This window comes from Anabas testudineus, chromosome 10, assembly GCF_900324465.2.
Source record: "Anabas testudineus chromosome 10, fAnaTes1.2, whole genome shotgun sequence".
In the NCBI taxonomy this organism is placed as follows: Eukaryota; Metazoa; Chordata; class Actinopteri; order Anabantiformes; family Anabantidae; genus Anabas; species Anabas testudineus.
In genome coordinates, this window is record NC_046619.1 from 13702059 (window position 1) to 13763006 (window position 60948).

The following is a 60948-nucleotide window of genomic DNA, read 5'->3' on the forward strand; positions in this document are numbered from 1 at the left end:
TACTCGACGTGCATAAACTATGTTTTGAGAGCAAATCATTTCTAAAATGTGCAAAAGCACAGGATGGTTCACTCATCAGTAATGTTTTGAATGCGATGTTTATCTGAAGTGTGTTTTATACGTCACATTAAATGTCACACCACTAACGCTGGGGTGCTGGTTAGCGGAGTGCCTTTACAGCAGTGTAAATAGACCAAGATGGTTTAAAGAGGGGGACACCTTCACAGCAATAAGGTGGCGTTGTAAGTGTTGGACAGATGGAGTCTGAGGGAAGGGCTTTAAGAGAAACTAGAAATAGAATATCAGCCCTAGATTTATTATTGATATTTAATTTACATGTGATCAACTACTTAAGTGTCCAAATTCCCAGGGATGCCCAGTTAAGTGTTGAGTAGAACATCATTTCAGTGATGATTGAGAGTGAAGCTCATTTCAACAAATACTAGCAGTTCAGTGTTTACCTCTTAAATATCCTTTGTGCTAAAAAGTACCTAATAAAGTGACCACTGAATATGATATTGATAGATGGATAGATAGATAGATAGATAGATAGATAGATAGATAGATATGTGTATATTATATAAAATATAATTCTTTAATAACTTTCATCTGCTCTGACCCTAGGAGGGGGAAGTCCGCTTTGAATCTGAGGTAAGGGCTTTTAAGAGAACTTTAAGAAAACAAAATCGTTAAACTTAAATTTCAGAACTATGCTCTTGATTAGAAATAGAACATCACCCCTATATTTATTATTGATATTTATTTACATTTGACCAACTACACAACAGTCCAAATTCCCAGGGATGCCCAGTTAAGTGTTGAGTAGAACATCATTTCAGTGATGATTGAGAGTGAACCTCATTTCAACAAATACTAGCAGTTCAGTGTTTACCTCTTAAATGTCCTTTGTGCTAAAAAGTACCTAATAAAGTGACCACTGAATATGATATAGAGAGATAGATAGATAGATAGATATGTTTATATTATATAATATATAATTCTTTATTAACTTTCATCTGCTCTGACCCTGGAGGGGGACGGTCGCCGTTTGAGTGAAGGACACAGCGAAAGATACAGCGGAAGAGGACGCAGGGTAAGTTTGCAGTCATAGTATTTGTTCTCTTTTTTAATGCTATCTGTACACTGTACAATGAAATGGGGTAAAGGAATCTGAGAGTGAAACTGCAGAATACAGTGTTTAAAGAAATGAAGGAACACATCAGACCTCTATAGGGAACAAAATACACATTATGTGGCAGATTTGTCCATTTTGCTGAAATTTCATTGCAACTCCAAATGTTATTCAGTAGTTTGTACGGCCCCTTGGTGCTTGTGTGCATTCCTGATAATGTCTGGGCTTGCTCCTAATGAGACGATGGACGGTATCCTGGGGCATCTCTTCCCAGATCTAGTCCAGACTAGAGCTAGTCACTGAGCTGTCAACAGTCTCAGGTGCAATGTGGCGGCAGGACATGACATAAATGTGAAACCCAATGAATAAATAAATAACTAAACAATGAGTAAATAAATGAATTATTAATAAAGTAAATATACATCCCTGCTGCCCACCAATTTCAACTGACTGAGAATAAGAATCAGTGCCGTTTAAGTTTAGCTAATTAAAATGATTAAATGCAAATAAACCATATTTAGTAAAGTTTAATCAGTTCTCCATTGCCAGAATCTTCTCTTTGCCTGCCACAGATACTAACGGAAAGGTACCAACACAAAGGTCACTGAAATTAAAGGAAAGTAACAAAAGTAATAATAAATAACTATTTGACCATAGGGACAGAAGATAAGTGTCTCCTGTAATTAGCATCACAGGTGTCATTAATCTTATAATCAGTCAGTCAGCCTATTTAAAGGGTGAAAAGCGGTCACTGTGCTGTTTGGTGTCATGGTGTGACTTTGTTCCAGCTTTTACTACACAGTCGGCTGTTCAGTCACTGGTGCTTACAGAGAACTGGATCACTCCACAGAACATGACTTCTCATCAGTGCACCCCTCAACAGTCTCTCATCATTTGAGTATCATGCCTTCGTGATTACTGCAGAGGTTACAGTCCACATTATTGTGATCTGTTAACCTGCTGTGATGAGCTTGACGTGCTGCTTTCCCACTTAAGACAGCTCTCCTCTCATCATCTGCTATCAGATCACTTTTTTATTCAGCTCACAGTCTTTCTCTTCAAAACTTCATATTCTTCCACTCCTATCGTAACTTTCTGCCAGAACCTGGTCTTTCTGTCCTGAACAGTTTTCTACCCTGGTCTCTGCTGCCCTACCTTCACTACAAGTCCTCTCTACTTTTGACACAAACACAGCCACTCACACATTCTGCACTACACGTTCAATTTGTCTGGATAGTCTCTGCCTGTACATCAGCTCCTAATTTCTGGTTCACTCAGTGAATTTACAGGGACTCAAATAACCAAGTTACAGAGAGGAACTAGGTTCTTTTTATACAAGTGACTGAAGGTGACTGAAAGCGATGTGAGAGAGACACAAACAGTCGAAGCGTTCCTTACAGCACAAACTGTATGAATTAAAGAAATGGTGAAAAGTGACTTATGTTTCTCCAGCTTTTCATCACCTAGCCTACACGTTGCTGCAGGGAACTGAATCTGTGACCATGATCATGGTGTACTCGACGTGCATAAACTATGTTTTGAGAGCAAATCATTTCTAAAATGTGCAAAAGCAAAGGATGCTTCACTTATCAGTAATGTTTTGAATGCGATGTTTATCTGAAGTGTGTTTTATACGTCACATTAAATGTCACACCACTAACGCTGGGGTGCTGGTTAGAGGAGTGCCTTTACAGCAGTGGAAATAGACAAAGATGGTTTAAAGAGGGGGACACCTTCACAGCAATAAGGTGGGCTTGTAAGTGTTGGACAGATGGAGTCTGAGGGAAGGGCTTTAAGAGAAACTAGAAATAGAATATCAGCCCTAGATTTATTATTGATATTTAATTTACATTTGATCAACTACACAACTGTCCAAATTCCCAGGGATGCCCAGTTAAGTGTTGAGTAGAACATCATTTCAGTGATGATTGAGAGTGAAGCTCATTTCAACAAATACTAGCAGTTCAGTGTTTACCTCTTAAATATCCTTTGTGCTAAAAAGTACCTAATAAAGTGACCACTGAATATGATATTGATAGATAGATAGATAGATATGTTTATATTATATAATATATAATTCTTTATTAACTTTCATCTGCTCTGACCCTGGAGGGGGACGGTCGCCGTTTGAGTGAAGGACACAGCGAAAGATACAGCGGAAGAGGACGCAGGGTAAGTTTGCAGTCATAGTATTTGTTCTCTTTTTTAATGCTATCTGTACACTGTACAATGAAATGGGGTAAAGGAATCTGAGAGTGAAACTGCAGAATACAGTGTTTAAAGAAATGAAGGAACACATCAGACCTCTATAGGGAACAAAATACACATTATGTGGCAGATTTGTCCATTTTGCTGAAATTTCATTGCAACTCCAAATGTTATTCAGTAGTTTGTACGGCCCCTTGGTGCTTGTGTGCATTCCTGATAATGTCTGGGCTTGCTCCTAATGAGACGATGGACGGTATCCTGGGGCATCTCTTCCCAGATCTAGTCCAGACTAGAGCTAGTCACTGAGCTGTCAACAGTCTCAGGTGCAATGTGGCGGCAGGACATGACATAAATGTGAAACCCAATGAATAAATAAATAACTAAACAATGAGTAAATAAATGAATTATTAATAAAGTAAATATACATCCCTGCTGCCCACCAATTTCAACTGACTGAGAATAAGAATCAGTGCCGTTTAAGTTTAGCTAATTAAATGATGAAATGAAAATAAACCATATTTAGTAAAGTCTAATCAGTTCTCCATTGCCAGAATCTTCTCTTTGCCTGCCACAGATACTAACGGAAAGGTACCAACACAAAGGTCACTGAAATTAAAAGGAAAGTAACAAAAGTAATAATAAATAACTATTTGACCATAGGGACAGAAGATAAGTGTCTCCTGTAATTAGCATCACAGGTGTCATTAAACTTACAATCTGTCAGTCAGCCTATTTAAAGGGTGAAAAGTGGTCACTGTGCTGTTTGGTGTCATGGTTTGTACCACACGGAACATGGAACACAGAAAGCTACTAGAAGAGAGGTTTAAGAAAACAAATAGACAAACATGTTAAAGGTTGTAAGACCATCTCCAAGTAGAGTGATGTTCCTGTTACTACAGTTGTACAGTTGCATATATTAAGTTATATAAGTTCATAACAAATTGAAGAGATAGATAATATGAATCATTACCAAAGAGTCCAGAACAACTTCCAAAGAGATTAGAGATGAAAAACATGGTCAAGGGACATCAGTGTGAGATTGCACCATGCATCTCTGTCTCTAAGCCAAAGTGGACTTAATAGAGCACTCCACTGTTGAAAGCAAATCATAAAAATACAAGAAAATACATGTAGACAAACCACAAAGCTTCTGGAAGAATGTGCTTTGAGGGGAAAATGTGGAACTTTTTGTCAAGTCAAATCAGCAAGCAAGACGTGCTGCCCAGTGTCAGAAAGCTTAGTCGCAGGTCATGGTCCCCCAACAGGATAATGACCCAAAACAAACTAACAACACCCAAAAATGGCTGAGAATAAAACGCTGGACAATTCTGAAGTACGCTTATGTTTTCCAGTAGTATAAGATGGAAGGAGGTGTGACAGCTTGCTTCCAACAATCACATGCATTTTCTGTAGAATATGCACATTCTTGTTATTATTATTATTATTATTATTATTATTATTATTATTATTATTATTATTATTATCTTCAGCATTCACACTGTGTTGTTTTACTTATTTTTATTATTATTATTTACAAAATTTTGACTGTCAATGACTAAAAAAGACATGGGACAAGTGTCTCCTGTAATTAGCATCACAGGTGTCATTAAACTAGTTTTCAGTCCTCAGCCTATTTAAAGGGTGAAAAGCGGTCACTGTGCTGTTTGGTGTCATGGTGTGACTTTGTTCCAGCTTTTACTACACAGTCGGCTGTTCAGTCACTGGTGCTTACAGAGAACTGGATCACTCCACAGAACATGACTTCTCATCAGTGCACCCCTCAACAGTCTCTCATCATTTGAGTATCATGCCTTCGTGATTACTGCAGGGGTTACAGTCCACATTATTGTGATCTGTTAACCTGCTGTGATGAGCTTGACGTGCTGCTTTCCCACTTAAGACAGCTCTCCTCTCATCATCTGCTATCAGATCACTTTTTTATTCAGCTCACAGTCTTTCTCTTCAAAACTTCATATTCTTCCACTCCTATCGTAACTTTCTGCCAGAACCTGGTCTTTCTGTCCTGAACAGTTTTCTACCCTGGTCTCTGCTGCCCTACCTTCACTACAAGTCCTCTCTACTTTTGACACAGACACAGCCACTCACACATTCTGCACTACACGTTCAATTTGTCTGGATAGTCTCTGCCTGTACATCAGCTCCTAATTTCTGGCTCACTCAGTGAATTTACAGGGACTCAAATAACCAGGTTACAGAGAGGAACCATGTTTTTCACATAACTGGGGAACGTGAGACATGTACACAGAAAAGACGGTTCCCAACAGTCTTTTCTTTTCTCTCTTTTTATTCTTTTTATACAAGTGTCGGAAGGTGACTGACAGCGATGTGAGAGAGACACACGCAGTAAAAGAGCTCCTTACAGCACAAACTGTATGAATTAAAGAAATGCTGAAAAGTGACTTGTATAGAACAGAGACATCCTGCTAACTTCAATGCAGCACATTGCTTGCCTTGTTTGTCACTCTGACTGAGGACTGACTCTAACCTGAAATACTAGCCCCTTTGAAACTACCTCTTCAAGGCAGCTTTACAGCATCAATAAACGTGTGGACCCTCGTTTAAGCCGCCTCAAGAAGTAGTGGCTGAGGCGAATCCAGTTTGCCCCGTCTGTGTAAAAGGGCTGAGGCCGCGTTGGGGGAGAAACAGTTTTTATGACTTAATTAGAACTCAAGCAGAGTTGTTATACATTGTGTTTAGTGTTCAGATCCCAGTCTTACTCCAACTCGAACTTTATCCAGTAACTCCTTCCTGCTACACATTGTAGTGGTCCGAGTATCGTTCTTCTCCAGCTTTTCATCACCTCGCCTACACGTTGCTGCAGGAAACTGAATCTGTGACCATGATCATGTTGTACTCGACGTGCATAAACTATGTTTTGAGAGCAAATCATTTCTAAAATGTGCAAAAGCACAGGATGGTTCACTCATCAGTAATGTTTTGAATGCGATGTTTATCTGAAGTGTGTTTTATACGTCACATTAAATGTCACACCACTAACGCTGGGGTGCTGGTTAGCGGAGTGCCTTTACAGCAGTGTAAATAGACCAAGATGGTTTAAAGAGGGGGACACCTTCACAGCAATAAGGTGGCGTTGTAAGTGTTGGACAGATGGAGTCTGAGGGAAGGGCTTTAAGAGAAACTAGAAATAGAATATCAGCCCTAGATTTATTATTGATATTTAATTTACATTTGATCAACTACACAACTGTCCAAATTCCCAGGGATGCCCAGTTAAGTGTTGAGTAGAACATCATTTCAGTGATGATTGAGAGTGAAGCTCATTTCAACAAATACTAGCAGTTCAGTGTTTACCTCTTAAATATCCTTTGTGCTAAAAAGTACCTAATAAAGTGACCACTGAATATGATATTGATAGATGGATAGATAGATAGATAGATAGATAGATAGATAGATAGATAGATAGATAGATATGTGTATATTATATAAAATATAATTCTTTAATAACTTTCATCTGCTCTGACCCTAGGAGGGGGAAGTCCGCTTTGAATCTGAGGTAAGGGCTTTTAAGAGAACTTTAAGAAAACAAAATCGTTAAACTTAAATTTCAGAACTATGCTCTTGATTAGAAATAGAACATCACCCCTATATTTATTATTGATATTTATTTACATTTGACCAACTACACAACAGTCCAAATTCCCAGGGATGCCCAGTTAAGTGTTGAGTAGAACATCATTTCAGTGATGATTGAGAGTGAACCTCATTTCAACAAATACTAGCAGTTCAGTGTTTACCTCTTAAATGTCCTTTGTGCTAAAAAGTACCTAATAAAGTGACCACTGAATATGATATAGAGAGATAGATAGATAGATAGATATGTTTATATTATATAATATATAATTCTTTATTAACTTTCATCTGCTCTGACCCTGGAGGGGGACGGTCGCCGTTTGAGTGAAGGACACAGCGAAAGATACAGCGGAAGAGGACGCAAGGTAAGTTTGCAGTCATAGTATTTGTTCTCTTTTTTAATGCTATCTGTACACTGTACAATGAAATGGGGTAAAGGAATCTGAGAGTGAAACTGCAGAATACAGTGTTTAAAGAAATGAAGGAACACATCAGACCTCTATAGGGAACAAAATACACATTATGTGGCAGATTTGTCCATTTTGCTGAAATTTCATTGCAACTCCAAATGTTATTCAGTAGTTTGTACGGCCCCTTGGTGCTTGTGTGCATTCCTGATAATGTCTGGGCTTGCTCCTAATGAGACGATGGACGGTATCCTGGGGCATCTCTTCCCAGATCTAGTCCAGACTAGAGCTAGTCACTGAGCTGTCAACAGTCTCAGGTGCAATGTGGCGGCAGGACATGACATAAATGTGAAACCCAATGAATAAATAAATAACTAAACAATGAGTAAATAAATGAATTATTAATAAAGTAAATATACATCCCTGCTGCCCACCAATTTCAACTGACTGAGAATAAGAATCAGTGCCGTTTAAGTTTAGCTAATTAAATGATGAAATGAAAATAAACCATATTTAGTAAAGTTTAATCAGTTCTCCATTGCCAGAATCTTCTCTTTGCCTGCCACAGATTCTAACAGAAAGGTACCAACACAAAGGTCACTGAAATTAAAAGGAAAGTAACAAAAGTAATAATAAATAACTATTTGACCATAGGGACAGAAGATAAGTGTCTCCTGTAATTAGCATCACAGGTGTCATTAATCTTATAATCAGTCAGTCAGCCTATTTAAAGGGTGAAAAGTGGTCACTGTGCTGTTTGGTGTCATGGTTTGTACCACACGGAACATGGAACACAGAAAGCTACTAGAAGAGAGGTTTAAGAAAAACAAATAGACAAACATGTTAAAGGTTGTAAGACCATCTCCAAGTAGAGTGATGTTCCTGTTACTACAGTTGTACAGTTGCATATATTAAGTTATATAAGTTCATAACAAATTGAAGAGATAGATAATATGAATCATTACCAAAGAGTCCAGAACAACTTCCAAAGAGATTAGAGATGAAAAACATGGTCAAGGGACATCAGTGTGAGATTGCACCATGCATCTCTGTCTCTAAGCCAAAGTGGACTTAATAGAGCACTCCACTGTTGAAAGCAAATCATAAAAATACAAGAAAATACATGTTGACAAACCACAAAGCTTCTGGAAGAATGTGCTTTGAGGGGAAAATGTGGAACTTTTTGTCAAGTCAAATCAGCAAGCAAGACGTGCTGCCCAGTGTCAGAAAGCTTAGTCGCAGGTCATGGTCCCCCAACAGGATAATGACCCAAAACAAACTAACAACACCCAAAAATGGCTGAGAATAAAACGCTGGACAATTCTGAAGTACACTTATGTTTTCCAGTAGTATAAGATGGAAGGAGGTGTGACAGCTTGCTTCCAACAATCACATGCATTTTCTGTAGAATATGCACATTCTTGTTATTATTATTATTATTATTATTATTATTATTATTATTATCTTCAGCATTCACACTGTGTTGTTTTACTTATTTTTATTATTATTATTTACAAAATTTTGACTGTCAATGACTAAAAAAGACATGGGACAAGTGTCTCCTGTAATTAGCATCACAGGTGTCATTAAACTAGTTTTCAGTCCTCAGCCTATTTAAAGGGTGAAAAGCGGTCACTGTGCTGTTTGGTGTCATGGTGTAACTTTGTTCCAGCTTTTACTACACAGTCGGCTGTTCAGTCACTGGTGCTTACAGAGAACTGGATCACTCCACAGAACATGACTTCTCATCAGTGCACCCCTCAACAGTCTCTCATCATTTGAGTATCATGCCTTCGTGATTACTGCAGGGGTTACAGTCCACATTATTGTGATCTGTTAACCTGCTGTGATGAGCTTGACATGCCGCTTTCCCACTTAAGACAGCTCTCCTCTCATCATCTGCTATCAGATCACTTTTTTATTCAGCTCACAGTCTTTCTCTTCAAAACTTCATATTCTTCCACTCGTATCGTAACTTTCTGCCAGAACCTGGTCTTTCTGTCCTGAACAGTTTTCTACCCTGGTCTCTGGTGCCCTACCCTCACCACAGGTCCTCTCTACTTTTGACACAGACACAGCCACTCACACATTCTGCACTACACGTTCAATTTGTCTGGATAGTCTCTGCCTGTACATCAGCTCCTAATTTCTGGTTCACTCAGTGAATTTACAGGGACTAAAATAACCAAGTTACAGAGAGGAACTAGGTTCTTTTTATACAAGTGACTGAAGGTGAATGACAGCGGTGTGAGAGAGACACAAACAGTCAAAGCGTTCCTTACAGCACAAACTGTATGAATTAAAGAAATGGTGAAAAGTGACTTATCTTTCTCCAGCTTTTCATCACCTAGCCTACACGTTGCTGCAGGGAACTGAATCTGTGACGATGATCATGTTGTACTCGACGCGCATAAACTATGTTTTGAGAGCAAATCATTTCTAAAATGTGCAAAAGCACAGGATGGTTCACTCATCAGTAATGTTTTGAATGCGATGTTTATCTGAAGTGTGTTTTATACGTCACATTAAATGTCACACCACTAACGCTGGGGTGCTGGTTAGCGGAGTGCCTTTACAGTAGTGTAAATAGACCAAGATGGTTTAAAGAGGGGGACACATTCACTGCAATAAGGTGGCGTTGTAAAACAAGCTACTGACACATAGACAGGCAACTGCACAGTAATTTACATTTTGTAATAAGTCATTCACAAACAGCAGCCAGGAACTTTACCTCTGTGCTGACAGATAAATAAACAACATAATACTCCTCACTAAACTCTTCTCATTTAACCCTCCCCCATCATGTGATTGGTCAGTTCTATTGACTAGTGAATTTTATTTGAGATCATGCAATAAAATAATCCAGTGCAATTGGACAGATAGAGTCTGAGGGAAGGGCTTTAAGAGAAACTAGAAATAGAATATCACCCCCATATTTATTATTGATATTTAATTTACATTTGACCAACTACACAACAGTCCAAATTCCCAGGGAGGCCCAGTTAAGTGTTGAGTAGAACATAATTTCAGTGATGATTGAGAGTGAACCTCATTTCTACAAATACCAGCAGTTCAGTGTTTAGCTCTTAAATGTCCTTTGTGCTAAAAAGTACCTAATAAAGTGACCACTGAATATGATATAGATAGATAGATATGTTTATATTATATAATATATAATTCTTTATTAACTTTCATCTGCTCTGACCCTAGGAGGGGGAAGGTAAAGGTTTGAGAGAAAGACGACGCTGGGTAAGTTTGCAATCATAGTATTTCTACTCTTTTTTTAATGCTATCTGTACACTGTACAATAAAATGGGGTAAAGGAATCTGAGAGTGAAACTGTACTTTTGACTAGTGGATTTTAAGAGTGTCTAAGTGTTTAAGATTTGCAATGACACAGCAAGAGCCTCAGTGCAAAGAGAAAAGGTTGAGGTGGAGCACAGGAAATCTGAGACCAGAGTTACAGTTTTGAACATGAGCAGAGACATTCTGAGTCTGAGGGAAGAGCTTTAAGAGAAACTAGAAATGGAATATCACCCCTATATTTAATTTACATTTGACCAACTACACAACAGTCCAAATTCCCAGAGATGTCCAGTTAAGTGTTGAGTAGAACATCATTTCAGTGATGATTGAGAGTGAAGCTCATTTCAACAAATACTAGCAGTTCAGGGTATAGATAGATAGATAGATAGACAGATAGATAGATAGATAGATAGATAGATAGATATGTGTATATTATAATATATAGTTCTTTAATAACTTTTCTCTGCTCTGACCCTAGAAGGAACGAGTTTGCATTGTTGCACCATCTGAGCCTACAGCTCGCAGCAGTCCTCTTGACGTAAGGGCTTTAAGAGAACTTTACGAAAACAAAATCGTTAAACTCAAATTTCAGAACTATGCTTTTGATTAGAAATAAAATATTACCCCTATATTTATTATTGATATTATGTGGCAGATTTGTCCATCTTGCTGAAATTTCATTGCTACTCCAAATGTTATTTAGTAGTTTGTACGGCCCCTTGGTGCTGGTGTGCATTCCTGATAATGTCGGGGCTTGTTCCTAATGAGACGATGGACGGTGTCCTGGGGCATCTCTTCCCAGATCTAGTCCAGGCCATCACTGAGCTGTCAACAGTCTCAGGTGCAATGTGGCGGCAGGACATGACATAAATGTGAAACCCAATTAATAAATAAATAACTAAATCATGAATAAAAACATAAATCATTAATAAAGTAAATATACATCCCTGCTGCCCACTAATTTCAACTGACTGAGGCGCTCACTGTATGAGGAACGTTGATTCCAATCACCACCTGTGAGCGCGGTAACGTGCTGAAGGGCCTGCAGTAAGCCGAAAATTCAGAGGAAGAAGCAGAAGAAGAAACAGTGCCGTTTAAGTTTAGCTAATTAAATAATGAAATGAACATAAACCATATTTAGTAAAGTTTAATCAGTTCTCCGATGCCAGAATCTTCTCTTTGCCTGCCACAGATTTAATGGAAAGGTACCAAAACAAAGGTCACTGAAGTCACCACAAGTCCTCTCTACTTTTGACACAGACACAGCCACTCACACATTCTGCACTCCACTTTCAATTTGTCTGGATAGTCTCTGCCTGTACATCAGCTCCTAATTTCTGGCTCACTCAGTGCATTTACAGAGACTCAAATAACCAGGTTACAGAAAGGAACCATGTTTTTCACATAACTGGGGAACGTGAGACATGTACACAGAAAAGACGGTTCCCAACAGTCTTTTCTTTTCTCTCTTTTTATTCTTTTTATACAAGTGTCGGAAGGTGACTGACAGCGATGTGAGAGAGACACACGCAGTAAAAGAGCTCCTTACAGCACAAACTGTATGAATTAAAGAAATGCTGAAAAGTGACTTGTATAGAACAGAGACATCCTGCTAACTTCAATGCAGCACATTGCTTGCCTTGTTTGTCACTCTGACTGAGGACTGACTCTAACCTGAAATACTAGCCCCTTTGAAACTACCTCTTCAAGGCAGCTTTACAGCATCAATAAACGTGTGGACCCTCGTTTAAGCCGCCTCAAGAAGTAGTGGCTGAGGCGAATCCAGTTTTCCCCGTCTGTGTAAAAGGGCTGAGGCCGCGTTGGGGGAGAAACAGTTTTTATGACTTAATTAGAACTCAAGCAGAGTTGTTATACATTGTGTTTAGTGTTCAGATCCCAGTCTTACTCTAACTCGAACTTTATCCAGTAACTCCTTCCTGCTACACATTGTAGTGGTCCGAGTATCGTTCTTCTCCAGCTTTTAATCACCTAGCCTACACGTTGCTGCAGGAAACTGAATCTGTGACCATGATCATGTTGTACTCGACGTGCATAAACTATGTTTTGAGAGCAAATCATTTCTAAAATGTGCAAAAGCACAGGATGGTTCACTTATCAGTAATGTTTTGAATGCGATGTTTATCTGAAGTGTGTTTTATACGTCACATTAAATGTCACACCACTAACGCTGGGGTGCTGGTTAGCGGAGTGCCTTTACAGCAGTGTAAATAGACCAAGATGGTTTAAAGAGGGGGACACATTCACTGCAATAAGGTGGCGTCGTAAGTGTTGGACAGATGGAGTCTGAGGGAAGGGCTTTAAGAGAAACTAGAAATAGAATATCAGCCCTAGATTTATTATTGATATTTAATTTACATTTGACCAACTACACAACAGTCCAAATTCCCAGGGAGGCCCAGTTAAGTGTTGAGTAGAACATAATTTCAGTGATGATTGAGAGTGAACCTCATTTCTACAAATACCAGCAGTTCAGTGTTTAGCTCTTAAATGTCCTTTGTGCTAAAAAGTACCTAATAAAGTGACCACTGAATATGATATAGATAGATAGATATGTTTATATTATATAATATATAATTCTTTATTAACTTTCATCTGCTCTGACCCTAGGAGGGGGAAGGTAAAGGTTTGAGAGAAAGACGACGCTGGGTAAGTTTGCAATCATAGTATTTCTACTCTTTTTTTAATGCTATCTGTACACTGTACAATAAAATGGGGTAAAGGAATCTGAGAGTGAAACTGTACTTTTGACTAGTGGATTTTAAGAGTGTCTAAGTGTTTAAGATTTGCAATGACACAGCAAGAGCCTCAGTGCAAAGAGAAAAGGTTGAGGTGGAGCACAGGAAATCTGAGACCAGAGTTACAGTTTTGAACATGAGCAGAGACATTCTGAGTCTGAGGGAAGAGCTTTAAGAGAAACTAGAAATGGAATATCACCCCTATATTTAATTTACATTTGACCAACTACACAACAGTCCAAATTCCCAGAGATGTCCAGTTAAGTGTTGAGTAGAACATCATTTCAGTGATGATTGAGAGTGAAGCTCATTTCAACAAATACTAGCAGTTCAGGGTATAGATAGATAGATAGATAGACAGATAGATAGATAGATAGATAGATAGATATGTGTATATTATAATATATAGTTCTTTAATAACTTTTCTCTGCTCTGACCCTAGAAGGAACGAGTTTGCATTGTTGCACCATCTGAGCCTACAGCTCGCAGCAGTCCTCTTGACGTAAGGGCTTTAAGAGAACTTTACGAAAACAAAATCGTTAAACTCAAATTTCAGAACTATGCTTTTGATTAGAAATAAAATATTACCCCTATATTTATTATTGATATTATGTGGCAGATTTGTCCATCTTGCTGAAATTTCATTGCTACTCCAAATGTTATTTAGTAGTTTGTACGGCCCCTTGGTGCTTGTGAGCATTCCTGATAATGTCGGGGCTTGTTCCTAATGAGACGATGGACGGTGTCCTGGGGCATCTCTTCCCAGATCTAGTCCAGGCCATCACTGAGCTGTCAACAGTCTCAGGTGCAATGTGGCGGCAGGACATGACATAAATGTGAAACCCAATTAATAAATAAATAACTAAATCATGAATAAAAACATAAATCATTAATAAAGTAAATATACATCCCTGCTGCCCACCAATTTCAACTGACTGAGGCGCTCACTGTATGAGGAACGTTGATTCCAATCACCACCTGTGAGCGCGGTAACGTGCTGAAGGGCCTGCAGTAAGCCGAAAATTCAGAGGAAGAAGCAGAAGAAGAAACAGTGCCGTTTAAGTTTAGCTAATTAAATAATGAAATGAACATAAACCATATTTAGTAAAGTTTAATCAGTTCTCCGATGCCAGAATCTTCTCTTTGCCTGCCACAGATTTAATGGAAAGGTACCAAAACAAAGGTCACTGAAGTCACCACAAGTCCTCTCTACTTTTGACACAGACACAGCCACTCACACATTCTGCACTCCACTTTCAATTTGTCTGGATAGTCTCTGCCTGTACATCAGCTCCTAATTTCTGGCTCACTCAGTGCATTTACAGAGACTCAAATAACCAGGTTACAGAAAGGAACCATGTTTTTCACATAACTGGGGAACGTGAGACATGTACACAGAAAAGACGGTTCCCAACAGTCTTTTCTTTTCTCTCTTTTTATTCTTTTTATACAAGTGTCGGAAGGTGACTGACAGCGATGTGAGAGAGACACACGCAGTAAAAGAGCTCCTTACAGCACAAACTGTATGAATTAAAGAAATGCTGAAAAGTGACTTGTATAGAACAGAGACATCCTGCTAACTTCAATGCAGCACATTGCTTGCCTTGTTTGTCACTCTGACTGAGGACTGACTCTAACCTGAAATACTAGCCCCTTTGAAACTACCTCTTCAAGGCAGCTTTACAGCATCAATAAACGTGTGGACCCTCGTTTAAGCCGCCTCAAGAAGTAGTGGCTGAGGCGAATCCAGTTTTCCCCGTCTGTGTAAAAGGGCTGAGGCCGCGTTGGGGGAGAAACAGTTTTTATGACTTAATTAGAACTCAAGCAGAGTTGTTATACATTGTGTTTAGTGTTCAGATCCCAGTCTTACTCTAACTCGAACTTTATCCAGTAACTCCTTCCTGCTACACATTGTAGTGGTCCGAGTATCGTTCTTCTCCAGCTTTTAATCACCTAGCCTACACGTTGCTGCAGGAAACTGAATCTGTGACCATGATCATGTTGTACTCGACGTGCATAAACTATGTTTTGAGAGCAAATCATTTCTAAAATGTGCAAAAGCACAGGATGGTTCACTTATCAGTAATGTTTTGAATGCGATGTTTATCTGAAGTGTGTTTTATACGTCACATTAAATGTCACACCCACTAACGCTGGGGTGCTGGTTAGCGGAGTGCCTTTACAGCAGTGTAAATAGACCAAGATGGTTTAAAGAGGGGGACACATTCACTGCAATAAGGTGGCGTCGTAAGTGTTGGACAGATGGAGTCTGAGGGAAGGGCTTTAAGAGAAACTAGAAATAGAATATCAGCCCTAGATTTATTATTGATATTTAATTTACATTTGACCAACTACACAACAGTCCAAATTCCCAGGGAGGCCCAGTTAAGTGTTGAGTAGAACATAATTTCAGTGATGATTGAGAGTGAACCTCATTTCTACAAATACCAGCAGTTCAGTGTTTAGCTCTTAAATGTCCTTTGTGCTAAAAAGTACCTAATAAAGTGACCACTGAATATGATATAGATAGATAGATATGTTTATATTATATAATATATAATTCTTTATTAACTTTCATCTGCTCTGACCCTAGGAGGGGGAAGGTAAAGGTTTGAGAGAAAGACGACGCTGGGTAAGTTTGCAATCATAGTATTTCTACTCTTTTTTTAATGCTATCTGTACACTGTACAATAAAATGGGGTAAAGGAATCTGAGAGTGAAACTGTACTTTTGACTAGTGGATTTTAAGAGTGTCTAAGTGTTTAAGATTTGCAATGACACAGCAAGAGCCTCAGTGCAAAGAGAAAAGGTTGAGGTGGAGCACAGGAAATCTGAGACCAGAGTTACAGTTTTGAACATGAGCAGAGACATTCTGAGTCTGAGGGAAGAGCTTTAAGAGAAACTAGAAATGGAATATCACCCCTATATTTAATTTACATTTGACCAACTACACAACAGTCCAAATTCCCAGAGATGTCCAGTTAAGTGTTGAGTAGAACATCATTTCAGTGATGATTGAGAGTGAAGCTCATTTCAACAAATACTAGCAGTTCAGGGTATAGATAGATAGATAGATAGACAGATAGATAGATAGATAGATAGATAGATATGTGTATATTATAATATATAGTTCTTTAATAACTTTTCTCTGCTCTGACCCTAGAAGGAACGAGTTTGCATTGTTGCACCATCTGAGCCTACAGCTCGCAGCAGTCCTCTTGACGTAAGGGCTTTAAGAGAACTTTACGAAAACAAAATCGTTAAACTCAAATTTCAGAACTATGCTTTTGATTAGAAATAAAATATTACCCCTATATTTATTATTGATATTATGTGGCAGATTTGTCCATCTTGCTGAAATTTCATTGCTACTCCAAATGTTATTTAGTAGTTTGTACGGCCCCTTGGTGCTGGTGTGCATTCCTGATAATGTCGGGGCTTGTTCCTAATGAGACGATGGACGGTGTCCTGGGGCATCTCTTCCCAGATCTAGTCCAGGCCATCACTGAGCTGTCAACAGTCTCAGGTGCAATGTGGCGGCAGGACATGACATAAATGTGAAACCCAATTAATAAATAAATAACTAAATCATGAATAAAAACATAAATCATTAATAAAGTAAATATACATCCCTGCTGCCCACCAATTTCAACTGACTGAGGCGCTCACTGTATGAGGAACGTTGATTCCAATCACCACCTGTGAGCGCGGTAACGTGCTGAAGGGCCTGCAGTAAGCCGAAAATTCAGAGGAAGAAGCAGAAGAAGAAACAGTGCCGTTTAAGTTTAGCTAATTAAATAATGAAATGAACATAAACCATATTTAGTAAAGTTTAATCAGTTCTCCGATGCCAGAATCTTCTCTTTGCCTGCCACAGATTTAATGGAAAGGTACCAAAACAAAGGTCACTGAAGTCACCACAAGTCCTCTCTACTTTTGACACAGACACAGCCACTCACACATTCTGCACTCCACTTTCAATTTGTCTGGATAGTCTCTGCCTGTACATCAGCTCCTAATTTCTGGCTCACTCAGTGCATTTACAGAGACTCAAATAACCAGGTTACAGAAAGGAACCATGTTTTTCACATAACTGGGGAACGTGAGACATGTACACAGAAAAGACGGTTCCCAACAGTCTTTTCTTTTCTCTCTTTTTATTCTTTTTATACAAGTGTCGGAAGGTGACTGACAGCGATGTGAGAGAGACACACAGTAAAAGAGCTCCTTACAGCACAAACTGTATGAATTAAAGAAATGCTGAAAAGTGACTTGTATAGAACAGAGACATCCTGCTAACTTCAATGCAGCACATTGCTTGCCTTGTTTGTCACTCTGACTGAGGACTGACTCTAACCTGAAATACTAGCCCCTTTGAAACTACCTCTTCAAGGCAGCTTTACAGCATCAATAAACGTGTGGACCCTCGTTTAAGCCGCCTCAAGAAGTAGTGGCTGAGGCGAATCCAGTTTTCCCCGTCTGTGTAAAAGGGCTGAGGCCGCGTTGGGGGAGAAACAGTTTTTATGACTTAATTAGAACTCAAGCAGAGTTGTTATACATTGTGTTTAGTGTTCAGATCCCAGTCTTACTCCAACTCGAACTTTATCCAGTAACTCCTTCCTGCTACACATTGTAGTGGTCCGAGTATCGTTCTTCTCCAGCTTTTAATCACCTAGCCTACACGTTGCTGCAGGAAACTGAATCTGTGACCATGATCATGTTGTACTCGACGTGCATAAACTATGTTTTGAGAGCAAATCATTTCTAAAATGTGCAAAAGCACAGGATGGTTCACTTATCAGTAATGTTTTGAATGCGATGTTTATCTGAAGTGTGTTTTATACGTCACATTAAATGTCACACCACTAACGCTGGGGTGCTGGTTAGCGGAGTGCCTTTACAGCAGTGTAAATAGACCAAGATGGTTTAAAGAGGGGGACACATTCACTGCAATAAGGTGGCGTCGTAAGTGTTGGACAGATGGAGTCTGAGGGAAGGGCTTTAAGAGAAACTAGAAATAGAATATCAGCCCTAGATTTATTATTGATATTTAATTTACATTTGATCAACTACACAACTGTCCAAATTCCCAGGGAGGCCCAGTTAAGTGTTGAGTAGAACATCATTTCAGTGATGATTGAGAGTGAAGCTCATTTCAACAAATACTAGCAGTTCAGTGTTTACCTCTTAAATGTCCTTTGTGCTAAAAAGTACCTAATAAAGTGACCACTGAATATGATATTGATAGATAGATAGATAGATAGATAGATAGATAGATAGATAGATATGTGTATATTATATAAAATATAATTCTTTAATAACTTTCATCTGCTCTGACCCTAGGAGGGGAAGTCCGCTTTGAATCTGAGGTAAGGGCTTTTAAGAGAACTTTAAGAAAACAAAATCGTTAAACTTAAATTTCAGAACTATGCTCTTGATTAGAAATGTAATATCACCCCTATATTTATTTTTGATATTTAATTTACATTTGATCAACTACACAACAGTCCAAATTCCCAGGGTTGCCCAGTTAAGTGTTGAGTAGAACATCATTTCAGTGATGATTGAGAGTGAGCCTCATTTCAACAAATACTAGCAGTTCAGTGTATAGATAGATAGACAGATAGACAGATAGATAGATAGACAGATAGATAGATATGTGTATAGTATATAAAATATAATTCTTTAATAACTTTCATCTGCTCTGACCCTAGGAGGGGGACGGTCGCCGTTTGAGTGAAGGACACAGCGAAAGATACAGCGGAAGAGGACGCAAGGTAAGTTTGCAGTCATAGTATTTGTTCTCTTTTTTAATGCTATCTGTACACTGTACAATGAAATGGGGTAAAAGAATCTGAGAATGAAACTGCAGAATACAGTGTTTACAAAAATTAAGGAACACATCAGACCTCTATAGGGAACAAAATGATGCTGGACATCTATACTGATATGGACTGGATATTATCTAAGGAATGAAAGGATGCCACACTGTTTGCTGGAAATTAAAATGATCGACTTCACATGGCTGAATTCGAAGACACCCTGAAAATCAAAGTGAAAATATTATGTGCTAGATTTGTCCATTTTGCTGAAATTTCATTGCAACTCCAAATGTTATTTAGTAGTTTGTACGGCCCCTTGGTGCTTGTGTGCATTCCTGATAATATAATGGTGTGGCGCTCACTCTATGAGGAATGTTGATTCCAATCGCCACCTGTGAGGGCGGTAACGTGCTGAAATGCCTGCAGTAAGCCAAAAATTCAGAGGAAGAAGCAGAAGAAGAAACTGTGCAGTTTAATTTAGCAAATGAAACTGAAAATAAACCAGATTTAGTAAAGTTTAATCAGTTCTCCGTTGCCAGAATCTTCTCTTTTCCTGCCACAGATTTTAACATAAAGGTACCAACACAAAGGTCACTGAAATAAAGGGAAACTAACAAAAGTAATAATAAATAACTATTTGACCATAGGGACATGAGACAAGTGTCTCTTGTAATTAACATCACAGGTGTCATTAATCTTATCAGTCAGCCTATTTAAAGGGTGAAAAGTGGTCACTGTGCTGTTTGGTGTCATGGTGTGTACCACACTGAATATAGAACACAGAAAGCTACTAGAAGAAAGGTTTAAGAAAAACAAATAGACAAACATGTTAATAGTAAAGGCTGTAAGACCATCTCCATGTAGTGTGATGTTCCTGTTACTACAGTTGTACGTGAGAGACAGATAACCTGAATCATTACCAAAGAGTCCAGAACAACTTCCAAAGAGATTAGAGGTAAAATACAAGGTTAAGGGACATCAGTGTGAGCTTGCACCATGCATCTCTGTCTCTAAGCCATCTGGCACAGGGTACAATGAAATCTCAAGACTATCAAGGCCTTCTGGAGCAAGACGTGCTGCCCAGTGTCAGAAAGCTTAGTCGCAGGTCATGGTCCCCCAACAGGATAATGACCCAAAACACAACTAACAACACCCAAAAATGGCTAAGAATAAAACACAGGACAATTCTGAAGTACGTTTTTATTTTCCAGTAGTATAAGATGGAAGGAGGTGTGACAGCTTGCTTCCAGCAATCGTATGCATTTTCTGTAGGATATGCACGTTCTAGTTATTATTATTATTATTATTATTATTGTTGTTGTTGTTGTTGTTATTATGTACTAAATTTTGACTGTCAATAAATCCTAAACACTAACAGCTAGAAACATAGTTTCAGTGCTCAAATGTGAAGCTTACTGAGGTAAGAGGTTCTTATAGTTATATATACTAATAGTGATGCTATCTATTATTGTTGAGTTTTTATTAATCTTTTTTTTTTTGTATTTGAATTTAAATTTAATGGGAGTCCTCAAAAACAGTGATTTTCTCAAAAACTATAAATGCTACAGTGATTTTTGAAAATTGGGAGTGAAGCTGCTGAGCATGCAGAGTTTAACCACTCAGCTGAAGAACTTATTCAATTCAATTCAATTCTATTTTATTTGTAGAGCACTTTTTACAATTTACATTGTCATAAAGTAGCTTTACACAACCAAAGAACAGTATATGAACAGTTAATGTGTAAGAATCATAATAATCAGATTGTCCATGATGAGCAAGCCGAGGGCGACGGTGGCAAGGAAAAACTCCCTGAGAAGGCAACAGGAAGAAACCTTGAGAGGAACCAGACTCAACAGGGAACCCATCCGCATATGGGTGATTACATGCTGTGTAGGCAGCAGGCAGTCCAGTATAACAGTTAATGTCTTTAAGTTAACGTGGAGTCCAGTTAGTTATTGCAGGCCGACTTGTTCCAGCCCTGGATTATCGAGTATTGAGTTGAGACCTCCTAAAAAGAGCTTCCGATGCCTGCCGAGGCCAGGACGGACTTCATGGTAGCATGTGACCAACTCCAGTCACCACATAGGGTCAAGACAGGTCCAGAGGGCAAAGGGTGAAACGACGTGTAGCTCGACAGAGAGACAGGCAGAGGGAAAGAGAGTTATGATCACAGTCAGATAAAGTTTGAGGTGAATGTAGATTTAGTATAGTGCAGCAGGGACTCCGACAGGACTAACTAAACAGCCTAACTAAAAGGGTGAGCCAGAAGGAAACACAGACATGAGGGCTCCCTTGGATGTAGAGCATCCAATCACTTCACCGTCAACAAACCTGAGTGATCTGTGAGAGTGGGGAAGACAGCATCTAAACATACCAGTTCACCATAATGCTCTACGTCCATGAGTCCTTCCCAAATCTATTTACAAAAATGCTTGACTAAATAAATAGGTTTTTAACCTAGACTTAAATACTGAGACTGTGTCTGAGTCCCGAACCCTATTTGGAGGGCTATTCCATAACTTTGGGGCTTTGTAATAAAAAGCTCTGCCCCCAGCTGTAGTTTTCATGATACAAGGTACTGACAGGCTGCCTGCATCCTTTGATCGAAGTAGGCGTGGTGGACATAAGGCACTAGCAGTTCATTTAGATACTGTGGCGCAAGACCATTTAATGCTTTAAATGTCAGAGGTAGTATTTTAAAATCAATGCGAAATTTCACGGGGAGCCAATGAAGTGTAGATAAGATAGGCGAGATGTGCTCGTATCTTCTGGTTCGAGTGAGGACTCTCGCTGCTGCATTCTGAACTAACTGAAGCTTGTTTATGCACCTGGTTGAACAGCCAGACAGTAAGGCATTACAGTAGTCCAGCCTAGAGGTGATGAAAGCATGGACTAATTTTTCTGCATCGTTTAGTGACAAAATATTCCTTATCTTGGCAATATTTCTGAGGTGTAAGAAAGCTGTCCTGGTCATATCTACATGAGCTTCAAATTAAAAAAGACTGGAATCTAGAATCACACCAAGGTCTTTTACTGTTGCACTAGATGTAACAGAAAGGCCATCTAGAGTTACGGTGTGATCTAAAATCTTGCTTCTAGCTGCATGTGATCCTATAACTAGTACTAGTAGGTACTGATCTGCTGTGGTTAGCTCATCATCTGTGTCAACTAAATTTTCTGGTTTTAAAGCTTGAATTTTATGCCTTATATTTACAATTTTGTTATTGAAAAAGTTCATGAAGTCCTCACTACTGCACAATGTTGTTGTGGAGATATCTGCAGTGGTTTTCTTTCTAGTTAATTTGGCTACTGTATTAAATAAAAATCTAGGGTTATTTTTGTTGTTTTCTATAAGAGTGGAGAGATACGTTGATCTAGCTGCACTAAAAGCTTTTTTATTGTTCAGGATGCTCTCCTTCCATGCTATCTGAAATACTAACAATTTAGTTTGGCGCCATTTACGTTCTAACTTTCAAGCAGTCTGTTTTAAGGCGCGCGTGTCATCATTATACCAGGGAGCGAGTTTCTTATCTCTAATGACTTTTCTTTGAACTGGAGCTACATTATCTAAGGTATAACTAATGACGACTCTAAATATTCAGTCGCCTGGTCTAGTTCTGTATAGTCAGACTTAGCCAGTGATCTTTTTTTGCATGGGGAAAGTATGACCAGACATTATTCATTGGCAGAGCACAGTGAGTAGAAGGGATTGTAGACCAGGATGAGGGGGTTCAGGTAAGCCAGTGCTGTTGAGTTGACCACTTAGTAGGCAATGGACAAGGCTTTGAACATGATGCGGGCAGCTACAGGAAGCCAGTGCAGAGATATGAAAAGTGGTGTAGCATGTAAATGCCCAATAACGCCAATCACATGATCTTTATTATGTTTTTCACATACAGACACAAACATAGACTTAAAAGTAGGGTACTAACCTTTACACATTACTGTATGAAAATGTATCCTTTTCCTGTTATTGTGGCATAAAGAAATGCAGATATTGAATATACAAACAAATTAAGAAACACTGCTGTGTGCACAATTTCCTTACTTTGTTGTGTTTTCTACATTTCTGCACACTCTGCACATTTATGGTGAAATTTTTGAATATGTCTGACAGAGTAACACCAATCTATATTAAATAAATTAAAACAAAAAGTTATAATGACAAGCTTAATCTTTCTCTCCTTTTTTCCCAAAAGGATGTTGAATGAATCCCCCATTCCCAAATGTTTGCACAAGTGAACAATGAACCCCACAATCCAGAAGTGAAGATGGCAATGAAAAAGAAGGTGCCTACCACAAGAATTCAAGTCTGTGCTTCACCTGCACCCAATGACAGTTCATCATATGTTTGAGTTGACCTAAGAACATATTTATTTAGGACTTTGGCTGCCAGCTGGGCTGTCATTTTAACTTTCCTTTAATTTGAATGATTTTGAGTTCACCTTGAGGTAACCTTCATTAGGCATCAGAAATGACCTGTATCCTACAACAACTCATGGGAAATTTGCTATAATGTACACTTCCACAGCACTACTCCCATTTGACCAAGAACAGTTACCACCCTGCTGCTTTGACTTTTTTACATTATACATTAATACATTAAATACAAGTACTGAGTTTTATTCATAGTAGATTGTTCATAGGAAAACAATGGCAGAATTAGTCATAAATGACTCTTTATGTACTAATGGTATTAGTGCTATGGAACATGATATACAAAGTTAAAATATAAAGATTTTTGCTTTTTTCTAATTTGTCAATTACCTGAAAATATACTACTACTATTATTACTATAAAGTTTACTGTTCGTAAATTGATTTAATCAATGATTTAACAACTAGTGGATCATTGTGTGTAATCTAGTTAAATCGAATAATATGGTTGACCATTGAGTGTGATTTTTGATGAGACATTTGATTGATTTTAATTATCTAACAACTAATCAATGGATCGTTGTTCTTTAACATAGATAAATCAATGTTTCTGTCATCAGCATAACGCTGCTGTTATTGCTGATATTAATTTAATCTATTTCTTAACTATAAAATAACTTTTCTACTCTCTTATACTTGCATCTCATGAAACAGAAACACTTTCTTGATAGCACTTTGCTTTGATGTTTTTCTCCTTGACTTAGATTGTTGCTTGCCTTGTTCCTCACTTGTAAGTCGCTTAGGATAAAAACGTCTGCCAAACGACTAAATGTAAATGTAAATTTGATTGTGTTTATTGAAAACATGTTTATCCAAATGTATTTGATTTTTGAACATGTTATCAACATTTATATACTTTGTGGTCTACTAAATCAGTTGTTGAGAATTATTTTAAGTTTTTTTTCACATATAATCTACATTTATTCTGTGTTTTAATATCAGTGTCACTATTTGTAAAATTGTTAACCCACTCGTCTTACCCAATGTAAGTAAGGCAATAAGGTAAAATATCTAAATGTGTTCAATTAGTTAACATTAAATTGTCATTCTGAGCATTTTAGCAAGACTACAACAACTAGCCACAACAATGTATAAGTTTTTTCTCATGAACTGCTTTATTTACAATCAACATGATGTACTTAGACCTTACTCTAAACTGTAACAATTGAGAGATCACATAACCCACATTTAGTGGCTTAAACATTTTACATTTGGATCTATTTGATTGATATGTTATGTTTATCACTTTTTGAGATCTTTGCATTTTTTGTAACTTTTGTGACTATTGTGATTTAAATTTTGACCTAGCATAGCCTGTCATTGCTGCTTCCTGCTTGCTTTCTTTTGCTTGATTAAATAAAATACATAATCTGAGATGCAAATGCAAAACTATTTCCTTTTCTCCCCAATGCATCTGCATCTCCATATCCTCGGCTTCTCATGGGTTTTGAGTATCCTTTTTTCCTTAATTTCAGTTAGGAGGAAGGACAAAGCTGAAGTTAGCATCAATTTTGCAGCTTCTGAAAATTTATTTTGGGTATTGAGTATATATAGTGATCTTTTCTCAGTTTTTAAATTCTTTATTTGATTAAAAACTTTAACTTTCAAACATTGATTACTAAATGGCAATAAGGGTGTTGGGTTAATATTGTTGCCTTCACAGGTGGACAATATTAGAGCATGTCCATTAGACCAGCTCTAGATTATCAAGGAGACTAAAGAATCAATAAAACCTAATTGTTTTACAGAATTGTAAAACCTTTATTGTATTTTACTAGTTCTTCGCTATTTAGACCACATTAGTTCTGAAACGCATTAAGAACAGTCTCCCAACAAACCTGGACTCCACCTCAAATTTCCACCTCACACTGTCACGTCTGGAGAGGAAGAGTCCTTTTCATTGACTTTAGCGCAACTTTTAACACAATCATTCTACAGGTGGTGGAAAAGTTGAGGCTGCTAGGTGTGGACACTGCAACCTGCGACTGGACACTCAGCTTCCTGGCAAAGTGTGCAGTCAGACATCAAGACCCATCTCAGTGAGCACAGGCTCATACCAGGGTTGTGTCCTGAGCCCACTGCTGTTTAGCCTACTCACACAACTGTATAGCAAGATCTAACACCAACAACACTGGTAGATCTTATCACTGACAATGATGAGTCTGCTTATAGAATGGAGGTGGAACAGCTTGCAGTAGGGTGCAGATATCACAAGCTTGACATCAATGTGGACAAAACATAAGAAATGGTGCTTGATTTCAGGAAGTCTGGCTAAGATCACCACACAAATCTCACCATAAATGGTGCTGCGGTGGAGAGGGTCAGCAGTATTAGGTTCCTTGTTGATGACCTGTCCTTCTCCATCAACTCCACAGCAGTCATCAAACAAGCACAAAAGCATCTCCACTCCCTCCAAGGCTCAGATAAACAGCTCGTCCCACACCTCATCTCACTACATTTTCAGGGGTACCAATAAAAACATCACAGCTTCAAGTCCTGGTTTGGCAGCTGATGGACCAATGGCAGCACAACAGGATTAAATCTTCCAGCCATTTATTAATTTATTTCTATGCACTCTATTTATTCACTGTTTAGTTCACTCGACCACTGCTTTCTTGTTTGTTTTCTTGTTCCAGTACAACAACATCAATTCAAATCAGAATCGGGAACATCACCAGTCTCGCCGACACTGTCGCTGTCTTCTTTGTCTGCGGGGTGTGAGTGTGTGAGCTCTGCATCGCTTTCAGCGGACTCCCGTCAAACACCACAGACATCACTTGTTTTTTAATATCAAAGCGTCACACCAAACCCACCTCTGGGCTTTAGGGCTCCGACGTGAACTACTATATCAGATTTTTGATGTGTTTTCTGTGTTTTGTGTTATGTATTGATAATAGTGATGGTCCAACACTGCCACCTGTTGTCTACCGTGGTACATTACATAAAAAGAGAACTCACTAAGTCATGTACGTGAGTCAGTGGAAAATAAAAAGCTACCGAACAAGGGTTTGAAGCTAACAAGCAAACTGACTAGGTAGCTTCTCCAAAGACTTGCTGCTTAAACGAGTACTTTCAGTATTATTTTGGTATAAATATCTTCGTGAAATCACTTCCACTGATTTTTCTGTAGAGGAGCGCTTGGTCGGTGATCTACGGATCCCCCGAAGGGTCACGGTGGCGGTTCACAATATGTTTGCGTTATCTATGATCCATAACGACCTGTTAAATCTGAGAGTATCCTGTGCTGTGTCAGTGCTTCTGTTGTTATCACTGTGTTTGTGTTTGCTTAATAAATAAACACTATATGATCTTTCAGCTGTCAGATCACCTGCAGCTACAGTGAATGTGTAACATAGCTGCTGTTGTTGCTGATGATGTTGGATCAACAGCATAAATATAGATTGTGACAATGACTGCATGTAATACATGAAGTATTGTCAGTGCATGATTTTTGTTTACTGTATGTATAAAAAAAAACCAACCAATGAGTATCTCTTGTTTTATTGTAAACAGTGGTTGATATGACATGCTTGATATGGTATCTCGATAAAACAAAATCGTAACGTATCGTAACAGGTAATAAGAACTACACTCAGTTAAGAGTGTATTTGTTGCAAAAATTGTCACATACACCAAAGTGCAACATGTTCAGTTTATGTCTAAAGTTTTATGTGTCCAGTTTTCTCCTTTCAGCTGTTCCTTTTCAGGGTTGTTACAGCAAATTAACCCTGTCCTCTGCATCCTTGTCCTTCACTACATCCATAAATCTCAAGTCAAGTCAAGTCAAGTCAAGAAGCTTTATTGTCATTCCAACCACATATAGCTGAAGCAGTACATAGTGAAATGAGACAACGTTTCTCCAGAACCATGGTGCTACATAAAACGGCAACAAGACAAACATGGAGCTGAGGACTGCTAAGTTGTCCTAGCAAAACACATAAAGTGCATCCTGTGCAACCTAGTGCAAACAGTGCAAGAACACAAGAAAAAGTGCAGACAGACGTCAGAAGACAGTGCAAAAACAGAACACAAAACACAAAACAGCAGCGACCAGTAGCGGAAATGAATACAATTTACATCTGAAAGATGGCATGATTGTGTGTGGTCGTGCTAAAAACGCGGAAAACCACGAAAAGCACCATTGTTGGTCTCCGGAGAGGCTGCTGCGAGCTACTGCCGCGCCGCCATCTTGGATCCATCTTCTCCTCTTTGGTCTTCCTCTAGACCTCCTGCCTGGCAGCTCAGTATCCGTTTACCATTATGTTCACAATCTCGCCTCCAAACCAACTCAATCTGGCCTCTCCGACTATCTACAAAACATCTTACATGGGCTGTCCCTCTAATGTACTCACTCCAGATCCTATCCATCTTTGCCACTCCCAAAGAGAACCTCTCTTCTACCCCCAACTCTGCCCCTGTCTCCGTACAGCACCACTGTTTTGGATCACCTTTCCTTTCATACACTTTTCTCCACCCGTTCCATCCTGATTGCACACATCTCTTCCCCTCTTTTTTCCATAGCTTTGAACTCTGACCCTAAGTACTTTAAGTTCTGGAGCTTCTTTACCTCTGCTCCCTGTAACCTCACCGTTCCACTTGGTTCCCTCTCATTCACACACGTATCCTGTATTGCTGTGACTGTCTTGCTGCGACTAACCATCATTCCTCTGCTTTCCAGAGCACACCTCCACCTCTCTTGATTTTCCTCCACCTGGTTCCTGCTCTCGCCACAGATCACAATTTAATCTGTAAACATCATAGTCCATGGAGATTCTTGTCTAACCTCATATGTCAGTCTGTCCATCACCACAGTCAACATGAAGGGGCTCAGAGCCATCTGATGCAGACCCACCTCTACCTTGAACTCCTCCGTCACACCTACAGCACACCTCACCACTGTCGTACAGCTCTCCTACATGTCCTGCACTACTCTAACACACTTTTTTGCCACTAAAGACTTCCTCATCAATACCACAGCTCCTCTCTCAGCACCCTGTCATACACTTTCTCTAGATCTATGAAGACTTACTGCAACTCTCTTTGTCCATCTCTGTACTTCTCCATCAGCATCCTCAGAGCAAATACTGCATCTGTTGTACTTTTTCTAGGCATGCACTTATCCAAACCAGGGACTGGTACAAGATGACACTGGATTGTGCCCCCTTGTGGTTGTATTATGCGCATGATCCAGTTTAATATAATTTAGCATATTTAGTTTTAGGTTGGTGGAACTGTTTCCCAATAAACAGCCTTTCTAAATTGCATTTTATGTTATGTTAAAAAATTAATAGTTTTTATTAATAGTACTATTTAAAACAGCCAAAGTCCTCGTGTCTGCAGGCTGTGACAGCATCATATACTGTTGTAGTAACAGTGATCCAAAAATATTCTGTAGATTTTCTTAAACCAATACAAGCTAACTTAACAAAGACAAATACTTGTCTCCAGTTGTATTAGCCACGCTGCTAGCAATAAATAAAGAAATCTCATGCCTTACAAGGGCACCGTGACAGTGTTGGGGGGATTTCTCTTTTTGGAAATTCCTTCTGTTTTGGAAAAAACACATTTGCAGGGCACAGATGATGCTGGGCAATTCCCTTACAATCATCAAGACCAAAGCCTCATTCAGTTCCTCCTTTCTGATTACTGGAAGAGGAAAATCATATCAGTAGTATTTTACATTATTTTTAAGCTTGTAACGCACATTGTTAAACAATCTGTGATCCAGTTCTGCAACAGAATTTCATTTGTCCACTTTCCATGTGTGTTTTGATGACAAAGTGTTTGAAATCTATCCATAAATCTGACTTCTGGCCTATTATTTATGTTATGTCATCATTATAGTTGGCTATAAATACCAATAAAATAATACCAAAATATAAATATTGTAAAAAAAATTTAATAAAAATAGGAACATGTCACTAAAGTAGATTTTGAATTACCCCCCTGGCTGGATCTAATCTCGTTTCCCTCATTATTTTCATGCAGAGCACGAAAATGCCTCAGCATTGATGAACTGTTGTTGTAGCCCAACTTGGATCACCTAAGAATAAAAGAAAATATTGTGGAAGAATAAAGTGCATTGTAATACGGTCCTACATGTTACAACATAGGGCCACCAGCCTACTCGTAGCCTACTTACCTGCTGAGACAGACCAAATCAAAGTCTTTCCACACAGGGGAAAACTTCCTTTTCCTTGTAGACTTTATTTGAACAAGCACCAAAACTATTCAAACCAACTAAAACGTCACTCACGAATTCTCAACACTTTAACACCACCCACGAACCGTCTTGTGATTTCTATTTCTTCAGATCTGTGAAGACGCACAGTTAGATTCAAACCACTTCCTGCACCGCTCCACGCTTCACTGAGCGCTTCCTCGATCTGCACAGTTTCACTGCTGTTCAGTCGACTTTTGGTCGTTTCGCTGGGAAACATGAAGAATTATCATAAGATTTACAGTTTACTATTCGTGCTCCAAGCCCTTCAAATTCAGTTCCAAAATGTGATGGAAGAACGACCGGAGGTTTCAAAGGTAGGCTGCTATAACGCAGTTTGACATATTTACTTTTACATTTAGGCCTAGGCCAATATGTTTATAAGACACACAGTGTTAAACCTAATTTAAATGATGTCGCTTTAGAATAAATACGGGTACGAGGGCTTCTGTGCTGGACTGTCAGGCCAATGGTTAGTGGATCCAGAGGACATGATGGAGGTAATTAACACTACACCACCAACAACATTAATAATAATTGATTCAGTGGAGCTTATTAGCTGATTTAACACACAGAAATATTGTTTTTTTTTTTGCTCAAACTATAACTTTCGCGTTCCGTTTTTTTGTAAATCCGTTTGGTTGGTTGTCTGTTTTTTTATTTATTAATTTTTTTATGGCTGAGAAATTGAAAGTAAAGATGGTGCAAAGGCAGTGGACCCAAAAATAGAAGCAAAAATTCAATAGACAGCGCTGCTGAGAGTGAACAGCACATGGACTTCACGTATACAATGATATTACTCGTTCAATTAAACAACGTCTAACATTTGTCTGTGCCGAACGAGTTTGCTTTTGTGTGCTTAAGTGGAACAACTTAAATCAGATTTAGTAGACATACCTTGTGTAAAAACAGTAACATCAAACACGGAACTTAGCAGTAACGTTATTCGTCAAACATTTATTCCTACAGTATCAGAGTAGAAATCCCCAGCTCTGATCATATTCCTTTAAGCTAACAGATAGTTTTCCCTCACATGACAATAAACATTTTCCAGTTCTCCAATTTAATTTCATGTTTCATAATAGTGTAATGTTAAATGTTTGCCAAATATGCAAATAAATAAATAAAGAAGGGGCAAATACAGGATTTGTCTTTTCCATGACATGTAAGAATTTCCCCAGGAGGATCAATAAATTATGTTGTTGTAATTAATTACTGAAAGATAAACATTGCTAAAGCTCATTATAAAACAATGAAAAGCAATTAAATGCAAATCATAATAGTCCATAAAGAATCTCACACAAATTAAAAAAGATTAGACCATCGTAGCCCACAGACTACTTTGAAATGTTCAAGCAATTAAATTACTTTTACTCATGTCTAATATTAATCTCATTATCTTGACCAGGAGTTGACAGAGATGGAGGAACAGTCTGTTGAGCTTGAAGAAAACCTTAATACAACAATAAAAGAGATTTTGACACCTGGGAACACATCTGAATGGCTGATGGCTGCTCGTAGTCTACAGATACAGTTGAATCTTCTGCAAACGGAGATAAGAGATGCAGTCAACAACCTGAAAGGTACATCAAAAGGGAAATCCCCGAGACACCTCCACAAGGCGCTGCTGAAACAAATTCAGAAGGACCAGGTAAAAACAACTAAGTGTTATAACTAAAATATAACTTTGTGGTCATCGTGATATTCAATAATTTAGGTTATATTTTATCTTCATAGACAACTCTGATTAATAGTAATGACTTAACTAAATAGTTAAGTTAATATTAATTTACTTAATTAATTAAATTGCAGACAATTAATTTGTATTTTAATTCACAACATTGCCTCTCTTCTTTGTGATACACTTAGGTGATATCAAGATACCCACGTCGTTTCAACTCTTGTCCTGACATCCCAGCAGTACTTGAAGGATCTGGTTCTTTAACTAAGTCCATGAGCAAGAACCATAGCTTAGATTTCAAGGAGTCTTTTAAAATTACCTTAAGTGAAATTTCAAAGAAAATCCACACACTCATACTAAAAAACAAACAGCTGCACAAATGTCTGCACAAACTTCCTGAACCTGAGGACCAAAGACCATCAACCTTCTTTCCACCCCATGGTGCAGAACCACATAGATCTGAGTCCAATGCTCCTTACTCCTCAGACACCAGTGAGACAGTAAGTATATTAAGTAAACTGTACAATGCGATAGAAAGGAAAGGAACAAACAAAGATTTAGTGTTCTTACATAGAGTCAACCTTCAGGGCTCAGTCATTTCAATTAGTGACATAGACTTTCTCTCGTTCTCTATTTTTATTCTTTTTAAACGTGTCGGGAGGTGACTGACAGTGATGTAAGAGAGACACTCACATTCACAACACTCTTTCTTATAGCACAAACTGGATGAATTAAAGAAATGCACAGTGAAAAATGACTTATATAAAACAGAGACATCCTGCTAATTTTAATGCTTGCCTTGTTTGCCACTCCGAATGAGGACTGACTCTAACCTGAAATACTAGCCCCCATGACACTACCTCTTTGAGGCAGCTTTACAGCATCAATAAACCTCCTTACTGTGCAGTATAAAAGGTACCAAGCCAGTGTGGGGGGTCCATCTGGACCCTCGATTAAACAAAATGTTTAAACTAAATATTAACTAGATCCCAGTGTTTATCCAGTAACTCCTTCCTGCTACACATTGTAGTGGTCTGAGTATCGTTCTCCAGCTTTTCATCACCTACCCTACAGGTTGCTGCAGGAACTGAATCTGTGACCATGATAATGTTGTACTTGACGCACATAAACCATGTTTTGAGAGCAAATCATTTCTAAAATGTGCAAAAGCACAGCATGGTTCACTCATCAGTAATGTTTTGAATGCGATGTTTAACTGAAGTGTGTTTTATACGTCACATTAAATGTCACACCACTAACGCTGGGGTGCTGGTTAGCGGAGCGCCTTTACAGCAGTGTAAATAGACCAAGATGGTTTAAAGGGGGGGACACCTTCACAGCAATAAGGTGGCGTTGTAAAACAAGCTACTGACACACATAGACAGGCAACTGTACAGTAATTCATTTGTACTCCTTCATAGCAGGTTGTAAAAATCAGGAAATTTAAAACTGTCGGATTTAAAATAACCACAACACTTTTCATACGCTGAGAGACGAAGACAATAAAGCACAACAAGGACACTGCTCGGCCTTTTTACTTGCAAGGGGAGCCGGCCTGAGGTCTTAGCATCATAAATGCTTTACCCAGGAATTTCCACCTCCGACTCCGTCCGTCTCCCCTTTGTACAAGCTTTTTATTAAAGATGAGACACACCCTGAAGTTACAGATGTGGGTGTATGCTATGGTTACATGATGAATATAAGATGATCATATTGCAAGAAAAGAAACTCCATACAAGGATAAAACATTGGTTATAGGCGTATAGCAACAAGAACTGTTCAACTCCAAGGCCGCTGACCTTTCCTTGACCTTTCCTGTTTCCTGTCTGTGTGCAAAGTGCAGCTTCAGCACAGTACAACATGCTCTTGTTGCTTACAGGATTAAACATCAAACACATGTATCCTTCATAATGACAATAAGTAAGAACCAAGAAATTATCCTTATGAGTGAAGTAACATTGTAATAAGAAACTTATAAATCAGCGAGTAAATCATTTTTACTCTAACAAAAACAACAGCCAGGAGCTTTACCTCTGTGCTCACAGATAAATAAATAAACAATATAATACTCCTCACTAAACTCTTCTCATTTAACCCTTCCCCATCATGTGATTGGTCAGTTCTACTGACTAGTGAATTTTAAGAGTGTCATTTGAGTTCATACAATAAAGAAATCCAGTGCAAGTGGACAGATAAGTGAGCATAAGATTTGCAATGACAGCAAGAGCCTCAGTGCAAAGAGAAAAGGTTGAGCAGGAGCACAGGAAATCTGAGACCAGAATTACAGTTTTGAAGTCTGAGGGAAGGGCTTTAGGGGAACTTTAAGAAAACAAAATCATCAACTTACTCTCAAATTTAACAACTATACTCTTGATTAGAATATAGAATATCGCGCCTATATTTATTATTGATATTTAATTTACATTTGACCAACTACACAACAGTCCAAATTCCCAGGGATGCCCAGTTAAGTGTTGAGTAGAACATCATTTCAGTGATGATTGAGAGTGAACCTCATTTCAACAAAATACTAGCAGTTCAGGGTTTACCTCTTAAAATGTCCTTTGTGCTATAAAAGTACGGATATACCTAATAAAGCGACCACTGAGTATGATATCAATGGATAGATAGATATATGTATAATACATGTTTACAATTCTTTAATAACTTTGATCTGCACTGACCCTAGGAACAAGATAACACTTGGAACCAAAAACAAGCTGGATCTTCTTCATTGTACCTGCAGGCTGCAGCACATAGACTTCGAGTTCTATTTACATCTAATACTACTGCCAGTACTATCGGTAACAGCTCAGTACATAATGGAGGACAGAACCATTCACTTACCATGCATAGAAGAAACCTAAGACAACACTGGGTAAGTTTGCAATCATAGTATTTCTACTGTTTGATGATATCACACAACTTTTCACGTGTACATCTAGTATTATAAGATGCAAGGAGCTGTAGCTTGCTTTCAGCAATCACACATTTTTAAGGATTTGCACATTCTAGTTTTTATTTGATATGTTACATGATTTTGTAAAATGTAATCACAATGCAGAGATCTGAAAAATGGTGTAACGTTTAAATGCAGACATTGCACTTCGTTGTGTTTTCTACATTTGCAACTCTGCACATTAATGGTGAAGCTTGTGAATATAACTGACAGAGTAACACCAACCTCCATTAAATAAATTAAAACAAAAAGGTGTAATGACAAGCCTAATCTTTCTCTCCTTTTTTTTCCCCAAAAGAATGTCAAATGAATCCCTTATTCTCAAATGTTTGCACGAGTAAACAATGAACCCTTCAATCCAGAAGTGAAGGAGGCAATGAAAACGAAGGTGCCTACCACAAGAGTTCAAGTCTGTGCTTCACTTGCACCCAGTGACAGTTCATCATATGTTTCAGTTGATTTAAGTACATGTAAGCACTGATAGATGCACTGATGCTGATGATCATATCAATGAATGATGCATCTCTGGGAGAATAATGTGAATTTGGACATCAAATGTCGATAATGTAGATAAGTTACAAAGGATAATAACAGAATAGTTTTAAAGGCAGTTTTGAGATTATCATAGCAAAGGGGTTGTTTTGTAAATACCCAAAGAGATATAACAGATGGTGAGTTTTAGGGTTGTAAAGTCTGAGGGAAAGATGAGATGAAGGCAAGTTATTACCAAAAAATTGCCTAACCAAAATAAGAAAATAATGAGGATTGTTCAGGAGGTGCACAATGTAATATGTTTTCATGTAACTGTATATATATTGTATATGTGTGTGTATTTTAATTATATAACAAGTAATCAATGAATCAATGTCTTATTACAAACATAAATCAATGTCTCTGTCATCATCAGATTCTTATGTCGATATTCATTTAATATATTTCTTAATTATTTGATAGTGGTTTTTGAAAACACAACTATCCAAATGTCTTTGATTTTTGAACATGTTATCAACACCTCATGGTCTATTAAATCAGTTGTTCAGAGTTATTTTAAGTTTTTGTTCATATATAATTTACATTTATTCAGTGTTTTAATATCATTGTCTCTATGTGAAGAATTTTATTACCCCACTCGTCTTACCTAATGTAAGTAAGGCAATAAGATAAAATATCTCAATGTGTTCAATTAGTTAACATTAAATTGTCATTCTCAAGAACTGCTTTATTTACAATCAACATGATGTACTTACCTTACTGACCTTAGACCATAATATTGAGTTATGTTTATCACTTTTTGAGATCTTAGCATTTTTGTAACTTTTGTATTGTGAGTATTGTGATTTCAATTTTGACCTAGCATAGCCTGTCATTGCTGCTCCCTGCTTGCTTTCTTTTGCTTAATTAAATAAAATACATAATTTGACATGTAAATGAAAATCTATTTTCTTTTCTCCCCAATACATCTGCATCTCCACTTCCTCAGCTTCTCATAGATTTCAAGTATCCTGGTGAATGTCCAATGTCCATGTCCAAAGCCACAACACATAGACTTTAAAACAGCTCTAGATTATCAAGGAGAGTCCAAAAAATCAATAAAACCTAATTCCTTTACAGAATTTTAAAACCTTTATTATTTGCGAAAATGGTAATTGTAATGTTTTGCTATTTAGACCACAATTACCTCTGAAACACATGAAGAACAGTCTCCCAACAAACCTGGACCCCCTAATATCTTCATATTGGGATAACTAATCCACTGAGATCCACCTCACACTGTCACATCTGGAGAGGAAGAGTCTTTATCGACTTCAGAACAGCTTTTAACACAATCATTCAACAGCAGCTGGTGGAAAAGCTGAGGCTGTTAGGTGTGGACACTGCAACCTGCAACTGGACACTCAGCTTCCTGACAAAATGTGCAGTCAGACATCAAGATCCATCTCAGTGAGCACTTTGGCCTGAGCCCACTGCTGTGCACACATGACTGTACAGCAAGATCCGTGAACTACAATATCAGATTTTTGATGTTTTCTCTTTTCAGTTTCAGGACTAGAACACAACAAAAGTGCCTCCAAAGCCGGAAGTTGGTCTTCTTCTTCGGTAACCAAAATGAAGCCCGAAGCACCGAGAGTTGTCAATGGCGACATCTAGTGGTAGTGTCCGTAAACGCCAACATGGCCGCCACATTGGAAAATGTATGATGGACCTGTAAACACACAAAAATAGACAGGGGAGTTCCAGTTTTTGAGGATAAAAAGCATTGTGGATTTTATATATTTATAGTAGTTATGACATATGTGTTGCACAAACAAGTTTTGTTTACAGTTAGCTCCTGAAAATGTAGATAGTTAGACTAGGACCCAAACTCAGTACTCAAGTACTTAACTCAAAAGTACCACACATATAGTCGTGGAGAATTGATGCCACTTCAAATCAAATTCTTTACTGAAATTATAAAAGTAAATGCATGTTTGAAATTTGACAATGGTACCATTACTTCATCTGGGTTTAAGTCCACATGTGCCAAATCTTCTGCAGAAGTCTACAATGTTCAGGCCTTAAATGTATGTAAAGATTCAATGATAGAACAATGTTAAACACCTTAGTTCTGACATCCTCTTACTTATTTTTCTCTTCCTAAAAAACTCACCCTACACATCAGTAAAAACAAACTTTTTAAAATGAGAAGTTATTTACTTTGAACTAATTTCAGGTTTGTGCTGTAAACAATTCATTGAGAGAGACTAAAACAGCAACTGGGAAAAGAGTTTTTTTTGTGTACTGACAGGTGGGTAAATCATAACATAACTACTGTAATCAAAGCTTAAGGTGGTTCAACGAAATACACTGCTCAAAAAACATAAAAGGAACACAAAATCATTCCAATGTAATTCCTAGTCCATCACACTGGTAGGAACTGAACCTGACCAGTTAGGAAACAAACACTGATTGTGAATCAATTTGTTTCTGCTGTTGTGCAAATAGACCAGACAACAGGTAGAAATCAGAGGCAATTACAAAAACTCATATAAAGGAATGGTTCTGCAGGTGGTGGACACAGACCCTGTCCTCATCCTTTAGGGTAGCACGAGGCGGTGTCTGCAACCCACAGAAGTTGCTCAGGTAGTGCAGCTCATCCTTGTTGACACATCAATGGGCTGGGCTGTGGTAGCAAGGTTTGCTGTGTCTCCCAGCACAGTGTAAAGAGCATTGAGGAGATTCCAGGATACAGGCCTGTAGACCAGGAGACATGGAGGAGATACCAGGAGACATGGAGGGGGCCATAGAAGGACAACATCCCAGCACCAGGACTATCTGAGCTATCTGCTCCTTTGTGCAAGGAGGAAAAGGAGCACTGCCGGAGCACTACCGGAGCACTACAAAAAGACCTCCAGCAGGCCACTAATGTGCATGTTTCTGCTCAGAAAGACATCCTCCAGCACAACATGTGTTGCAGTGGGTCAGTAATGGTCTGCAGAGGTATTTCCTTGGAGTTCCGCACACAGACCTCTATGTGCCAACCAGAGGTGGCCTGACTACCATTAGGTTTCCAGATGGATCCTCAGACCTATTGTAAGTGCAGTGGACCCTGCTTTCCTACTGATGCATGACAATGCTAGCCCTCATGTGGAAACTCTGGGACATGATGTCTCGTTCCATCCCAGACCTTGAAGGGAGCACGTGGAAGTCACATTTTGTCTTGTGGAATTTCCACAGAAGTTGGATTAGCCTGTAATCTGACTTTTCCACTTTTATTTAAAATATGATTCAAAATCCAGATGATTCTGATTTCCATTGGTCATTCTTATGTCATTTGATCTCAACACGTTCCACTATGTAATGAATAAAGATTGAAGATTAAAGATTCAACTGGTATATTAAAATTTTCGTGATCTAGTAAGTGTTGTTTAAGTGTTTCCTTTATTTTTATTTTTTTGAGCAGTGTCTTAGCGTGTGTGATTTATTTTATTTTATTTATTTATTAATTTATTTATTTGTATTTGTTCATTTATTTATTTTTTGGCGGGCAGTGTATGTAGTGTATGTTTTAAATGCTTTTATTGTGAAGGCTGATCGCTCTCAGCTGATTACGCACAGCTGACCGCTCACAGCTGAGCTTTGGTGTCGTCTCTGATATTGAAATTGGTTTGTGGACGTTTCTGTGAAGGTAAGCCGATGCTCTGCTAAATCACCTATATAAATAGACATGTGAAGTGAGCGGGGGACCGTTTTTGTGATGGTACAGTGTTTTATAGTTGGTACAAATGGAGCTAAACGCAGCGATAGTTAAATGCGTAAATACAAAGATCAGCTCAAGCTAACGACTAGCCTGAGCACCCGTCGCTCAGTCGTTTGTAGCCTGTTGTTTTGGTAAAACTTTCTCGATATGAATTACACAGGCTGTTTTATCCTTAACCTTGTATGAAGCTCAGCAGACCGACATTAAAATTTACAGGTTGTAAAATTAATTCTCAGAGAAAAGGCAACAATCAAGCCAGGATTTACGCACACAGGCAAACACTTAGGTGCTAGGTAACAACTATCCAAACAAACTATCAAGGAGATCCTAGAAATACCTTCATTGGGTTTGTGAAATTCTGGTTTTGCTGTCCATTGTTGTAGGCTTAAGAACTAAAGTAGGATTAACAACAGAAACACAGTCTCTGTACAGTGTTGCAGAAGTTGGAGGTGTGGTGCACCACAAACCTCATCGTCCCCTGCACCATCTCTCCAAACGCTGACTCAAAATGAAACTGATAAAAAGTCAGCGAACAATGGGGAAAAAACTACTATTCGAAGCTTTTTAAATGTCTTATTTTGTAGTGCAACTTTTTGAAATTCAGTACAACTGTTTAAATAAGTGTTTCACTGACCGTGTTTCCTTTTTCAGACCATGTAATGTTTAGTTTTACTTTTACTGTCAAACTCTTCTAATATTTGGTTCATACTGTAATATGATATTGTTCCTCCAGGTGCTGAAGGTCAAACCAGTTCAAGGATCCCTGACAAAGAGACACAGACATGGCCCCAACTCTGGTTAGAAAATTATCACTTAACCATAATATATAATTAAAGTTAAAAAGTACAATAGCATTTTTTCTGTTGTAGAAATGATTGATCCTATGCACTGGCCAAGATTCATAGTGTGTTTACTGCTATATTACTATATAGTTTTATGTACATTACTTTGAAAGTCCTATCTTATCTTTGTTTTACCCAGATTATGTCAGTCAGGTCGAATGTGCAGCAGTTGTTGCTCAAGTCTTTTTCTTCTCTCTTTTCTAAACCAAGTACGATGTGAAACCAGAGCTTGGAGACTTGATAGAAATCTACCGTGGCACTTATCAGCACTGGGCTGTTTACATTGGCGATGGCTTAGTTGTTCACTTGGCACCACCCTGTGAGTTCCTCCACCATAAAGCATTGTTATCAGACAGACCACACTCACATCAGACCAGAATATCAGCTTTGATCATCTGTTTTAGTTCTTAAACCCTGTACAACAATGCGTGTTTCTCTCTTTTCCTTCCTTTTGCAGCTGAGGTCCCAGGCGCAGGTGCCAACAGCATGATGTCTGTCCTAACTGAGAAGGCTGTGGTGAAGAAAGAGGAACTGTGGGATGTGGTAGGAACCAACCAATGGACGATCAACAACAGCCTGGATAAAGATTACGAGCCCCGCCCAGCTCGCATCATTGTTAGGGAGGCCTGTGCACTGGTTGGCAAGACGCTGCCGTACTGTGTGTTCAGGGGGAACTGTGAGCACTTTGTTAATGAGCTGCGCTACGGCAAAGCCGAGTCCCGGCAGGTAGGTGGACACATGTTCTTCTATACACAAGACACTTTGTTGTCCAGGGGACAGGGTGCAGCCAAAATCAAGGATGTGTACCTCATTACTTACATTAGTCTCTTCAGAAGCAAATATGAATATTTCATCACCGCAGTGCAACAGCACAGACTCGATGATGAAAGTATGAAGTATGAAATGACTCCTAGAGAAATGCAGGAACTTTGAACTACTAAAGGACGGAGCCCAAACTGTACACTGCTTTACACAGTGCTCCTGCTCCCTGCAGCAGTGTTCACATAGAGGCCTGTCTGAGCTCCAGATGCTAGTAGATAAAAATTAAAAACAAAACATGCTTTATACTAAATATGTGGGCGATACAATGTGGTACATTGATGCAGAGTTGTGCTGTGTATTTTATTTTGTTAGTCAAAATATTTTTAGTTTTTTATTATCTTGCACATGACCTGCTCAGGAATATTCTGCTGGGTGGGACCTTATCTGTGCTGTAACACATTTTCTAGGTGAAAATATTTGTGGACATTGTTGAACTACTCTGGGTTTGTTCAACATTTTTTAACGGTGAAAAGTTGGTCAATGTTCGTTCAGAGTAAAGAACAGTGTGCTGATTATCTGTGAAAACGTTTCTGATGATACAAATATGTTTGAATTATGCTGTATATCTAAAGACCTCTATTTGTCCAACTGAGCGTAATTCAGCACTTGCTGTTGAACCTGGATAGAGTATCAGCCTGAATCTTATTTTGTCTTCTCTTGTCCTTCTTGCCAACAAAGGCGTATTGTTATGTTTAGTTATCTATAAACAGATATAGATTTTGTGAGTATGGACGATACATGAGTTGGCTGTTCACATATGAAATGTGAACAGCCAACTGTTAGATATGTAAATGAGATGGTGACTTGGAGCCCGACAGAGAGATAAGGGAATAAAGAGCAGTGTTTCTATGCACAGGCTATTTGTGTTTTCCTATGTAGATGTTATTATGTTATGAAGTAACAGGAGTACTTGATGTTTGATTAAAAGGTTGATTGAGGGGAAGAGGGGAAATGCAAAGAAGTGCAGAAAATGATAGGCGGCCCAGCTAAAATTATCTTAAATGCTTAAAAATAGCAACCAAAACCTGAAAGACGTGAAAGTTTGATACTTTCTTCCTTCATGTTTTGATTGCAAACAACTGCAGTGCTCCTCAATGCCTTTGCGTGTTTCCCAATAAAAGCTAATATGAGGATATTGTGTTACTCACTTTTTTGTACACACTGCTTTCATTCTAAACACTGTAAGTGATATTTTCAAACTTGTGAATAATTGTAATGGAGTTCTGAATGTAAGCTCCTCGTGCCCCTTCTCACCAGCTCTTTATTTTCCCTCTTCAGGTGCGTAAGGCAGGAGAAACAGTCATGGCTGTAGGTGTAGCTGCAGCGGTGGGTCTGGGTATTGTGTATCTGGCAGGAGCTCTGTTTGGAGGCAGCAAAAAAGAAAAGGACACACAGTGATTGAAGTTACAGGTCGACTGTTCAGTGGCTTGATTTATAGATCACCAGCGAAGCCTAACTCATAGTTCATCATCATAATTGATCTCGGATAACTGCCAAATTTACACAAAAGCATCTGTGATCAATCAGAAACCTTTTTACTCAGCTTTATCTCCATCTGTCCATCGATTCTTATTCCATGCTTTAAAAAACTAATTTATAGCTGGTCGGTTAGTCACTGTTTATTTTTCAGACATTAACATCTCAACTTAACAAATAAGCACAACACTAATTAAGGTGCCAAGATAAATTATATATTTAAATATTAATACATTTTGAAGATCACTGTAGATATGTTTGGGTCTTGAAGGATGAGATTTATGATATTGTAAACAAAAAAAAAATGAAGGAATAATATTTGCTTGAATCAAATCTAAATGGCTTTGAAATCTAAATGGCGATTACTGTTATCATTATATATATATATAAAGCTAATGTGATTAGAAATTGCTGTTAGGTCTCACAGGAAAGCCAAAAAGCTAATATCACGTTTTACCATGTTATTATCCTCTGATGTTAAATTGTTTGTAAATGTTTTGAATAAAGACTAATTTGTGTGACACGTGATGGTAGTCTTTTTTTTTTATTTTTTTTACTGGAGTAAAAAATACAGTTATACACAATAATAATACACAAATTATTATTATAAATGTTTCCTCTGATTTTATGTTGAACATAATAAGAAATAATACATCAATGCACAAGCAGTATGTTGCTGCAGTAGCTGGTCAATGTGTAACTTGTATTCAAACTAGTTGATTAAATATTAACTATAAAATATTCTACAAATTCTACATATAGATTCTTCAATTTAAACTTTTTTTTTTCCAATGATATGTGGTTTTGTAATTTAAATCTTATTTATTTCGTGTCTTATCTCTTGAACTGCATGATGGGCTGCTCTGTACAACTGCTCTCCCATGAAAACTAAAATAATCTCACCATTCCTATATTATAATTATTTGAGTTTACTGTAATACATTACAGTGACTTTCTCTAGGCAGGTTTAAAAACTGTCATGTTGGGCAGTAATACATCTGTTTATGTGTTCTCCTACATGAACTCCAGTAGACAGGGTTGGGAAACAGTCTCTGCTGCTGCATCTGATGGTCACATGATGGCAGCACTGACACTGAGGCACTATCTGTTTTTTTTTTTATCTTGAAAATTTAATTTTAATTTACATATTTTGGATTTCCTTTACACAAAGCATACAGCAATATGTTTTAAAACACTCATCATTGTACAATATAGTTTGATTAAGTCAACATGAACCCATACCTTTCCAAAAACAAGTAGCTTTGGTCACACACTGGAACTATTGTACTTCATAGTAATATTTAGCTCCACCAGAGATGATTATCACTGTAGAAAAGAAAACATACAATTACAATGGGACCTCACAATAAGTCATAAAACTTTTTCTGTTACAAAAAGGATGCAGCAAAAATACCTGTAGGAAGTCCTCATCTGTTCCCATTACTGTAAAATATTTACCAATTACTCACATACTATAAAGGAATGTTCCCACTCATTGGCTACACCCACTTCTTATATTAAAGAGAGGGATTGTTGGGTTTTCTATATACTTGTGTATATAGTTATATTTTTTAAGGTCTAATTTTACACGGTAAAATGCCTTGAGATGACTGCTGTTGTGATTTAGTTTTTTTATTTGTTTTATGGCATGTACTTGTTGTGTAGGCTAATATTGTATATGTTGAACAAATGGATCTGAAAAAGTAAATTACCTGCTCAGTGTAAGCAATGAAAGCTACAGATTAATACATCCATACTCTTTGTTTTAGTACTGATATTTACAACAGTTCACATCCATACTTCTGCCACTTGTGTAAGTGTGTGATATGTTGTTATCAAAATAATGATCACTGTCTGTCAAAGGCTGAAGTGAAAGTAGTGCGTCACTAAAGCAAATATTCAAATAGGTAAAGTGACCTAGGGGGGAGATCTGATCTTTTTTCTTTTGAAGAGGGCAGGACACACCCTTAAATGAGTCAGTTCTATTTCCTTCACTTTCTTTTTCTCTGTTTGACAGTGACATCAGTTCACGTCATTGGTAAACTAAAGTATCTGTATTGTTAAATGACTGTAATGTGTTCAGCCCTTGTAAGGTGGACGTTCAACTTATGCACCAAAGATTTTCCCTTTGTGACATATTTGGATGAGATCAGAAAATACTCACATGAATTCTATTGACCCTGACAAAATATAATTTCTTATTTAGGTTTAATTAGTTAAGGATTTATCATGGCCTGGCAGAAACACTGACAGTTTGTTTTGATCCCATGTGCTACCAATTGTTCAACCCTACTTCATAAATTCAAGGTTGTTACAATTGTGTCTGAGGTAAATATAACAAAATATTAAAGTCTCAGTGTGTTTGTGTAATTACTTGAAATAACTGATCCTAAGTTATACAGACAACACACAATTCTGTCGCTCACCACGACATACTCAGATTATGAATTACGTTTGTTCAGAAGTGTGAAGACACCATGAGACATAGATATTTAATATACAGAAGAAACAAGTTCAGATTTGTTATTTTTATTTTAGAATAGCTCACATGCTACATGATTTGGATTTTCTGTAGAACAATCCCTCCGGTCTTATTTAGACTACTGCAGCATATTTCCCGACCTGACCAGCCCACACTAGGACATGGCTGTTGATTGTATCAGCTGGCTTATCTATACAGTATTTTCTATTATTACCAACACCAAACCTAACAACACCATATCCAACACAGACAGGAGATATGGGGTCACACAATAAGGTTTGATGAAAGAGCAAAGTCTGCTCATCTGAGACATTTCAGGTCCACATTGAAATGTTCTCTGGGTTCTTCTTGAGCAGTTCTGCAATTAAATAAAGGCACAAATAAAAGAGTAAAAGAAGCTTCTGCTTTGCCCAGATCCCACCCTACATTGACTAAGGCTAACTCTATAAAATGGTTCTCAAATGTTTTAGTGAATTCTCCAGGGTGTTGAGGTATAAATGCATGACAAGGTCTCCAAAGGAAATCGTACATCTCCTGGGAGGAAGGAAAACATCATGTGAACTCACAAACTGATTTTCCGCTAAAACCAGGTTACGAGTTTCAATTTAAGGTTTTCCCACGGCCGAACACATTTCTCATTTACACATGTCAAACAGCAAAATGTTTCCCTCGTCGGGTTCATTTGGTAAATACCTTGTTTGCACAAAGTAACCCAACACATTTATAATTCCTTGCCATGACACCTTTTGTTAGGCCAAACAAATACACAAGTGCATGCACAGATTGGTTTTAAGAGACAGTTGAACTAAAACATTCATATCCACTGTGTGTGTACTTAAAAAAAAAAAACATGTTTAATTCTGAAATTCTGTTATATATATTTCTCCATTAAAAAAAAAGGTTTCTTCATGACATTGTACCACAAGATGCAGATTTTATATACACCATCTTTACAACTGTAACTTTATGTTTAGTGGAACATTTTTGTCTAATTAAACCAGGCCTCTGCTGCAAGGAGTGCTTCATGTCTCTGGGTTTTCTTTCATGCTCTCCCGTCAACAACAAAGCACCAGATTCCAGCCATCTGTCAGTTCCTTACAGGCTGAGAGTCATCTACTGTGTAGAAGTCACCTTCACCTGTGCTCAAGCAACAAGCCACCTCCATGGATGTGACTGTTCACAGTATTGTCTGCACTGCTAACACTTATCTGTGGTCCTTTACTTGTGGAATGTCAACCCTCTATCCACGGCTCTGGGTCTGATCACTGTGGGCCTCCTTCTCCATCCCCACCATCATCTCTCTCTCTTTGGATTCCCATCAGTCCAGCTTTCGTGCGCCCAGTTTCAGAGGACCTTTAGCAGCTTTGCGCTCTGCCCGTTTGGCCTCCAGCTCTTTCCTCCTTTCCTCCCGTTTCTTTTTGGACAACTCAGCTTTGCTGAGACCTGGGCAGCAATAAATACAGAGAGTGTGGCATACAGACATGAAATAAGTGAGCTGTTGGTGACCTAGCAAGAACACGTGAACATTGAGCTTGATATACGCTTCTGTGTTGAATCTATGTACTGTAGATCACACAGACATAGGTCTGTGATGTGCTATATAGTGTAGATTTGATCCAGAAGAATAAATCAAGCTTTATGAATATGTTTCAGTGAACTAAAAAATGTCAATAATGTGACATATTTGCATTTTTATCTAATACTGCCACCAGCAAAATCTGATTGCAGGTCTCATTTCAGAGTAGGGAGGCCAGCTGTTCGACTTACCCTGGCTTCCATCTACTGACTCCCAGCTCTCCTCAGTTCCCCAGTCTCCTGTCGCCTCAGCACTCCAGCCATCTCCAGCCTGGTAAGAAGAAACAAGACACACATCACACAAATAACTACAATAAACTGCAAACAAACAACAAAGTTAATCTGTATCTCTCTAAGTCTTGATTTTTGTTTTTTAGCCTCTCACTGTCCTCACCGTGGATACAGCCGTGCTAGCTGTGTTTCTCTGCGACACGCTTGCGAATAGATCATTTTGAATGGCCCCTTTTGCTGTGCCACTGCTGTCCCAGTTGTATTCACTGGTTAACCGCACTCCTTCAGGCAGAGGAAGACTCTTATTCACCAACGTGTCCGTCTCCTCGTCCGCCCAGTCGTTGCCCCAGCCTTCCTCGCCTGCTGAGCTCTGACCCTGGCCTTCCTTCTCGTTGGACCAGCTATCATCCGCATCCCAGCCTGAGCTGCTCCAGTCGGAGCTCTGCTTCTTCACTGCCACAGAAGAAGACGTGCGCCCCACCTAAATATCGGCAAGGTGATAAAAGAGTAGAATTAGGACTAATTGTAAGCCTGATAAAAAAGTAATATACATATAGAAAATACTAATTGAAACATTTGTGTACTCCAAGAAGTATTTATAAAGAGCTTTGAAATTTACCCATACCAGCAGTATTAGAGTTTTAACATTATCACCCACAGTAATAGTGTCATTAATATCAGTGGTGTTTGTAGCATTAGAAGGAGTATTTGCAATGTAGGGACTCTTAAAGGGCTCATACTCCTCTGTCGCCAGCCTTCTTTTTGGATGAAGACATTCCTGACCAGTCAGTGTTCCAGTCATCTGTCTCATTGTGACCTTTCTCTGGCTCCTTTAAGGAAAAAAAGCAGTCATCAGCTTAAGCAAGACTTGAAATTACAATTATGTATCAATACAAACATACACACGTCTCACTAATTAGTCATTTTTTCTTTTAGTCTTAAGTGCTGAAAACGTACCTCTAAACTTCCCCAGTCCTCTTCATCATCCCAGCGTTCTCCAACTTGCTCATCATCATTTTCTGTCACTTCAAGAGTCTGTGATTTGTTGGCACGACTAGAGGCAGAGTGGTGAGTGAGAGAAGCCTGTGGAGTTTTATCTGCAGAAGCTGCAATGAAGAGAAAAACAGGACATGAGGTTGCAGATGGCAAATCTATAACTTTGTAGGACATGGTTAAAGACTCCCTGGATTGGATTTTGATACGTCTTCACTTGTTATGCATTAAATTGGTAAACTCTACCAGGTGCAGATGCTGAATCTGTGGCACTTGTAGGGCTGGTGGCATTGGCAGGCCCACTGCCCTCTGCTGCTGGACCCCCCTCTGTCCCTGGAGTGTTGCGGATCAGCTTAGAAGTTAGCGAGGACATGCCAGTTACAGCCCAGCCGGCCCAGCTGGAAGACGCACCTGCAGGCTGTGCACACGACCCTACATCCTTTTCTGTGAGACCAGAGAAAGTCTTGGTTTTAGAATTTGAGATATTAAACAGAAAGTGTTTATTCACATCAAAATATTTGCGCAATTTGAAGAACTATATGCAACATTTCAGTGGTGGGGAATGTTGCTACTCAGTGTAGTGTTACATACCAACTTCAGCCAGCATGTTGGGGTCTTCAGATACAGTCTCCAATTTAGAAAGAAAACTCTTGATGGCTTTGAATGTCTGAAAGAAAGAAAGACAGGAGAGTATGTGCTGAGTAGAACATACGTCAGCATAGTCCAGTGATGACTAAATAAATAATCTAAAAAGGTTAAACATCAATAAATACAAGATTTGCACACAGAACCTGCTGTTTTTCTGCAGTTTGATAATTTAACTCAACTACATTTTCTCTACTTTTTCCTTATTACCATATTGTGTGATTGGGGTCATCAGGCACTGATCAGATCTTATTCTATGTGCCACAGCATCTACTGCTTCAGCCTCAGAATATCACAGAACCAAAAATGTATTGTTCTGCATTTCAAAGCAAATATGTTGTAATACACAAATACACAAATACACATATTATTGTATTTTCTACTAGGTTGCTCTTGTTCTTCAGCACAATACATGCCTTGTTTCTCTATCATGTTTAAATTAAGGAGAAATTTTCAAACATCCTCGATATAGTTAGTTAGTTTAATATTAAGCTTTAAGCTTTAAGAAAAAAAAACACCATCATGTCACCAATCTGGAGTAGTAGTGTTTACCTGGTCCCTGACACTCTTATCAGGGTCAACAGTAAGAGCACAGAGTGTGGGTAGGATGCGGGCAGCGATCTCTGTTATGCCATAATAGTTGTGTGTAGCAGCGAAGCCCAACACACCAGCAGAGCGTGAAGCTGGGAAGGGGTCTTTAGTGGCTCGTGAGAAGGCAGAAATCAGAACTCGCTGCCGAGTCTGTGAAAAAGGGTACAACCAAATTCCTTTAAGAAAATACTCACTAAATTGTACTGTTATTTAAAATTTAATAATCAACTTGTCTGTTTTGAGATGTGTGTCTTTTACCCCAGCATTGAGGTAGGAGGCGATCTTGCCCAGGCAGACAGTGGTGTTACACCGGATTGGACCTTGTTCATCTCTGGCCTGCAGCCGGGCAAAATGACGCATCAGTTCCTGGTTCAAGTTGGCCTCATTCAGCTTGGGAGCCAGGAGCAACATAGACTAGAGAGGAAGTAGGAAAAACAAAGAAGAGTTATGTGACCACAGCAGGCTGGCAGAATCCAGTATGCAAGTAATGTGCAACAGCACCACCAGGTTTGTGGTGTTGTCTGAAGTTGTACCTTAACAGTCTGTTCCCTGATGGCAGGGTTAGTGTCTGTGAAGCCGTGAACAACGTGAGGGAAGATCTGTGAGTTGACTGCTGCCTCGTTCAGATACTGAATGAACTGCTCCATCTGAGACAGAGAGATGGAAAGAGAGAAGAAGCAATGATGCTGTAAATGTTTAAATCCTCTAGCATCATCTGGTTCCCATTTCCCAATAGTTTTTTCTAACCTTATCCCACAACTTTTTCTTTAGTCTTGCCGACTAGGACATGGTACTAAATTAAATAATTAAAAACCCACCAACTAAATCACCGTATGAGATTGCCAGATCAAATAGACTGACATACCTGCTGCAGGAGTCGTATCCTCATGGCTCGGTCTGTTGATGAAAACATCTTTACAATAACAGGAATGATCTTCTGTTGGTACTCTTCAGCTGACAGAAACTTCCCCACCTGACAGACAAATACATCAAGATCATTAATACTTATAAAGCACACAAATAAAAAACATCATCTGATAAATTAGGAGATGTGAACATTTCCCAGAGAGGTAAGGACAAACCTTGAAGAGTGGTGTGAGCACGACTGCACCTGCATTGCCGAACTCGAAGGCGGTGAGCAGCTGAGGCAGGACCTTGTGTTTACAGAAGTCTTCAGGGAAGGAGTCCAGATTTTCACTCAGATCCTGGAAGAACTGCTGCTTCTCAGCTGGGTCCTTTATCTAGAGAGGATCAATTTAACGGAGATGCCTTCAATTTATGTGATGATATATACTGAATTTGTATAATGAAAATAAATTTCCCAGAACGAGCCTTTAACTATCAAGCTCCTCTCCTGTGAAACTAGGTCATGTTCAAAAGGCAGACATTCTCTACTTTTAAGACTAGGCTTAAAAAAGCTGAGGGAGTTTTTCCTCTCCATTTCTGCCTAGTACTTATAGAAATTATGTTTCTTGTTGTTATCTGTCACTGTTCAAAATAACTGAATTGAAAACTAAATTGAATAGAAACACATTATATGACATGCAGGTTGTAATATAGTACAGATTTAACACTTACAAAAGCTTTGCACTTCGTTATAGACAATGTACATCTAGTATAATTACAAATAACACTCCAATTCAAAATTTACTGTTAAACATGATGACTATGGACCTGTATCTCCTCCAGGAAAAGGTTGCTCTCCACAAAGCTGTTGCTGAGGAACCCCTCAGGTGTTCTGCAGTTCTGGAGAAAGCGGGCTGGGTTTGGCCGAGCCCGGGGGTTGGCACCCACCAGCTCACAGTAATGAGGAACCAGGGCCTTGGGAATCTGTGGGCACAGATAGGATGAGAGAAGCGGAAAATATCTGGTTTGTCTTTATTTCTAAATAAATATGATAATCTAAATGTGTCCAATTTACAAAATTACCAATTTTCCCCAAAGCAGCTTATTTAATTACTGTGACAGCTCTTGAAGTAGTTTTGAAAAAAGTATAGATGTGTCACAGAATCAGTGACAAGGTTGCTGTGATTACAGAAAGGAGCTCTCAGGGCGACGTACCTTTCCCAGAGAACGAAGAGAGGAAGTGCGAGGGAGCGGCCCATTGAACACCTCCCAAATCAGGCAGCCTAGCCGCCACACCTCCCCAGCCCTGGAACAAACATGCACATAGTTAACTACAAAGGTTCCTGAATGAAACCAGGTAGCAACCACTTCACTCTTCATAGTCCTATAATGAAGCTTATATGAAACCCTGTCATTTCTGCACTAACTTTCTTTTCTTGCTGTATAATAACTTCTATTATTCCGACCAGCTCCTCTCAATCCATTGTTATCCTTATACCGCCCTCTCACCATTTCTCTCCACTGCTGTTGGACATCTCTGGTGGGTCATATTTCTCCATGTCAGGATAAACAGCCTTTGGGGCAGGGAGTGAGACCCCACTTGGGTCTCCCTGCTCAGGGGCCACATGGTCTAGCGCCCCGAGCTTCCACTCTCCGGCCCGATCCACAAAGACAGCCCACATGCCCAAATTGTTATGAAGCAGGTGACAGTCGTTGACCAGGAAACTCAGGGCTTTCTGTAGGACATGGCAAACACAACAGAATAAATGTGTAGAAAGTGAGTGAAGGCTTCTGGAAGCTGGCTAACAGAAATGATAAAAACTATGGCTCTCCTAAAAGAATAACAGGGGCACTGTCCTGTCCTTACCACTATCTGATGCAGTCCCCATGAGATCTCCAGTTCCCCAGCTCCACCTTTCTCTGCTTGGGCCTTCAGATGGATGGCCAGGGGTATCACCTGCTCAGTGACCAGATACAGGCTCTTCTCCGTCTGCAACAACCACAAGCCAATTAACGTTTTTTAGCAAATATAATGACTGTACTACATTTGTATGACAAAACACTCTTTCACAACAGTAATAGAAGACTATAGGGATACATATATCTAACATTAAAAATTCATGTTACAAGGTGGTTTTACAAATTTTCCATTTTCCATATTGCACTGTGTATTATGCAGTTACTAAACACAGTAACTTAACACACAGTAAATCAGTCCTTTAACACTGACTTCTGGAATATGTGCAGCAGTGTGCAAAGAGCACAATTTAAAAGGGTAAGAATCAGTTTTGGTTTAAGAAGACAGGCAACTACCTAGTTACTGCTCAGCTTTGCAGTAGTACCAGAGGAAAATTATGAATGTGAAACAAACACAGACAAGACAATCAATACACAAAGTTTTGCTAGTAGACAAGTATAACATTACCTTAACAGCTGGAATTAAAAATTCCTTTGAACAATGGGTCATGTTATACATGTTCTATTTACCATTTCATCATAAGACACTAATCACAGAGCAAAACTGGCCTAGTAGTTCAAGTATTACAATATGATGTTTAATCTCATACTACCTGAAACTGATTTTGGTTACACTATAAAGTACGCTACCTACAACTATTGTTACAGTGCTAAAATCCTACATAATCCATTGTCATACTCACCTCTATCTGAACGTAAACATGCAGAAAGACATAGTGGAGATAAGAAGCACCTAATTATACACTGCCCTTTCAAAACAAAAAGTCCCCACCAGGATTTAACTAAACAAACAGGTAAGAGCCTCCCATTGAATAATTACTGCATGGATGATTATGTATCAGCTGGCAACAACTTATTTAACCCAAACTGATGCAGTGAGCAGTAGTCGGAAGACACATCCTGTGATTGTGGAATAGATGTTAATCTGTTTCAAAAGGGTCAAATTATTGGCATGAATCATGCAAAGAAAACATCTAAGGAGATTGATGAAACTACTAAAACTGGGAGAAGAACTGTCCAATGGAAGAAGGTCATGTGGTCTGATGAGTCCTGAAAATACTGAATGACCAGGTTATTCCATCAATGGATTTTTTGCTGCCCTGATGTCACGGGCTTATTCCAAGATGACAATGCCAGGATTCATCAGGCTCAAATTGTGAAAAAGAGGTTCAGGGAGCATGACATCATTTGCACACATGGAGTCCAGATACTAACTAATCATCAACATGAGATCATGGCGAAACATTAATGCAACTCTGGACGGGAATAAATGTTGACATTGCAGAAGCTTATTGAAGCAATGCCACAGTGAATATGTGCTGTAATCAAAGTTTAAGGCGGTCAAACGAAATATTAGAGTGTATGACTAAATGATGATGATGATTTTTTTTTTTGGCAAGCAGTATATGTGTATGTTTTCACTGCACATTCGCCACATTCTCTAAACATGTTCTGGTACATTTCCTTCTACACGTTATAAACGATGACAGAGCATGACAGTGGGTTGAAGTGAACACACACACACACACACACACACAAATACCCATACCTCTAATCCGTCGACATAGGCCAGGATGTTTGGGTGACGGAGAGTCTTCATACGCTTGAAGGCAGCCTTGGCAAGTTGTGTTTGCTGCTCTGTTCCCTGTGCTACCTCGTACACAAACACAGACACTGGCTCTCCATTGGTCTGAGGAGACAGGTTGGGGTGAAATGTATCACTCACATAAATGACGAGGTATTTAAAACGTTGCCATTATACACATATCTGCTAAGTAAAACCAAACAATAGTTGCACATCAAATACACTAGCATCATAGTTTAAGAAATTACAATGAACATGTTTCAGGATGATAGAAACAGGAAGCTGCTGTTGGGTTGTCATTATGTGGCTCTGCAGCGTTGAGGATGACACTGACAGTCTAGATTCAGCGTCTCTACAATAATAGTGAAGACTGTGGGTTGTGAGGAGCGATGAGGAACAAAAAAATAATTAGTGTAGTTAGGGGTTATCCCTAAGACAAAGCGAATAACAGTGGTTAACACCGCTAAACCTGGGTGACGTGGCGAGAAAGACGTGTCTGTCTCTCGGAGTAAACAAAGCACGAACTGACTTCGTTAGCAAAAACTAAAAACGCGCAACAAACCAGAAAATTTAAATCAGCACTGACATTTAATGAGCAAGCAAGAGAAAAAACACACTGATACACTTGTCGTGTTAACACTTCAATAAAACACCGGACATCGTGTCTAAAGGTTATATCACTCTAGTAAACTCTAACGTTAGCTAGTTAGCTAACTGACAGGCCTCCGTAACGAAGCGAGCTAATGCTAAGAGTTAGCGGAGAATCAATCGGCACCAGTCTGCCTCTTTTACCTTTCTCTTCCCCCGGTGTAATGTCCATATTCCAGACTTCTCTTGGGTGTCTGGTAGAATTTCATACGCAAAGTCTTTGATAGGATCCCTGGCAAAAAAGGACCACATCTCCTCTTTCGTCCACAACTCATCAAACACACATACACACAGCGAAAGCAGAACTGTACAGATGCTAGCAGAGCTAATTTGAGGGAAGCTAGCAAATGGCACGGATGTAAAAAGGCTCCGTGGAAACTTTGCTTCTGAATGTCGGTTCCGCAAGAAGTCAGTCGGTGAATTTGATCAAATTCATTAGTAATGGGACACTGGGTATGAATTTAATATCATGGCTTTATGAATTTAATATTATGGCTTTTTGACTTGCCCAATGTTTTGCTGCTTGTTGTTGTTTTTTGTTGCCTGCTGTTTTTTTTTTATACAATTATACTCTGTAAGATCTTCAACCTCACACTGTAAAGCACCTTGAGATGACGTCTGTTGTGATTTGGTGCTATACAAATAAAATTGAATTTAAATTAATTTTCAGGCAGGTATTTATTTCAGAGGGGCTACTGGTGAAGTTAGTGCTTAGTGTAAGCAGATACAATATGAGGCTGGTCCAAGAAGTTACTCTAGTAATTAAATGCAGCTTTAAAACTAGCAGTGAGTGACATAAATTTAAAACTATAAAACAATATTATAATAGTGTTTTCACAGTAAATGTCAGTTAATCAGTAAAAACAATTGTACAATTTAATCGTTTTTTCTTATTTATAAGTAAGTAAAGTAGTGATCACAAATTTTAAGCATGGACATCATAAAAAACAAATATAAATAAGGAATACGTAACTAATAAATATGAATGAAACATACACTTCACAGCAGTATCAGTGGTCCATATTTATTTTATTCACCTTAATCCCTCCTTGTCAGCAGTTCAAACTGACATATCTTATGGTTCTGTCTGTAAGCTTGTTAGAGATTCCCATGTTTTAGCACATACACAAACACATCATAACAAACCACACAATTTTGTAATACTAATGAAATTCCTATGATGGAGAGGAATTATGATATACAGTGCAACAACTAAGTATTTTTTATTTTTTATGTTACAACCTTATTACAAAATTGATTAAGTTCATCATTTTCCTCAAAATATAAACAATACCCCATAATGAAAATGTGAAAGAAGTTTATTTGAAATCTTTTTCAAATTTAGTAAAAATAAAAACGAAAAAATCACAAGTACATAACACTGCGATATGACAGTGTTGTTTAAAACCAACACGTTTTAAAACATGTTAGGTTATGTCAAAGATATGCTAGGTTAGACTATGGTCAGAATCCTAAACATACTTTGGTTGTACATTTTTAGATATAATGAATTAGTCTCTGTGAACTGGTGCAAAATTAGTTATACTATATCAACAAGATAGAAGACAACAAAAGTGCTGAACATGGTGAGATGTATGCACTAAGATGTACAGTCCATGGCACGTATCCTCTTGAATGAACAAGTTTAGGTGGTGGCCAAACATAAATTAACAGTAGAAGGCGTGTGCAGTGAGCAATAAGCAGCACTACTGCTTTGATATGAGGCGTCATATCAAAGGTTTGTACCAGTAGGTGACCTGGGCCTGGACATTGAGGTATAAGTAACAGTGATGTTGGGAAATTCTGTCCAAGCTTTGTTTAGTGAGCAAAACCCCAAATGTTCATTTTGGAAATGTTTGGACTCGTTTGTAACAATAAATAGGGGTATTCTTGGACACAATAAATTAACTTGTTCTTTTATGCAGCAGTTAATATCCAAGGACAACACACCTTAAAGGCCCCTGTCTCAGTGTGTAAAAGTCACATTTAGCAAAACTAAGACACACAGGCCACAGAGATTTGTTCCAGTGTTATAAATTAGACCCACATTATAAAAATATTTTATTACAAGTGAATGTCCAGGAAGCTTCACTCAAGTACAAAACCATACCAATATACTTAAATTTGTTAATTTTATTTTTACCATCCTTTTTTTATAAGAAGCCGAGTCTGAAGAGTACAAAGTAACAGAAAAACATCAAATAAATAATGGAATAGAAGTTCAATTTTCCCTTTAAACTCAACTGGGGGGGGAATGAAACATAACTGGAATCAGTCAAATGAAGAGGAAAAACATACTAACCGTACCCAAGCCATGTACAAGGACAAACTGTACAGCATTGCAATATTTTTATTGATTTTACATAATTTCTATGTTCCAAGTGTTGTGTTCATGTCAAAAGTGTCACCAATAATGAAGCTCTGTAACTAATAAACTTGAGGTACACGTCTAGCTTTATTAAGAGCTATAACTGACAGCCATTAGTTTTCTGTAGGTAAGCCATAACTGATTTTATGGCAGTCATGCCTTTAGTTTTCCCCTACCCAGCATACTGAAAAAGCAAGACACTGCAGGGAATTGAACCCTGTCCCAACAAAGTCAGGAGTGCCACCACCAGAGTCTTTTGCTTTTTTGTTGCTGTAACAGGGCAAAAGCAAAACCTGGAGGAACAAACCATGAGTTTGTTCCTCCAGGAAAAGAAAGCCCCTCAACACCTGGCTGCTATATTATGCTGTCACCATATGGGGATTTTTCTTGGTCGCGAGGCTGTAACTAGAAGACAGACAACTGGTTTTCCCCACTCCCCAGCATTCCCCACAACACTGAATTGGTGTACGATTGATTCCATGATATCCTTTGATCATATTAAAGCCACAATACCAGCATCCCCGGGGAAACTCAAAGCAGATTTTCCCTTAGAAATTCAGGACTCTGGGTCAGGCAAGTTTAAGGCTGTAATGGAAAGAAGACAACAATTTAAGCCTCCCCTCCCCCCACCCCCACATAAAAGGCCGTATTCATCCAAATGACAAATAATGTCAATGTGGTCATCGTTTACCGCGAATGGCGTAGCATTTACCACAGCCATTGTTCCTCAGGGGCGCTCAAATCTTCAGAACATTTAAGAGACAGTAACCTAGAAGCTGGCTGTACCAAGACATCCCATGACTCCCTGAAGAGGCTTAAGTCTCCTGGCTCAGTAGCAAGTTAAGCTGAATGAAACGTCTGAAAGGAAGAGAGAAGAGTGTTGCCCCCCCCCGGAAACCCCTGACCAAATACTACTGCACATTGTAACAATTTGGCTTCATATTCATATGTCACAGTAGGTGCACTATGAGTAAAATGTTATGCAGAGCTGATGTGCATGCAACATATTGAGTTACACATTAAAGCCATGATATGTTAAAGAAAAAGAAAATCAAGGGAACCGAAATTACTTAACTTAGCACCCATGACACTGAAGTGATGCAGTATTAGCGAGACAAGCTTGCAGCTCTTGATCTTAATGTGACTGGATTTTCAGTGTTCCATCACAGGTTAGGCCATCCCAGATGACAAAGACAAATTTTAGGCAATTTGACCTAAGAAACCAAAAGGGAAAAGGAAAAAAACGGCACACACAAACAGAGCGGGGCTTCTGCGAAGGACGTCAAGGGTTGAGAGTTAAGCTCAAGCGCACAGGGGCTTGGTACTTCATTCAGGGACCACACTCATATTCGCTGACAGCTTCCACAGATGGCTTTGCATTCAAAGGCAGGCGAGATCGGAGTGGACAGACGAGAATGATCTGAAACAAAGAGTGATCCACACAACACACCCACCAAACAATACTCAAAGATTCGAGTTCTACTCATCTTATGGTTTAAGATGCAAAGCAATAGGGCCCCGTGGCCAAAGAGGAATATGCTAGTAAAGCATTGTTTCTACTCATGATTTGAGGTTAACATAAAGCCAGTTCCAAGATGTCATTTGTCAACTACCACATTGCAGAAGTTTAAAGTTAATCCACATCTTACTACATGCTCCAGGTTAGAGGACTTCACTTGTGCTTGAACCAGTCTTGCACTTTGATTTCTGTGAAGAAAAGTGTAGGGATACACCCAAACCCAATGTACAACAGTATCTAACGCAACACATTTGCATTGCATTTCATCCCTAATTAAAGCTGCACCATGCACAGCTTCCCTCAGCTACTTCAATTTCAAGAAAGTCGCACAGTTGCACGATTGCAAGTAATTTAATGTGACCAACCTGCCACTTGCACAGTTGCACAAGGGCTAGTAGCTGAAGGCTAAGTTTCCTATCTATAACGTCAAAACAACCTGACTCCATTTGTTCAAACTGCATGTTGGTTGATTTCAGGGATTTCAAGAGCAGGATGATTCCTGTGTTGTCCTAGGTAGACTGCTTTCTTCCTTTAGGTTGTTCTGTAAAATCAAAGAGGCAGACAAAAACACCCGTTCCCCCACCCACTTCACAGTATCGTAGAACTGACTATTGTTATCCTTACCCAAATGCTTTACTGCAGATAACAGAATACATGAAGGTCCATCAAATCTTCCCGTTATCACAAGACTCTTGTTAAGAAAGCACAGCAGTGCTATTTCTATTGTCAAGTATAGCAAGTTGCTATAATATCAGGAACAATGATGGCAGTTAAGCCCATTCAAGATAAGGAGACCCCTCCAGGGTTGAAATTTTTCTGCTTTCCAACATTAACATTTGATGGATTCAACTTATCTGCCTTCAATTTCCACTTTGAAAAGGGTGTCATTCGAGCCCAGGTCACATCCGTGCTCTACAAGCTCCAAGCTTAAGTCATACCTGAAAAAGCACAAGAAAAGCTCCCCACACAAGCCCCCAAAAAGAACAAATGCATACCAGAACTGTATTCAATCACAACAAGCTATGCATTTATTATGCAATAAGAAAATCCTTTACAGATAGTTCACTCATTGTATTGTCAATACAAGGCATAGCAACTAATTGCAAAGGAATTGCAATGGAGGTATTTAGCCAGACAATGAATGTTAAAGAGAAATGTGAACACATTTAGTGACCTTACGTGATGCTCGATGCGCAAGGAAACTTGTACATACAATGAGTTAGGAGAGTTCCTGATGTCTTGAGTATTGGAAAGCGCACAGGACACAGCACACTGAAAAATGCAAAGGAAAAGCCTCTCCCCACAATATCCACCCCCAAATACAATGTAGAACAGAACTACAAGACAATAACTGGCATTACAGGTACAGCTGCCACAACTTTGACTACAAGTACAATTCATTTAAGACTTGCCATTTAAGAATCACTGAAATACCGCAGGCCTGAACGCGAGGGATTCCTTCCTTATGGACTGTAGACATGGGACTTGAATGTAGACTTTTGGTGGGCAGCTCAAATAATTTAATCTGCAAGAGTCACAAATACACAGCCCCCTCCAACCCCAAAAAACAACCTGCAGTCTGCACAAATTCACATGACTTCTAATAAAGAGACATGTTACCGCACTCCCTGGGAAAACTTGGGAAAGAGCTTCTTGCTACACCAGGTACTAGTTTTGGGGATGCTATCCTGCGAGGCAAAGTGTCCACTTGAATCCTGTTGGGTGCACCTGGATGTTTCCTATTGAAGCCATTTTGCGTTGGCAACATGGAGCTGTGAAATCTAGGAAGAGACTGATTAACGCCCCACAACCCACCCTCCCTTTCCCCCATAAATGTTCAGGAAAACCCATTAACATGTTTGGTAGGATAAGGAATCTAATGGACTTAAATAAATATTACGAAATACCTTCCTACACATCTTTACATCGTAGGGGATGCACATGAGATCCTGATCCATAGCACTATAGTAAATAAGATGAGCTCAACTTGTTTCAAGGCGCTAGAACAGGGGATTCTTTCCATGATCAGCTTTAGGGGGCCAAGCCTGTGAAAAGAAGAACTCGAAACACGTTTTAAATACCCCTTCCCCCGCCCCTTTAACTTTACTGGCAGTTTCAATACAATTTTCCTTTTGATTGCAAAGTGTACTGCATACTATACAAAAAGGTTGCATTGATGTACAGGATAGTTACACCCACATGTACATTTCCATGCATAAACTCACTGCTCAGGTTAAGAAGTAGATGTAGCTGATCTGTACCAATGAGGCGATGCTGAAGCACTGAAGGGTTGCTTTATACACGCAATCAGCTGAACTGAAGACCATCCATTCACTCCAATGCTGAAAACTTCTTTGGGGAAGACCTATCGAACAACAACGAATTGCCTCTCCCGCCGACTGGGCACTACTTGTGATTGCAGGGGGTAGAGAAGTCCAATAAGATGTTCCTCTCGCCGGCACACTACCAAGGCATTCATCACAGCAGACACCACCACATTCATGTCAGCGCACTATAGGATTGGCGACCGTGGTACAAAACGCTTTACATGGCTTGCCTGAAAAGAGGAAAGAGAGCTGTGCGAGAAATTGTGTTCTACAACAGTTGTTCCCAGAAAGCAGTTTTTAAAACTTAATGCCTAAGAATGTCACAGAGATACCTCTACCCAAAATACAAACCAACGCCTTGCTTTAAACTTGAGCTAGAAGACACGCCCTGTCCCACCCTCATCACTGGCTTGTTTGCTCTGGAACTGCTGCATCAGCGATGATCTCACTCTGCTGCTACCCTGCCCTTTTCCTCTGGCTCCCTCTGGTGTAAACCCGCCGACATCTGCAGCTGCTGCTTCCTGTTCTTGGGCCCCCTCTGCTCCTGTACTGCCTGGCTCCACTCTGGTCCTCCCACGCCCTCTGGTCCTGTCCTGCCTGGCTCCACTCTGGTCCTCCCCGTGTCCCATGGCCTCACTCCAATGCTGGTCCTGTGATCTTCCTCTAATAACTAAGTCCATTCCTCCCCAATGATAACTCAGTCCACTTCCCCCGATGAAAAAAAAAAAAATCTTCTCTCTTCTAACCAATTTAAGTCAAAAATGAAAAAAAAAAAAAAAAGGAACAGGAAAAATGTGATGCGATTCACTCAGCTGTAGCTCTGGTAGCTGTAGTTTTGATTCCATATCAGTTGTTCTAAAACTGCAGTTTTAGAATTTTTAACTACTTCAGTTTTAAAACTACTTGAAATGACTGATAAATATGAAATGACTGATAAAGTCACAGGTGTCTATAGGGATACAACAAAAAAATAAACTGCTCAACTGCATTTTAAAGATTCTTGGCATAAACTGAACATAAAAAAAAAAGTCTCAATTACGTCTTTAGTTTGAAACAACTTAACCTGGTTTAGTTAATTCTACTTTTGCTGTATTTTGTATCTCACTTGCCTTACGGTTAAGTTGGTATTAAGTTGGTAAGTTTTGTGTTTGATCTATAATAAATTTTTAATCGCCTTTTCGCTATCATCATTGACCATCGTTAATCCTCTGACTAACACTTTTTGAGTTACTGCCAAACCACCAA

At 38.8% G+C, this 60948-nt stretch overlaps 4 protein-coding genes across 7 annotated transcripts in view; 3 read left to right on the plus strand and 1 right to left on the minus strand.

Annotated features, from left to right (window-relative positions):
• The window catches only part of LOC113160940 (protein argonaute 3-like), a 12992-nt gene extending 5333 nt beyond the window's left edge, over positions 1–7659 (plus strand). Inside the window, exons 4-8 of the mRNA XM_026358405.1 lie at positions 1034–1093; positions 3245–3304; positions 6849–6875; positions 7258–7317; positions 7597–7659. Coding sequence (XP_026214190.1) covers positions 1034–1093; positions 3245–3304; positions 6849–6875; positions 7258–7317; positions 7597–7659 — 270 coding nt within the window. The remainder of the gene's footprint in view (positions 1–1033; positions 1094–3244; positions 3305–6848; positions 6876–7257; positions 7318–7596) is intronic.
• A 22226-nt stretch (positions 7660–29885) lies between these two features.
• On the plus strand, positions 29886–37906 carry LOC113160650. 4 transcript variants are annotated; one of them, XM_026358011.1, is made up of 7 exons: positions 29886–30216; positions 30325–30399; positions 31308–31550; positions 31769–32080; positions 34270–34458; positions 37585–37659; positions 37731–37906. In XM_026358011.1, the coding sequence occupies exons 1-6, from the start codon at positions 30118–30120 to the stop codon at positions 37615–37617; spliced, it is 951 nt and encodes a 316-aa protein (XP_026213796.1). In that variant the 5' UTR covers positions 29886–30117; the 3' UTR covers positions 37618–37659; positions 37731–37906. The 4 variants fall into 4 exon arrangements, with proteins under 4 accessions (XP_026213796.1, XP_026213793.1, XP_026213792.1 ...); XM_026358008.1 differs by having other exon boundaries at positions 37585–37906; XM_026358007.1 differs by lacking the exon at positions 37585–37659.
• A 669-nt stretch (positions 37907–38575) lies between these two features.
• On the plus strand, positions 38576–42439 carry rarres3l (retinoic acid receptor responder 3-like). The gene is made up of 5 exons (XM_026358013.1): positions 38576–38704; positions 39510–39573; positions 39829–39937; positions 40076–40344; positions 41719–42439. The coding sequence occupies exons 2-5, from the start codon at positions 39559–39561 to the stop codon at positions 41836–41838; spliced, it is 513 nt and encodes a 170-aa protein (XP_026213798.1). The 5' UTR covers positions 38576–38704; positions 39510–39558; the 3' UTR covers positions 41839–42439.
• A 1990-nt stretch (positions 42440–44429) lies between these two features.
• scyl1 (SCY1-like, kinase-like 1) lies at positions 44430–53834 on the minus strand. The gene is made up of 18 exons (XM_026358129.1): positions 53634–53834; positions 52806–52946; positions 51147–51269; positions 50789–51015; positions 50495–50585; positions 50108–50263; positions 49516–49674; positions 49299–49406; positions 48967–49080; positions 48692–48847; positions 48395–48583; positions 47789–47864; positions 47444–47641; positions 47162–47310; positions 46945–47034; positions 46368–46685; positions 46166–46244; positions 44430–45841 (listed from the first exon to the last, which is right to left on the minus strand). The coding sequence occupies exons 1-18, from the start codon at positions 53739–53741 to the stop codon at positions 45717–45719; spliced, it is 2607 nt and encodes an 868-aa protein (XP_026213914.1). The 5' UTR covers positions 53742–53834; the 3' UTR covers positions 44430–45716.
• Between the last annotated feature and the right edge of the window lie 7114 nt (positions 53835–60948).

Coding starts and splice junctions, on each gene's coding strand:
- rarres3l (XM_026358013.1), top strand. Junction 39,938..40,075: donor TGTTCACTTGGCACCACCCT/GTGAGTTCCTCC, acceptor TTCCTTTTGCAG/CTGAGGTCCCAGGCGCAGGT. Junction 40,345..41,718: donor GCAAAGCCGAGTCCCGGCAG/GTAGGTGGACAC, acceptor TTCCCTCTTCAG/GTGCGTAAGGCAGGAGAAAC.
- LOC113160650 (XM_026358007.1), top strand. CDS start 30,118: ATGAAGAATTATCATAAGATTTACAGTTTACTATTCGTGCTCCAAGCC. Junction 30,217..30,324: donor AACGACCGGAGGTTTCAAAG/GTAGGCTGCTAT, acceptor ATGTCGCTTTAG/AATAAATACGGGTACGAGGG. Junction 34,459..37,730: donor GAAACCTAAGACAACACTGG/GTAAGTTTGCAA, acceptor TGTGTCTCCCAG/CACAGTGTAAAGAGCATTGA.
- scyl1 (XM_026358129.1), bottom strand. CDS start 53,741: ATGTGGTCCTTTTTTGCCAGGGATCCTATCAAAGACTTTGCGTATGAA. Junction 51,270..52,805: donor CCTATGTCGACGGATTAGAG/GTATGGGTATTT, acceptor TGGTTGTTGCAG/ACGGAGAAGAGCCTGTATCT. Junction 50,586..50,788: donor AACAGCAGTGGAGAGAAATG/GTGAGAGGGCGG, acceptor TGTTTGTTCCAG/GGCTGGGGAGGTGTGGCGGC.